Source organism: Phoca vitulina, unplaced genomic scaffold, assembly GCF_004348235.1.
Source record: "Phoca vitulina isolate PV1807 unplaced genomic scaffold, GSC_HSeal_1.0 scaffold2, whole genome shotgun sequence".
In the NCBI taxonomy this organism is placed as follows: domain Eukaryota; kingdom Metazoa; phylum Chordata; class Mammalia; order Carnivora; family Phocidae; genus Phoca; species Phoca vitulina.
Window position 1 is genome coordinate 30039566 of NW_022589705.1, and position 72089 is coordinate 30111654.

Consider the following 72089-nt stretch of genomic DNA (forward strand, 5'->3'; position numbering starts at 1 on the left):
TGGGGAAAATAAGGAGTTGTTTAATGAGTGTGGAATTTCAGTTTTGCAAGATGATAATGTTCCAGAGACTGGTTACACAGCAACATGAATATATACTACTAAACTGTACACTCAAAAATGTTAAGATGGAAAATTTTACGTTTTTTTTTTTTTTTTAAGATTTTATTTGTTTATTTGACAGAGAGAGAAACAGCGAGAGAAGGAACACAAGCAGGGGGCGTGGGAGAGGGAGAAGCAGGCTTCCTGTGGAGCAGGGAGCACGATGTGGGGCTCGATCTCATGACCTGAGCCAAAGGCAGACGCTTAACCAACTGAGCCACCCAGGTGCCCCTACATGTTTTTTTTAAACCACAACTAAAAATTATGTGATGTAGCCTCTGCCTTGCTTACTGGAAAACTTGCACTAGATTATTGAGCCACCATGGAAATGGTCTAACTTCTCTGAAGCCACCATACTGTGAGGAAGTCCAGACGTACCACATGAAGTGGCCCTTAGACATGAATAAAGAAAGATACCTGGCCAGTTCTGGCTTCTCTAGCCACCATCTGACTGCAACCTCATGAGAGGCCCTGAACCAGAACTGCCCAGCTAGGATCTTCCCAAATTCCTGACCTATAGGAACCTTGAAGGATAATAAATAATTGTTCTTTTATTTTGTTTTATTTTTTTAAAAAAGATTTTATTTACTTGAGAGAGAGAGAGAAAGCATGAGCAGGGGGGAGAGGCAGAGGGAGAAGCAGACTCCCCACTGAGCAGGGAGCCCAATGCAGGACTTGATCCTAGGACCCTGAGATCATGACCTGAGCTGGAGGCAGATGCCTAACCAACTGAGCCACCCAGGTGCCCCTAAATAATTGTGCTTTTAAGACACTAAATTTTGACATAATTTGTTACACAGCAATAACTAACTAGACATTTTGCTTCAATCTCTCAGGTCAATACTGACCATAGGCAGAAAGGAATTAAGTGGTTCTAGTCCACTGCTGTGCAATGTCTGATGGTTTGGCCATGTAGATTCAGAGCTCTTTGAAAGAAGGGCTCTATGTCCATCACTGTAGTAGTTATAGCTCTGTGCCCCAGCAAAGTGCTTGGTATACCTCATTCTATAAATATTTACTAAGTACTTACTATATGCTAGGGACTGTGCTAGAACTAAATGATGTGTAAGATATGCTCCTTGTTCTGATGTTAGTGTAATCTAGTGGAAAGACAAGCATTAAACAAACAAATTGTGGTAAGTTCAATGAAGGAAAAGAACCAGGTGTATTTAGAAAGAATTAACGGAGGGACATGGTTTAGATGGAGGAGAGTATCAGGGCAGGGTCTCTGAGAAAATAACATTTAAGTTGAGACTGGGAGGATGAGAAGGCAATAACCCTCTATTGAAAGAAACAGTGAAGAGTAATCCGGGCATAGGAGACAGCATTTGTGAAGGTTTTGAAGCCCAAAGAACTTGCTATATAGAATATGCCCAATACATGTGTGTTTGCCTGGGCCTGCTTAGAGCTGTAGGTGTGGTCCAGGTCTGCTCCACAAGTCTCTCATCCTGTTTGAACTAGTGCTAGCAGGGTAGGGTCTTCTCCTGGTGCTGGCAGAAGCCCAAGAAGGCAAGCCCAACCATGTAAACACATTACAAACTGCTGTTTATGTGCCTTCTGCATCCCATTGGACAAAGCAGGTCACATGACCAAGCCCAACATCAATGGGGTATCCAAGGAAGAGAGGGAAAGGGGTATACCCACTTTTTGGGACAATCCTCTACATCTGTCAAATACCCTGTATCCTCACTTATTATGACTATTGCCAGGGCCCCCTCTTTCCATCGACGCTAATAACTTTGTAGATTGTACAGACACCTACTAGACTGTTCTTCGTGCCACTTCCAGGTGGGTCATGCCCCCTCTCCTGGCCCCTCTAGCCATTTATGGTGCTTCATGCTAATGCCTTGTTTGATTTTCCATCCTCATCAGTCTGCCCCATTCTGCAGCATTTAACTGTCTGTACCAGCTGTATCCGGCTATGACAAGAAAATCTGATGAAAATGTAGGGTGCTGGCAAAAATCATTTCAAGTAGATAAATTAAAATAAAATCGCCTAGGCTGATTAAAACCCTGAAGAAGAATTGAATTGGAACAGGATAATAAAACTCACTTATCTTATAGAGATGCCATGAAAATTAGCTAGTCAGTATTCATGATTCGAACACACAAAAAAAATTGTTATTGATTTACATATAATGTCTTTGTTGTGTTTTCCAAAAGCCTCTTCAACTAATATATAATGAGATGGCAACACCAAATGTTAAGCTTAGGACGCATTCATCATGTCATCATGGCTTTTCTTTTTTCTTTTCTCTTTCCTTTTTTTTTGCCAATCAAAGAATACCATTAGCAGTGGCAAAGATAACAGCCCTCTCAGCAGTGAATGGAAAAAGCACAGAGAGCTGGCCCTGGACCTGGACATTTGAAAGAACTGCAGAGTAGATCGTAAAACACCATTGCATTCATAAAGTATGGTTCATTAGATTTTTGATGAAAAACTTCAAGAGGCATCTGTTTTCCCTTCTCTGTTCTCGCCCCACCCCCCATCACCATTAGAGACCATTTTGGAGTAAATTATGGCCTGTTCTCAGATTATTCCGGGCCCGCCTGGCTTGGCTGCTTTCTTTCTCCTGCCAACCAGCCTTCCTCCATCTCACAGCTTCTTAGCCCTAACCTCTGAGAGCACAGAAGCAGAAATAAAGGGACTCATGCCAATTCATTATGCTTCTTGTTGGTGGTGCTGGTCAGAGGTTTGCTGGGAAAGGAGACTGGAATTACGGCCCTCATTAACTGAAGCCAGGGAGGGTGGGCCGGGCGCTGCCAGTCAGCACAGTTTCGAGCGAAAACCTCCTTCCCTTCAAGCTTGTCTTAGCAATGTCTGTTGAGAAGGACCTTCCAGTGGGTACTGGCTTTTATCAGAGTGAAATGGTATCGTGCTGTGGTGATAATGGTTATAATTAGACGAAGACTTGTTCAGTAAGTGGGTGCCAGGCACTGTGCAGTTATTTCTGGTAAATTATCTCATTTAATCCCCACGAAGACCCCAGAGGTGAGAACTGCTTATTTTCCCGAGCAGTAGCCAACTTGCCCAAGACCATGACTCACAGCAGCAGGAGAAAGTGTGAAGAAAGGACAAACCTGTGCTCCAGTACATGCAGCTCCGTCATCTCTTACGGCTGTCCCACTGACGCCCTCCTGTTCCCGAGGCACGGAAGCTCGTGTGGACGGCACACTCTTCCCACCTTTGTGGAGGGATTCCTCAGGGCTCCCTTCCCGCCGCTCTCCACCTGCTTGCTTGTGTGATATCCCTGCGCACGTCATCGCAGCTGCCTGCGTGGTAGGGCCTCCGTGGGCTTTCTCCTCAACGCTCAGACAGCAATAAAGCCCGCTGAGGTAATACAGCCCACTTGTTAGTCACACCGGTTTGGAATCCAGACTCCTGGGCTCCATTCCTGCCTCTATTGCTTATCCTCTCGGTGACTTTGGGAAGTCACTTAGTTTCTCTGTGCCTCAGTTTCTTGAGGCTAATAATCATACTTACTGTCTAGAACTGCCGTGAAGGTCAAATGCATGTAGGGTCAAGCACCTGGCAAATGCTCAATAAATACTAGCTATTATTATTTCCTACTACATACTTGTCACTGTCCTAGGACTAAAGAGGCATGAAAATCCCTGGGCTCAGTTGGATTTAGAGGTCCTCAGCAACCCCACATTGTTCTGGGCTGCTCTAACTATTAATACTTTTAGGCACATTATAGGTTAATTGGATTTTGGTGCAGTGACTTGGGAGCCTTGTCACCATATATTACATATAAATGTGCTGAGTTTTGAGCAACCAACTTTCAAAAAACCCTGGAAAGCTCACTTACTGAGATGAGCTGATAGACTGGAGAAGAGGCACTCGCTTCCTACACTAACGAGGAGGCTAGGAAGGGTCCCTGATTGCTTTAAGAGAGGACCTTTCCCAACCTGCTGGAGGTACCAAAATGTTGAGCACCACAATGGGTTAAGAGACAAGAGGAAAGCAAAACCATTTCCTGGAATAGCACCCACTGGGCAGGACCCATCAAACCGTGGTTGAGTAGTATGTTTAGCTGCATTTGAGAAGCTGCACTCTATCTTGGCCAGAGAATAAGTGTCTTCTCCTATTCATTTTAAACATTGCTTAGGCTTAATGGCATAATAGTTCATTGGGGGAACCCTTAGTGTAGAAATGAGAGCGAGGCTTTTGGAATTAGGGAGCCTTGGGTCAGATCCCAGGCTCTGCCACTCTATCACCTGGGTGATTTAAAAGCCTTTATTTCCCTTTTTGTAAAACAGAGATAAAAGTGGTACCCACCTCACAGATTGTTAGAATGAGATAATGGGTGTAAATCACTTTTAGCACAGTGCCTGGCATGCAGGAAGCACTTAAATCATTGTAGCTATTATTATTTCATTTTTTTCTTAAGTTGCAAGGTCTCTGTTGAGAGGACTTTGGGGAGAGAGGAAGCTGGGAAGCGGGTAGGGAAGACCAGCAAAGGAATCCTTGCCCACGAGCTGCTGGTCACTACGGTTCCTGTATCAGTGATGGGAAGCTAACACAAATGGAGCGAGTGATCACAGAGGGAGGGAGCTCTCCACCCCAGCCAGCGGGATTTCTGAGGTAGACACATGGCTGCTAAGGGCTTAGCAAGCTTCTGAGTCAGTACCAATATTTGTCCATTACTAATCTGAGGGGAATTTTTTGCATTATTGCATTAGAATGTATACACTATTGGTGGATATATGTTCTCTAATCTAGGAAAATATGGAGATGACCAGTGGCCTCCTCTAACAAGCGGTGAGCAGACAACTGTGCCATGCGCTCAGCAAGCCCCGAAGTGTGGCATTATCGGAGTAGAAGAGAAGTCGCTTTTCCAGCAAAGCAACACACAAAGTTGATACCACCCACTTAATAGTTGGCATACTAGTTGTTTTGCTATATTATAGTGAAGCAGATATGGGAAGCTATTTATAAAAATGACCATCTTCTGTTAAAACCAAAACTAAAGAATAAAATGAAAAACAGCCTTGAAAATTCCCTGAGAAGACAAAACCATTTTAGTTCTATAAGCAAAGCTTATTTTAGCTTACTTTGCAAGACAAACTTGACCTGGGTTATTTCTTGCTTATGCCTCTGAAAATCACAAACAAAATTTAAACTGCGTCCAAGCTTAATGAGAGGAAACCACTGGCCAATTCCCTATGATTTAAGGAAATTCTGATAGTATAACCAATCACTGTTAAGAAAGAAGTCCTTTCTCACTGTATATGCTGCTTTATAATAATCTACGTCTCAGCCTCATCCCATTTTTTGGTTTGTGTGCTCCTGGTTTGCAAACTGCCTTTTTGTTGTGAGGGCACAATAAACTTTCACTAGTTGCTACCTCAGTGATTTGTTGGTTTTACTCCTGTTATTTCTGAACTTTTGACACTTTCCACGATTTCCATATTGACCAATCATATTTTTAGTTGTTCCCTTTGCTACTTGCTTAGTATCTCTCTATTCGGGATCACTGCTGACAGTTTTCCACTTTCTTTTCGGTCATGCCTCCTCCACCTCCTCCTCCTCTCTCCTCCTATGAGGCATTCCTCTCCCCTGAGCTCCCTAGAGCTCCTGAGTCTCAGCAGCCCTCCTAGGCCAGCTGTCTGGGAGCTGGAGGGCTAGAGTTTGCAGAAACTGGGCTAGAAATTAGCCACAATGGGCATCATGTTGCGAGTGAGGGGAAAAGTGGAAATGGGCCAAGAAGGAAGACCTAGAGCACTGACTCCAGTGCCTGACGTGTGGGGAGGGGGCAGGGGGAAGGAATGGGGGCGGCGAGCATCAGAGAGGGAGAGAGGAAGGAGGAGATACAGCTTAGGGAACGTAGCGTCTGTAGGCTCCAGGACCTTGAAGCCAGTGTAGCGGGTTCACGCTTACTGTCTCTATCGAAGCTTCAGTTTTCTCGTCTGCAGAGTGAAGACAGCAATCTCTATCTCACAGTGTTGTTTCGAGAATGAAATTAGAGGATGTGTGTAAAGGCACCTGTTTTTTTTCGTTTTTGTTTTTGTTTTTAATGGTGTGCTCTTGTCCTGCCAAATTGGGCATATAACCCTTTAGTGGAAACTAAGACTCTGGCTAGAAAGAATAATAAGGATTATATAAATTTGTTACCACACACCCTACCTTGATAGATTTGTTACAATTCATGTACATGTTGTGGGGGGGAGGGACAGAGGGAGAGGGAGAGAGAGGATCTCAAGCAGGCTCCACACCGAGCGCAGAGCCCCACATGGGGCTTGCTCTCAAGACCCTGAGATCATAACCTGAGCCGAAATCAAGAGTCAGATGCTTAACCAATTGAGCTACTACCCAGGCACCCCTGGAATAAACTCTTTTAACCCGTGGGCTCTTTCCCCTGTTCCTGGCAAGATAATAATTCTGAGCGTTTTCACTTGCTCACCAAATTACACATTAGTAATGGCCTATTTAATTGATAGACTCAGTAAGATGGTATTACACATCAGCTTAATTTAATAGCTTAGAGTAATATTTTGGGGACTGTCATTACTCCTTTTTACTGTTTCTGCAGGACAGTCAGCTTTAAAGTGAAAGACCGAAAAGTAGTTTTAGTCCTTTTGCTTTATTTAAATAAGTGGTTCTCAAACATGTGCATCAGAATCACCTGGAGAGCTTGTTAAAACACAAGATGGCTAGATTTCACCCCCCAGAGATTCTTTGGACTGCACTTTGAGAACCCTTGATTTAAACCAAGGCTGATTTCTTTGCGCGTTCAGGTGTGGTGTTTAATGAACAATCCCCACTTGGCTTGATGAACCTTGTAGGTATTTATTTTATTTTATTTTATTTATTTATTTATTTATTTATTTATTTATTTATTTATTTTTGTAGGTATTTTTTTAGTTGGTTAAGCAGTAATTTATAGCTACTTCCTGTCAAGAACATTTTTTTTTCTGCCCCAAGAAGTTACTAGCCCAGGAGTAGTGCAGGAAATAAGGCATTGACCATTTTTGGAGACACGTCTTAAAAAAAAATTGTGTCTATGTTATACACTGATTAAGAACTTGGGCTTTGGGGTGGGAAGACAAGGAATGAGGCCCAGCTCTGCCACTATCTGGCTCTGTGCCTCTCTAAACTTTGTTTCCTTATCTGTAAAATGGGGTCAAGAATACCTTCTTGCCAGGTTTAAAGAAGGCAATGTGTATAAACTCCTCAGTAAATGTTAGCAATATTTTTCAAAGCAATGTAAAAGCTCAATAATGCCCAACCAAGACTGTTAGTGCCACTGTTCACATTTGCTCATTAGAACCCTTTAGAAAGCCTGAGCATAAAGTGAGTCCTTTCCTTCTGAGGTGAAGGTTAGGCTCTGTCAGTCTGGGTGGAGAGGGATTTCCAAAGGAATCGCTCACAAGTTGTCATTCAGTCTTTTCTAGAAAATTCACACTAGTTTTGTTCTCTAAAATTAAATATAAATAAACCAGTCCCATTGATTACCTACCAATAGAACAATCTATTGTTTAATTGCTGTTTAAGTTAATTAATAATTTGGAGTTTAGCATCGGTTACTACTAAAACATGAACAAGTTTGCCTTGTTTAGAGTATCTTAGGACGCAAGAGCTAGAAGGATGATAGAGATCACCAGGCTCAATTCTTTCATCTTACAGATGAGAAACCTGTGGGTCTGCCAGGTTAAGTGAATAATTTGCCTGAAGGGTAAATAACCACAAATTTAATTTTTACTGGACTTGCTATCTAAATGCTCTCAGAAGGAATGGCTTATGATGAACTCTTCTAAAACCACAAGTATTTTAGTCTCTTGCAATATGTAATTGGCTTATATCCACATACCCTAAGTGGAAGGTAAATTCATTTAGTTTCTCAGGGCTGCATTATGAAACATTTATCTAGAGACATTCATCAGGAAGTTACATGGAATAAAGTTAGCCATTTTATGATCGCATCATTGAAATTGTTTCATATCCACAACATGCAATTGGCAACATATGCTTTCAAAAATTTCAGGTCAAAATACATGGGTGTATTCTATGATACAGAACATTGGAGCTTCAATGTCTCACTTTTCCATTCATATAAGTACACAGGACCGTTTTCCAAGAAAAATCTTGACTCTTCCTCCAGTTGCTCCTTTTTGCAGAGATAGACTGACTTTCTGTACTTTCAGTTGGTTAATTTTTGGTAGAAATAACTTCAACTCGCTTTCTACATGATTGGTTAACATATAGGGATTTGTACTCCATATTTTCATGAGAGAACTCCAAACATTTAGCTGCCAAATTCTTATGAAAAGCTTGGTAATGAAAAATATATATGGAACTTTGCTTGTAGCGAGTGTAGTTCATTCATTACTTTAGAAATTCTGATAGTGATAACAATAATAGCGATAAGAAGAATAGAAATTGTTATTTACCATGTACCAATCACTGAGTCAAGTCTTCTCGTGCACTGTTTTATTTAATCCTCATTATCAGTGGTTCTCCAACTTTAGCATGCACCAAATCACCTGAGGGCTTGTTAAAACACAAATTGTTTCTGATTCAGTTGGAGTCTGAGAATTTGCATTTCTAATAAATTCCTAAGTGATACCGATGCTCCTGGTTTGGGGACCATGTTTTGCTTGCTACATACCTAGGACATAGGTATTTCAAACTTTACAGATGGAGAAACAGGAATTGAGGTTATGTAACCTGCTCTATTCACAGCTAACAATTGGTGGAGTTGGGACTTGAAAATTTGCTTCTTTAACCCCAAAGTCTACATATAGTCTTAATTTCTGTGCTAGGTGGTTTTGCAAGAAGACATACTGTCTGGGAAGAATAGTAATAGTAACATTTTATTACTTAGCAATAGGATAGGGATAGGACTCTATTGCTCCCAATACTGAGGTTCAAATCCAGGCACACTTCGGACATATTGCAGGTTTGGTTCCAGACCACTGTAATAAAGCAAATATTGCAATAAAGCAAGTTAAATGAATTTTTTGGTTTCCCAGTGCATATAAAAGTTATGTTTCCAGTATACTGTAGTCTATTAAATGTGCAATAGCTTTATGTCTTAAAAAATGTACTTACCTTAATTAAAAAGTACTTTATTGCTAAAAAATTCAATAAGTCATAATCTTGTTGCTGGTAGAAGGTCTTGCCTTGATGTTGATGGCTGCTGACTGATCAGGGGGTGGTTGCTGAATATTGGGGTGATTGTGGTAATTTCTTAAAATTAGGCAACAATGAGTTTGCCACGTTGATTGACCTCCTCCTTTCAAGAACAACTTTTCTGTGGCATGCTGTGCTGCTTGATAGCATTTTACCACAGTAGAACTTGTTTCAAAATTAGAGTCAGTCCTCTTAAACCCTGCTGCTGCTTTATCATCTAAGTGTATGAAACGTTCAAAATCCTTTGTTGTCAACAATCTTCCCAGCACCTACACCAGGAGTAGATTCCATGTTAGGAAACCACGGAGATGGTTCACTGCTCATCCCTATGAAGCAACTCCTCATTCATGAAGGTTTTTTTTTTAAGATTGTATTAATTTATTTATTTGAGAGAGAGAGAGAGAGAGAAAACAGGTAGGGGGAGCGGCAGGCAGAGGGAGAGGGAGAATCTTTTTTTTTTTTTTTTTTTTAAGATTTTACTCATTTATTTGACACAGAGAGAGAGCACAAGTAGGGGGAGTGGGGGAGGGAGAAGCAGGCTCTCCGCTGAGCAGGGAGCCCTATGTGGGGCTCGATCCTAGCTAGGACCCTGGGATCATGACCTGAGCTGAAGGCAGACGCTAAACTGACGGACCCACCCAGGCACCGTCTTCCATGAAAGTTTGATCATAAAATTGCAGCCATTCAGTCACATCTTCAGGCTCCACTTCTAGTTCTAGTTCTCTTGCTGTTTCCACTGCATCTGCAGTTCCTGCCTCCACTAAAGTCCTGAACCTTTCCAAGTCATCCATGAGGATGGGAATCAACTTCTTCCAAACTGCTGTTCATGTTGATATAATGACCTCTTCCCATGAATCACGAATGTTCTTAATGGCATCTAGAATAGCGAATCCTTTCCAGAAGTTTTCCCAGATCCATCAGAGGGATCACTATCTGTGCCAGGGATAGCCTTATGAAATATATTTCTTAAGTGATAAGACTTGAAAGTCAAAATCACTCCTTGACCCATGGGCTGCAGAATGGATGTGTTAGCAGGCATCAAACAACATTCATCTCATTGTACATCGGCATCAGAGCTCTTGAATGACCAGGTGCATTGTCAGTGAGCAGAAATATTTTGAAAGGTATCTTTTTTTCTGAGCAGTAGGTCTCAACAGTGAGCTTAAAATATCCAGTAGACTCTGTTGTAAACAGATGTGCTGTCATCCAGGCTATTGTTCCATTTCTAGAACATAGAGTAGATTTAGCATAATTCTTATGGGTCCTAGGATTTTTAGAATGATAAGTGAGCCTTGGCTTCAACTTAAAGTCACCAGCTGCAATAGCTCCTAACAACAGAGACAGCCAGTTCTTTGAACTCCAAAGCCAGGCATTGACCTCTCTCTCTTCTCTAGCTAAGAAAGTCCTAGATGGTGTCTTCTTCCAGTAGAAAGCTGTTGCACCTACATTGAAAGTCTGTTGTTGAGTGTAGCCACTGTCATGAATTCTCATAGCTAGATCTTCTGGAGAACTTGCTGCAACTTCTCCGTCAGCACTTGCTGTTTCACCTTGTGCTTTATGTTACAGAGAGAGCTTCTTCAACCTCAGGAACCAGCCTCAGGAACCAACCTCAGGAACCAACCTCTGCTACCTTCCAACTTTACTTTTTTAAAGCTTTTATTTATTTATTTGAGAGAGAGAGAGCGTGTGAGCACAAGCAGAGGGAGGGGCAGAGGGCGAGGGAGAAGCAGACACCCATTGAGTGTGGAGCCCCGACATGGGGCTCCATGTGGGGCTGCATCCCAGGACCCTGGGATCATGACCTGAGTCGAAGGCAGACGCTTAACTTCCTGAGCCACCCAGGCGCCCCAGCTTCCAACTTTTCTCCTGCAGCTTCCTTGCCTCTCTCAGCCTTCATAGAATTGAAGAGGGTTAGAGGGTTAGGGCCTTGCTCTGGATTAGGCTTTGACTTAAGGGAATGTTGTGGCTGGTTTGATCTTCCATCTAGACCACTACAATTTTCTCCATATTAGCAAGAAGGTTATTTTATTTTTTAACATTTATGTGTCCTCTGGGGTAGCACTTTTAATTTCCTTCAAGAACTTTTTCTTTGCATTCAAAACCTTGGCTAACTGCTTGGCACAAGAGGCCTAGCTTTAAGCCTACCTTGGATTTCAACATGCCTTCCTCGCTAAGCTTAATCATTTCTAGCTTTTGATTTAAAGTGAGGCTCTGCCTTTCACTTGAACACTTAGAGGCCCTTGTAGGGTTATTAAATGGTCTAATTTCAATCTGGGCTGTGTCTCAAGGAAATAGGGAGGCCTGAGGAGAGGGATAAGGACAGGGGAATGGCTTGTTTGTAGAGAAGTCAGAACAAACACAACATTTACTAATTAAGTTCCACATTTTATGTGAGTGCACTTTGTGGTGCTCCAAAACAATTATAACAGTAACATCAAAAGTCACTGATCACAAATTGACAGTTGCCAGAGGGGAGGGTGATAGTGGGACAAGCAAAATGGGTGAAGGGGAGTGAGAGATACAGGCTTCCAGTTATGGAATGAAGAAGTCACGGGAATAAAAGGCACAGCATAGAGAATAGAGTCCATGTTACTGGAATAGTGCTGTCTGGGGACAGACGGGAGCTACTCTTGCGTTGAGCACAGCATAACGTACAGACTTGTCACATCACTATGTTGGACACCTGAAATGAACAACATTGTGTGTCAACTACACTCAAATAAAAACATTTTATAAAAAGTAAAAAAAAGAACCACTGATTACATATCACCAAAACAAATATAATAATGATGAAAAGGTTTGAAATATTGCAAGACTTACCAAAATATGACACGGAGACAAGATGGGAGTAAATGCTGTTGGCACGGACAGACTTATTCAATGCAGGGTTGCCACAAAACTGTACTTTCTACAAAATGCAATACCTGCGAAGCATAATAAAGCAAAGTACAGCCAAAGAAGGTATGCCCGTAGACTGGTGAGCAGCCTCCCATCCCCAACCCCCTGGGGCCAAAGACTATGGGACGAAGAGGAGCCTTGGTTCTAGGTGGACACTGCAAAGTGTATAGTAGTGGAATTTGTCTTCACCAGCCATCCTCATCGGGCTTGTTCCTGAAAGAATTGTCTGTGTGTACAAACTGAAAGAACGCTTGAACTCGGGGAGCTTGCTTTGAGAGGCCCTCAGTTGAGGCTTATCATGCCCCTAGAGCTCTGATTTCCATCTCTGTCTGAGGGAGCAGTGAACCTGGCACGGGGGACTGTAGATAGCATTGAAGAAGGGGGTGGATTAGGGGTTAATGAGAAGCACAAGTGTTCCTGTCACCATGTGTTGCCGAGGTAGTGGGCCCCCATGAGTTGTAGAGGTGAGGGAAAAAGCTCTATCATGTAACAGCTAAGACTTTGCGTCATGAACAACTTTATTGCCTCCAATTAAATTAAATTAATTAAAACAGCATTCCCTACTCAGTTCTGTAGAATGTTACATCAGAGGCCAATGGTGACCTTCCAGTTTCACCAATTTATGGCCTGCTAGACCCCTGCAACACTGGCTGTGGCCACAGAGTTTTTGAGGCTGGAATAGGGGTGTGAGGTGGGTGGAGGGCCAAAGCTGTCCTGGAATGAGGCAGGAGGGAGGTCCCTGAATCCCTTCTGCCCCAGCACGTAGAAAGAGCATTGATCTGTGGATATTCAGTGTCCCTAGAGATGGCTAGAACTAGGTAGGGATGGGGAATCCTTGACAAGGGAAGGCTCAGAGTCATTATATTTCAGGGTGTTAAATGAATCATTTTGTGCTCATTTATACTCCCAGGTTGATGAAAACTGTAATATAGCAGTCATGTTACATTTAATTCCTGAATCAGGGCTTTGGTGCTTGATGTTGTCTTTGGTGCCACGTCTTTGAGTGGCTTTCTGAGCACTAGTATATTTCTATCAGTGAATGGTCGATTTGAAGTTTTATCATGTTTCCTTTTTTTCTTTGGCTGCTAAAATCTGAGTCAGATTTGCCACTCAGGAATAGCTATTGAGCATAATCTATCACACACTTTTTTTTACTATTTAATCATTTTTCCTTCTTTTTTTTAATTTAAGGATTTATTTTATTTATTCTAAAGAGAGAGAAAAAGAGAAAGCATGAGTGGTGGGGGGAGGGGCAGAGGGAGAGAGAGCGAAATCTCAAGCAGACTCCATGCTGAGCAGGAGCCAGTCGCAGGGTTTGATCCCAGGACCCTGAGATCATGACCTGAGCTGAAATGAAGAGTCAGATGCTTGACCGACTGACTGAGCCACCCAGGCGCCCCTACTTAATCATTTTTCTTTTGTATGTTACTTTTCCCTATTATGTGGTATACATTCTCCTAGCCATCTAATCTTTCTGAAAGAAGGAAGAAGGAGCATGCACAGAAATAGAAAGAAAGGTAGGATGAAAAAGAGGTAGAGGAGAAGAGACAGGAAGGAAAGTTAACCCATTTTACAGAGAACATTTACGTGGAGAAGTTAATGACATCAATAGCCCAATCTTGACTTGAGATGACTAATCCTAAATTTAACTTCAAGTATAGATCTAACCAGCAAAAAAAAGCCATTCTCTAACAAATTATGGTTTTGTAAAATACAAATTAGTGATGAGCATTGTTTAAAATGAACTAGAGGGGCACCTGGGTGGCTCAATCGGTTAAGTGCCTGCCTTCAGCTCAGGTCATGATCCCAGGATCCTGGGCTGGAGCCCCTCATCGGGCTCCCTGCTCAGCAGAGAGTCTGCTTCTCCCTCTTCCTCTGCCTTTCCCCGCTGCTTGTACTCTCTCCTTCTCTCAAATAAATAAAAATAAAATAATAAAATAAAATAAAAATGAACTAGAGTCAACTGGAAATAATAATAATGATCGATTCTGGAATTTATTCTCAAAGAAAAGTAGACATGCATTTTCTAGGATATTGATGTGCAAAAGGAGCAATGCTTCTTAGGGCAAACACACATATAATAGCACTAAGTCTGAATCATTAGTACATCTTTTGTAGAAATTAGAATACTGGAAGCAGCTATAGGGATTGCTGAAACTCAGCTTCAGGTGTCTAGGAGTTAGGGGACACAGAATCCCTGTCCTTGAGCTCAGCTAGGTTAGCAAGTAATTGCAATTCAAAGCAATAAATGCCATAGTTGAGTTACACACACACACACACACACACACACACACACACACACACATATATATATATATATATATATATATATATGGATAATTAATTCTGCCTGAGGGAGTCCAGAATATCTTTGTAGAGGAGGGAGCTTTTGAGCTTGCTCTTAACAAATGAAGGTCTTCAGGCAGGCTGAACAGAGGAAACCACACAGAAGGCAAGCAGCCATCGGAGTACGTGGTTGCCAGGGACTACCTACTGCTGCTCGAGTTTCAAACAATGTCACTAGAACATGGGACTAGGCAGAAACATCTGCACTGAACCCTGGTGCGTCAGGCTTCCAAAAAGTTGCTTACAATAATAGCCCATTTTCTTTGGCCTCATAATTATTTAATATCTGCTTTGTTCTCATAAACCTGAAGCCTCCTCTATAGGCTTCCTTCTTTACATCCCTCTTCAGTTCTCTTACTCCTCACTTTTTATTGGTTGAGTAGCTCCCAGTTATAATCAACAAACCAGAGGCTAATTTAAACTTCCTGGGGTTCATCCAAATGTGACGAGTTGGTTTCTGGGGCTTTGTCTGCTATGATTACTGTAGCTGTTAACCCTGAGACATCTATCTTTTGGAAATACTGCTGAGCAACTTTTATTTTTATTTTTTAAAGATTTTATTTATTTATTTGACAGAGAGAGAGAGACAGCGAGAGAGGGAACACAAGCAGGGGGAGTGGGAGAGGGAGAAGCAGGCTTCCCGCCGAGCAGGGAACCCGATGTGGGACTTGATCCCAGGACCCTGAGATCATGACCTGAGCCAAAGGCAGACGCTTCACGACTGAGCCACCCAGGCGCCCCACTGCTAAGCAACTTTTAGAGTTCAGATACACGTCTAAATAAATCTCTTTCATTAGAGATCAATTCTGATCTCCAGTTCTGGAGATGCTATTGGGATTTTGCTAACTGCCATTACCTTTACTGAGCTGAGCCTTCTGTGCCAGCTTCTCGCAGCCAAGTGTGGGCTAGTTTCAATTAGAAGGGGAGGTTTGGCATGGTTGGCATGTCCAGCTCAGTATTTTAGAATAATATGATTACCACTTTGATACATGGCCATAAAAGCACAGTAGTTGAAATCTATTATACACCTTGTCTGGGAGTCTTACCTTGTTAGATACTTGAATACCTGAGTGTGTGGAAAAATCAGGCAGCTTTTTAAAGAACCAGATTTTGTAGGTATAACAGGCTATACCAGGCAATATCCATTTATTTTTTTTATTTTTTACTTTTTTAAAAGATTTTATTTATTTGACAGAGAGAGACACAGCGAGAGAGGGAACACAAGCAGGGGGAGTGGGAGAGGGAGAAGAAGGCTTCCCGCCGAGCAGGGAGCCCGATGTGGGGCTCGATACCAGGACCCGGGGATCATGACCTGCGCAGAAGGCAGATAAGCTTAACGACTGAGCCACCCAGGCGCCCCAGGCAATATCCATTTATTATGACAGCTTCCAGGAAGATTTGGCAATGGCAGTGATATTTACTCCATAGAGGCTGATAACAGCAACTGCTCTAACACACTCAGCCAGAAATCCTAATAAATTATCTACTAGGTGCCAGCCACTTTGTCCATAACATGGTAATCCTTTCAATCCTACAAGGGAGGTTTGTATTATTCTCATTCTAGAGTTGAGCAAACAGGCTCAAAGAGGTTGACCGACAGAACCAGGAAACCAAGTGGGAGAGCCATGTTCTGCTTACCTTCCAAAGTTTCTATTTCCCCTCTGATGGCTATGCTCTCTAAAACCAAGAAGAAGTCTGCATCAGACTTATCACAAGATTCCAGTCTACTTAAGATTGTTCTCCTACCGTTCCAGCAAAAGTCAGAAATGTGATTGTGCTTCTGGGAGACTGAATTAAAGCAAGGAGCAAGCTAGTACTACAAACATTCCCAAAGGATAACAAAACACCTAAGAGAAGGTAAAACAGTAAATGTCATGTTGGAATAACTTAAGACTGATCTTGTTTTAATTTTGCAAGGTCTTTTTATCTTCCTCTTGCACTTTATTTTTAAACTGAAGGCCCTAAGAATGTATAGTTGGAAGTCCTTCAAAAGAAACAGTTTTTTTTTTTTTTTAAATATACTACTGATAAAAGTGTAAATTGGTAAGTTTTCTAGGGGACAAAGGGGCAGTAACAAAAGCTTTTAAAAACTGGCATATCCTCTCCACTAGCAATTCCATTTCCAAGTATTCATCTTAAGGAAGTATTAAGAACACACAAAAGATTTAGCAACATGATGTTCTTTAAAGCAGTTTATTAGTGAAAAATTGGAAACCTAAAAATCAACAATAGTTTAATAAAATGTGGCACATATGATGGAATACCATGCAGCCATTAAAAAGATGTAGAAATATATTTGACACGGCAGGATAGTTATGGTACTGTCAAGTGAAAAAAAGTTACAAAACAGTATGTACAGCTTGATTCCATTTAAAAAAATGTATAAATGCACAGAAGAGTTTGGAAGGCTATACACCTAAATAACAGTTCTCCCAGATGGTGGGATTATAGGTGATTTTTCTTTTAAACTAAATTTTCATTTTTTTCCTTTTTACCAACACATCAATGATTTGTATTATTAAAAAAGCATTAACAATTCTTAAAAAGTCCCCTGTGAAGTAGGAATGGAAGAGCTTAGCAACCTGAGGCACAGGGATGTAAACGTTAGTCTGAAACCTCTTTCATGGTTTGTCAGGGTGCTTTGATGTCAAATTGTCACTGTGTTAAGTGGAAATGTGCATGGTTGTAGTGCTTACCCTTCTTCAGACTACGGGTCCCAAGAAACCTTCCACAGCAACCGAGTCCTGGCATTCCAAGTACTATTTCCCTTGCTTATGCTAAGCATACCCTTATTCCATCACACGCACTTGTAATACAGCCCAGCAAGGCACCTCTACACTTGAGAGAGCAGTGCTGGGTGACAGTGAGGAAGGCAGGGAGAATTTCTCAAGTGATGTCAGATAGTCCCTGAAGGTGGAAGGCAAGTTTTTGTTGTTCTACTGAAGTGTTTCTCAAACTTGTAAAAACAGATGGCTGGGCGCTCCCCTCCCCCCTGAGTTTAATTCAGTAGATCTTGGATAAGCCTTAGGAATTGCATTTTCCCCCCTTTCATTTGACAAATATTTATTGAGTACATACAATGTGCTAGGTCTTGTACTAAGAGTTGGAAATTTCATTGTGATAAAAGAATTATAGCCTCTACCTCAGCGAGCCTACATTCTAGACTGACAGATACATACTAATCAAATAAATTATAAAACTATCTAATTATGACAGTGCTAGAATACAGTGAAGATCAGAAAACAGTTTTTGTCTTACTACATGGAAGAACTAAGACTAGTTCTACAGCCTCTTCAGGACAAAAAATTCAGCACATGTAAAGGTAGAAAGTACTTGGAAATATGAATTAGCATTTGAAACAAGTCCCTGGGTGATGCTGATTAATTGCCTGTCCTGGGGTCTCACAGAGAACCACTGCCCTACTGAATAGACTTTTTTTGTTTTAAAGATTTTATTTATTCATTTGAAACAGAGAGATAGAGCGAGAGCATGAGCAGGGGAGAGGCAGAGGGCAAGGGAGAAGCAGGCTCCCCGCCGAGTCAGGAGCCAGACGTGGGGCTCGATCCCGGGACCCCGGGATCATGACCTGAGCCGAAGGCAGATCCTTAACCATCTGAGCCACCCAGGCGCCCCCTGAATAGACTTTCTAATTAGGATAATGTAGGAGAAAGGGCACAACTCTCTCCTGCCCTTTTGAGGAGCCACTGCGTCATCCGGAGGAGTTGAGGCAAAGCTAGCTAGCTATTACGTGGCTCCTTACTCAGGCTTTAAGTGCTACATACTCAGCAACAGATTTCAAAATTTCAAGCATTTGGGGGGTAGGGAAGAGATTTTTTGAGGAATCCAGTCAACGCATGGAGGTAAGCTGGGCCTCTCTGGGTAAACAAAACTGTTACTCCCTGTCCTGTGCTCTGTCATCTTTCCCAGTGTATCTCCGAAATGCCCTCCCACACCAGCCCCTCCATTCACATTCTGTCCCTTTGCTCTGGTGGAGAACGGCAGACTATGAGGATGGACTCTCACCCACTGGCGACCCTAGACTCAGGTTTCTTAGTTCTCCTGTTACTCAGAATGAGGCACATTCCCACTTCTGGAACCTAACGTCTGACAATATGCATTTTTCTGACTAGCACCATAAAAAACAATTTAACACCATGACCTCTTAGGTTAGATTATTTTGAGAACAAATGTAGAGATAATCCAATCATTTTTGTCTGTAAAAGAGCCTACAATTATTTCCAAGTTTATTATTTCATTCATATGTGCATCCTTCACATGTTACTATACTTTTAGGTATAGTAACAGGGGCACAGAGCTTATTTAAATAATTTTAAATTGCACCATGAATTATTAGCCTTCCCAAGCTTTTCTTCCATGCCTAAGAACCTTTATGGGCTTTTACCTGAGTAAAAATTAAAACCATGACTTCATAAGTCAAAACCAAAATAAAAAACCCACAAAAACCAAAACCAAATCCCCCTCCCCCACAACAAAACCCCTTTAAAATAAAAAAGCAACAAACATAAGAACAAGTCCACATATTATGGTGGATATGTGGTAGACAAAGGCACAAGAAGCATTTGAACCTTAACATTATTGAAGGCTACTGCACATTACTGGGTTATTATAATCAACATTCATTTGATGGAAAACAGGAGGTTCTGATAAAAACTCATGCTGGCTGCAGTGAGGTTAAACCTAGTGGAGGCCAGGGTTGATGAGTAGAATGGAGCGTGGATATAAAAGGTATCTCTGGTACACAGTCATAAACAAGGGCTACACTCTGGATTGGTCAGGAAGTTTACAGGGGCTAACAAAGGGAAACTGGTATTTATAGAATGTTTCTACTACGTGTCAAACCTTTCCCTAAAAATGACTTACCATACGAGTTAACATTTGCTATAGAATCCTCACAGTAACCTTAAGGTGGCATAATTATTATCCCTATTTTACTAATAATGAAACAACAGTTTATACAATGGAGTCCAAGCTCAAAGAGCACAGGATGTGAGGAAGACTGGATTTGAACCCGGGGCCATTTCACTCCAGTACCTGTACTTTTTCCCCCTTTACTACTCTACTTCCCATAAACCTAATTTATAGCTGCTGTTTGAGTTGACCTGGATTTTTTGTATGATCTTTTAAAATCTAAACCTGGACTCATGTCACACAAAAGATGGTACTCCAGGCTGCCTGTAGAACTTCCTTTCTGGGGAAATAAAAAGCTCACTCACTCACTTGGTGATATAGCTAACTAACCAGCTTGAACAGCTTTTGGGGTTAAGAGTATGGTGATTCACAGTGTGAATCAAAGTATCTTTGTACAATTATAAAACTGCCGAGGAATGTGTCTCAGCACAGAAATAAGAGGGTAACAACTACTGTTAAAGTTTGACTGTGAACTGAATTATTATCAACACGTTTACAAAGCTCTTAATTAGGAGCTCTTAAACACATTTTAAAATACCTTTTGTGTTAAGTGTTCATCATTTTTTAAAGTACCAAAAAATATTTCAATACATTAACATTCTTAGAAGAAATGAACTACACTTTTGCACTTCCTGTATAAGCCAGAACTACTTTTATTGTCAGAATATGCTACATTCTCTTGGCTCCAGGCCTGGCACATAATTTTTCCCTCCGCCTGGAACACTTCCTCTCCAAACCATCTCCTACTCCCCAAATCCGAATTAGGTGACTCCCAAAGTTCCCAAACACAGTACCCTGTATTTCTTCTATCATGACATGGACTCTTATATGGCAACTGCTTATTTTTCTGTATTCTCCACTGGTCTTTAAGGTCTGCAGGGGGAAGGACTGTGCCATCTTGGGGATACAGATAATATCCCCAGTTATCAGCATAGTGCCTGGCCCTCAACAATGAATGAATAATGAATGAATGAATGAGAGTGAATGCAGCAGTCCTAATATGGAAACAATCTGACTCACAGCAATGGTCCAAATAGCAATTTTCTGACTGCAAGTGTGGCACTAATAATTTCATGAGTGTGTTTCATAACCAGGGATCCTGATCAAGATAACCTAAGTTCATTAATAAATATTCAAAATTAGTAGGCTTAGAGTAACCAAAGATGTATTCTGTTTGTATACAATATTCCTCTTTGATGGGTGTAGTTGCACTAATCCATATTTTTGATAAGGATTTGTTGTTCTGTAAGAAGAAATTCTCTCTACTGAAGTATGTTCTTAACAGATCCGATTCTGATTATGCATTAAATTGTTCCAACTGAACGATCTTAAAAAAACACTGTTTAGCAAATTGAACTTGTTCCAGATGTTTTAGAACCTTAACTGAAAATATACCAGAGTAACATGGTAATGCTTTTCAAGGACTAGTTTTTCTTAAATTTAGAAGAAATCATTCAGTAGTGTTTAATAAAAACCCCAAAAGCCCCCAAAATAAACCACTGAGATATAGTATTGAAATAATTCAATTTCTGTTGGAAAACAAGGTAAACATGGTATAACTGCATTTCTGTTTATGGAAACATTCAGAAATATTATATCTTCCACAAGAGAGGCTTATATCTTAGAGCTCTTTTTAAACCAAAAGCTTAAAACAATTTTAATTTTATTCTTTGGCTATTAATTATACCTAATAAATGAGTCACTGATATCAATTCACAATAAATTTATTTTACATAAAAGAAAAAGCTTGCCAATAATGAAAAATTCAGTAGAAAACAGTTCTTCTGCTTTAAGTTGGAGCTCAAAAGTAGAAGCTGCTTATTAGTGAAACCTCAGTAGAAAGAGAATTTTGTAAGAAAACATTCTTGGCATGAAAGCACTAACATAAATTCTGTAATGAAACATTCACCATGCAATTTTATTGGCAGAAAGGCTGGTTTCTGATGGCTGGTATTTTCTTTTCAGTCTCCTAAGAACATTAACATGGAAGATACTTAAACCTGCTTTATTTAGAGTTAATTGTATATAAATACTGGTGTCATGATGGGTAATCTTTCCATAGTCCACCTATTTAATTGAGCAGTTCTAAGTAAGTAATTGGCACCCTGCCCTTCTGATTTCCCCTTTCCCCCATTAGCCAGTCTGAATCCATTCCAACGACACTGAACACAGTGATCACCTACAAAATAAAATATTTCCAGTTATTAACTATGTTACAAAATAAGCACATAGAAGAATAATCAGATTTATAATCTGTTTATTCATTACTAAAGTTCTTTAAACATTATCATCAACTTTGCTAAAAGATAAAGGATTTTATTAGAGGCAGTTTTAGAAATCTTCTAGTTACTTAGCAGTTAAAAGCTTTAAATATTTCTGTGATATTCTATTTTGTTAAAGAATAGTAATTTTTTAAATAAAATGTTAATATAACCATATTAAATATATGAAAGTATTCGTGATAAACTATTTCCAAATAAGTAATGAGGAATTTACAATTTATTATAATACTAGAAGGTATGTCAATCTATGATACAGGTTTTCTTATACCCATATCTTACTCACCTCATCTGCTAGAAGTGATAATTCACTACTGTTTGCAGCATCATAATCATACAGAACCCTGGCCTTCCTACTGCCACTGCACTCCTTAAGGTCAATGAGGTTGGTAGGAGAGGCGATTACTAGGCCACTTGTTGAAGTCAAGGCAGAAGAACCAATCACATTTGATGAAGCAGATGGTACGGGTGCCATAGAAGTTTGATTGTTGTTACAATAATTGGATGGAAAACTGTTGAAAAGAAAATGGCCAATTATCTATTTCCAAGTGACTAGAGCTTCTGAATACCACCACTTGGTGGCAGTGTTTACTTTCTACCAACTTCCACTTTGGCTAAAGATTTACAGCCGTCAGTAATATTTTAATGACAAAGGTTGCTATCTAACTTATGCCTCTTGGGCCAGTTATACTATAGAAAATTCAGGTGTTAAAAAAAAAAAATTCAGGTGTTTTTATAAGTCCTTGAAAGTTCTTTTCAAAGTTGTCTTCACAATTATAAAGTTAAGAAAAAGTTTTCCCTGAAAAAATGAGTTTATCCTTAAAACACTTCCAAAAAACCTTTACTAGTATGTTTTATTCATCTTTTCCTGCCTTTAAGAGTTGTTAAATAAAATATCAATGAAAAACTACTTCTACATTAGATACTATCACAAGAGTGAGGTTTTCTCAAGTTAATTCTTTGAGAAATATTTGAATAGCTAGCCAAACTTTCTTTTTTATAAAACTGATCCAATCACATTTTTCTATTTATTCAAATGACAAATATTTATGGGGTATCCACATGTCCAGAATCACTACCACAAGCTGAAGATACTAAGATGAAACAGTATCATTCCTTTATGGACATACAAACAGGTGAGGACATAGGCATTCAAAAAATATGTTTTGACTAGTAATTATCATAATGAAGCCTCAATGGGAGAATAGGGCAAATTTCACAAGTTCATTCTGTCTTGTATTTTTTAGGGGTAAAAATAAAAGTTTTATTAGAAATTAGTAAAATCTCTTTGGTGTGCTTATAAATATTTTAAAGATAATTAAAAATTTCAACTTATTTTAAAGCTACTGTTTCTCCAATACTAAGTGGAAAACAGCACAAACTGGCTGGCCTATATTCATTCTCATCCAACCATTTCTAAGGCTGAAAATTTCCTATGAAAATTCATATTTAAATCTTAATAAATATAAAAGGCCTCATCTGGTAAGCTGAGTGAAATTCATCCCTCCATAAAATACAATTTCCTTCTTCTCCATATGACCACTGTGCCATCTGGAAATCACAGTCAGCCAGCAGCATAAACAAGAGTAGTTAAATTCTAGCAGTTCTCCCCTAACCTTTATACTCAGCTGATGAGTTGTTTCCTTCTGAACTGAGAAGAACAAGAACAATCAGGAAACATCTATGCTTTTGTGATCATCTCTCCGCTTACTACAGATGAGCTGTCCACGCTTCTATGGCTAATTTCTTCACCTCTGCACAAGAATCTCACCTTCTTTTTCCTCTCAAGGATATCACACTAGCAAATCTTCCTTTTCTTTCCCATGCTATCGTATTTCTCCATGTACTGTATCATTCTCATCAGCTTATAAATTTCTCCTATCTTAAAAAACAAAAATCTGCTAGACACACTTTCTCCTCTGGCTGCTGCTTCATTCTTCTGTTCCTCTTTACACTAGAACCTTTGAAAGACTTATCTAAACTCACCATCACAGTCCCTCTCCTTTTGTTCTTTTACATTATAAACAAGCTTTTGCCTCCACTGTTCCACTAAAACTACTCTCGTCAAGGTCAGCAATGACTTCAGTGTTCTAAATCCAATGGTCTATTAACATTCCTCATTTCACCTGACCTATCTAGTGATCAGAGTGGATCCTCTCCCTCCACTTTCCTCTATCTTCTTCACCTGACTTCCAGGCCACACTCTTGGTTTACATCTTACCTCACTGTTCATTCCGTACCACTGCTTCCTTAAGCTCTCTATGTTGGGAGTGCTTCAGGGCTCAACCCTTAGCCCTCTTCTTTTCTCTACCTATACTTACAGTCTTTCATCTGGTCTCAGATTTAAGTATCCTTGATAAGCTGACCACTCTCTAATTTCTACCTCTAATTTACCCCCCAAACTCCAGACCTGCATGTCCTACAACTGGGTATTCTCCACTTAGATGTCTGATAGACATTTCAAACTTCAAATGTCTAAAACTGGGCTTCTGGCATAAAACTGGGGTGATATACTATCCCAACCTGCCCCTCTTGTGGCATTCCCTATTTTAATTAACTACAGCTCCATTCTTTCAGTTGTTCAGGCCAAACACCTGCAGTAAATCTGGACTCCTCTAAGCCCCATATAAATGATGTCTGTCAGCAAATCCTGTTGGTTCTACCTTTAAAATACACCCAGGGTTTGACCGCTTCTACCACAATCACCCTGATCCAAGCCACCATCATCTCCTGACTGGATTATTGGCTAAATTATTGCAATCAGTTCTGAACAGGTCTGTTAGCCTCCACCCATGCCCCCTCACATTTACCTTTAACAGAGGAGCAAGAATGATCCTGTCAAAGGCTAATCGAATTGTATCACTCCTCAGGGCAAAACCCTCCAAAGACTCCTTATCTCTGAGTAAAGGCCAAAGCCCTCTGTGTCCCAGCTTCCTGTTTCCTCAATTCATCTCCAGCCAAGCCCTCCTTACTGCCGCCTGAACATCACAGCTATGTTCCTGCTGCAGGGCTTTTCTACTTACGGTACACTCCCCTGGAGCATTGTCTCTCAGTTGCCGGCCTACCTGCTTTGCTTCCTCTCATCTTTCAAGTCTGTCTTCCCTAACTAGTGTAAACCTCTACTCCTAACCAAGGTATTTCCCTGCTTATTTTTCTCCATAGCATTTATCACCTTCTAATATACTATGTAATTTACATATTGATTTTCTACTTCGCTCTGCCCCCAAATAAAATGTAGGTTCAGTGAAGACATGGATTTGGTCTGTTTTGTTTACACTGTATCCTTCATGCCTGGAATAGTGCATTTTTAAAAATTAAAGCAAATATTTCTCTGGTGGATAACAGGGTTCTAAGGACAAAAAACCCTAATTTCTAATTGAGGTTTTACTCTAAAGTTAGGAACACCTTTCCTAGCATCTTTTCCTCAGTGAACTCACTTTCCCCAATATATACATTTCTGAAGATTAAAAAAAAAAAAAAGCTCTTGTTCCCCACATATGTGTGGTTTTTAAAGTCTCTAATCATGGAATGTTACTTTCAAATTTACTAGTATAATTAGCCCTTGTTTACCAATGAGGTCTACCAATGTCAATTTTGGGGAATTAATGGTAAAAAGAAAAACAAACAAAAAAACCCCAACCAAACAACAACAAAACCCTGAAAGACCATTTTCACCTTCTAAGAACTTTTATTGATACATTTTAAAAACTACAGACTTCCTGCCACTGTAGCTTGATATATTAAAACCTTCTAATTATTTAAAAATGAAATACACTTACTAATCTTGTGACTAGTGCTTCTGTTTCCTCATCTGTAAAATGTGGGTCCTATTAGGACCCTCACCGGTGTGAGGGCTATCACATTATATATGAGGTGTCTAGAGGAGTGCCTGGGGACAACTGGAGCCCTTCCTAAGGGACTGCTCTTATTCAGTTACTATTACTACTACCATCACTCTATTATAACCATTAACATTACAACCTGGTTCTACTCTTCAGAAATAGCTTCTGAATTAGTCTGGAATTGGATGATTTATCCAGTTCTGCATTTGAATATTTCTATATACTCTCTTAAAAAGCATAGCTTGTAACATTAAAGACCTAAAATTCCTCCCACTCTCTATCATTGGTCCTTACCAGTAATCTAATTCTTTGAGGGCAGAGAGATAAGCTAGACTTTCTTCCCTAGAACAATAGTACCCATTTCACTCTGTAATGTTTGAGCTTATCCAAAAGTGCAATAACTAGCATTTTGTTTGAATGGCAGAGTTCCAAGCATTTGTGTGGCTTTAAGCAGAATGCAAGTATGAATGGTAACAACAGCAATCCCTTTACTGCACTCCCAGAGTATCAGGACAAAGTGAAAAGGAAGTACTAAGGCTTCCTGGGCTTAAAATAGTTGTAATGATGTGGGGATAAAGTGGCATTCTGCTTTCAGATATGAATACCATTAACAAAACTTCAAATATACAGAAGTATAAATCTTCTATAAATCTTATTGGAATAACCAGTGGTATCAGGCTACAATTCATCTTTAAGATCTAAAATTCGTTTTGTGGATGTGCCTAATTTTGTTCTAGGTCTAGTTTTAAAGGATTAAATGCAGAAAAGAACACCAAAGTGATTTTTAAGAAAACTTATTCCTTGAAAATAACTTCTCTTAATATTTCTCCTTCAACTCTTACATATCACTCCCTTGGCTTTAATGGCTCTTCGCTATATAAATCTCCAACTCCTTATCACTACTTACTTTACAAGGCATTGGTGACATGACCCTGTTTACTCTTGTAGCCGTATCTACAATTCCATTCTTAAACACTATGTATGCTCCAACCAGAACAAACTACTGTCAGTTCCCTGAATTGCCACTCTCTCTTTTCTCTGGCCTTTTCATATACATGTTCTTCCTTTGTCTGGAATATTCATCCCTGCTCCTTTCTTCATCTAGATTATTCCCCCTAAAATAATTTCATCTGTGAAACTTTGCCAGACCCACCTGAGTCACAGTTAGAGGTCCTTCACAGAAATCTGCACTTCTACCTTTCCACTTACCACCTGGCCTATCTGCCAATGGCCTTTAATTCTACCTAGACTTTAAATATCTAGGTATTTCTACCTAGACCTAGCAGAGACCATGTTTGTCCTATACATCATTTTATTTCTAGTGTCACCTTAGAATGTGAGCTCTGTAAGGGTAAGCAATTTGCCTTTCTGTTTGCTGATATAATTCCAGAGTACGGAACAGTGCCTGGTATATGACAGGTATTCAATAAACATTTGATGAATGAATGACAGCTATGCACATTTTGTGCTACCAATATTTTAACGTATATTAAAATATGATTTTTAATAATTACATTATGGGCCTGAGGTCTTATAGACTATTCTAAAACTTTTTTTTTTTTAAAACAGTGAACAAGTAATGAGTAAGTATAAATGAGCTTATCTCTAAGGGCAAATAAGTGTCAATGTAATCCTTCTCAACTAACTGGAAGGTATTTTAAGAGAGAAGTGAACTTCAAACACTTTTAAGTTTTCTTTATATAGCACTAAAAAAGTATTCACTTAAATTATGTTCTCATCCCTGTTAAGTTCTTGGGTGCTAGGAGAGCTCACAATGTTTTTGCTACCTCACAAGTCTGACACTTTCCTAAAAAAAAAAAAAAAAAAAATCTGATTTTAAGCAAGCTAATAAAAGTCTTTAATCCTTCTAATCTTCATCTCTATTATTAGTTCATATGCAAAAATGTGAATTTCCTCTCTTATCAAGAGTTTCAGGTGTGAAAAGGAAATTACAACCTTCCCAGTTGTTTCTGGAGGTCTAACATGTACTGGTAACATTGTGCATAGTAAGTCATCTGGGCTTCCACAAAGTCATTCAGGCAACGGAGATGATGGGCCTGTAAAGGAAAGTTACAGTTACTTCTTAGCTCTATAATCTACTTAAAAGTGCTAAATTCCAAGGGGCAACAGACCACAACATGTACTCAGGGAGAATCACCAGTATCTAGCATTCTACTACAAGGCTTACCAAGGCTGACCTCGGTTAATAGTGTAAGAACAAACTATGTAGCCAACAAAAACCAACAGATGGCTTTGATGATGGTGGGAGATCTAGGTGATGAGGTGTAAACAAAAATTTAAAATATTTCTTCATATATCTTGGCAAGGGCCATAATTTAAATTTCCTTGATAAATGACTGAAAAAGTTTTGAAGTTCAGTTTTCCCCCTCAAAGTCCCTTAGGACCATCAAAGTCTTCTGTTTCAAATGAATTTCCAGTGAATGAACACTCACATGTGTACTGCTGATTCCCTCTAGCAGAAGTCTTGTAATCTCTGCTTGACGATCAAATTCACTTTGAGTTATTCTCAATTCCTGTTCAGACTTAAATTGGAACATAGTTTTAGAATTTTATTAGAGGACTTAGCCCATTTTATGTACATTTGTTAAGATAGTTTAAAAATCCCCCAAGTAAACCCCAAATGAGAAGCTGCCAAGTCCCTGATTCTGCTTTGTGTTTAAACTGTTCCCTGTTTTCTACACCTTAGCTTTTCTACATTACCCAATTCCTTACCAGTACTTCACTCAGAAGAATCTATTAATGTCAAAGCTTAATGGCATACACATAAAAGCCTACAAACAGTACTATGGGACAATCAATATACTGTCATAACATTTTAAGAATATTGGTTTATATGTATAAAATAATATTTCAAAAAATTCTCCCGCGTGGCTCAGATGGTAAGCGTCTGCCTTCAGCTCAGGTCACGATCCCAGCATAACCCCACATTGGGCTCCTGGCACAGCAGGGCGCCTGCTTCTCCCCGTGCTCATGCTCTCTCTCTCTCTGTATCTCTCTGTCTCAAATAAATAAAATCCTTAAAAAAAATTGTTAAAAAAATTCTCAATTATTACTATAGCTACTTTACTTTGAAGTTAAAGACAGTCTTTAATCTCAAATGAACAAACTTCAGAGTGAAGCCATAGGATTTTAACCTCTTCTGTTTAGTTACCAAACATATTATTTGTTTCTAGGTACATAGTTCTTAGCTTCTTTCAAAGAACTTTATTGCATAAATGACTTTTTTTTTTTCAGTTTTCTTTCCAAACTTTGCATTTCCAAACTTAAGCATCACTACTATATACAAGATATGCTAGGGTTTTTCTGCAAGTTATGGGGGACCTTTAATCAGTAGTGTGCTGGTAAACTGGCTGGGAGTGGGGTGAATGAGTTTTAATGTGCTGATTTTCATGGTACAAATACTCCAACCACAGCTCATTTCAAGCTACCAAGGTGAAGTCATTGACCTCAGAGCTGGAAAAAGGTGTATATAATAGCACACCACTACTACTAGCTTCAGCCCTCTGATATAGGTTCAGTGCTGGGACAAAATAGTTCACTAAAAAATTAACAGGACCTAAAAATAGTAAATACTGGCAAAAAACATCTTAAACCTTTAGCCAGAGTTGGTTGGTAGTAAGTGAGGAAGAGAAAAATAAAATCTCACAGCTCATGCAAAACAGTTAGCTTATCCCACACTAGGAATCATCATTGGTGATAATACCATTAATAATGCTATCTTCTACTACCTCTCCAGAATAAATAGCCCCCCCATCCAAGTAATTCGAATATTTCCAAGACTGTAGTAAGTATAAAAATTAGGTCTAAACTTTTTCCTTGCACACCCCATCTCCCTCTCCTTCACTTTTTGGTGGCAACAGTTAACCTAGTGAACCAGTCAAAAAGGAAGTAGCAGCAAAATACATCATCAGTTGCTTTAGTCATTCTCATCCCACTGGCAATAGAGGTGATTAGAAGTGACCACTAGATTGGATTTATGGAAATAAGTTTGAATTACTCAATAATTCAAGAGTTAAAATTAAATTTTACTTGACTGAAATCAGAATGCATGGTGCTTTGATAATAGGGCTGAAGTAAGCTTCATCCAGAAGCTAGTATTAAGTAGGAAATCAAGTCCCAGGAGAAGAAAAGAATCAATGATCCTAAGTGTTAAGGAAAACCAATTACTTCAGTGTTACATTTGCATTATTTACTCTTCTGCTTGGGTGACTACAGAAAAGTTTTGATTAGAAGTACCCATAGTAAATCAAAAATAAATAAACTTTAAAAGTAAACAAGACTAGTTCCACGTGGGTCTCTATGAAAGTACAATTTGATTTAATGGCCTGTAGGAGAAATGGCAGAAAAGCCTTCTATTTGGCAATATTTCTGTATAAGGTATAAGCAAGTGAACTAGGTAACATATTAAGTAACTGGGAAGTTTGAGCATGAAGTGGAAAAAGTTATAAAATGATCTCAGAAAGTATAAGGGGTCAGTCTTCCATGTTTGGGCAAAATATAAATTATGAAGAAAGGCACCATATTACAAAGCCTAGGAAGTCATTCTTTGCACAATTAGGCTTTGTGTTTAGAAAAGGTAAATGACAGAAGTAAATGAATCTCACTTCCTGAACAAGTTTCAGTGTATGCCTGGGGTGGCTGTAGTCAAATCTCCCAAACCATCTCTACTTCTGACACACGTAACGATCATAATTAATCTGAGAGGCAGAGGTAACTGAAATAGGTTTGGCATAGTCAATTTACTAGGAAGAGAATGATCCATATTAGAAAGATAGATAAAAAGGGTGAATTTAAAGGGTTTTTATTCTGTCCTCCAGAAGACCTCATTCCCTGACTTAATTTTACAGTTAAGACATAAAGTTCTAGGGAAGAGACTTTCTCCTGCCAGAGTATATGACAGCATAACTTGGGTTAGGGAAGCAAGAATTGTTTTAAGATGTAACTTGGAAAAAGGGCAAGAATTTGTTGATCTGTGATATCAGGTCTGGGTACCTGTAAGCTAAAAATTTTGGTCAGGCTTTTGAGGCATTTGCTGTGACAATCTTGTTCTGTCACTTACTTTTTCTATAGGCTTAAATCTTAAAATATTCGAGGAATATGAAGTTTTAAAATTATACATATTTTAAATTATAAAAATGGCAGAAGTGAGAAGTACAGAAGAAAAAAAATCTTCCCAAATCCATTTTGATATATTAAGTTTTACTTACACACCCCGCCCCACACACACAATGTAAATATTTGTTTTATGAGTTTCTTTCCATCATATCACATATTTCCCTAACTTACAGAGACTGCAGAATCAGAAATTTTTTGGTGTATCTGTATGCTAACCAGAGTGGAAGAGACCCTGGTTTTATTGTTCAACCTATATTCTCTTCCACGTTACTCTATCCTCTTCAAGCTAGAGGTTCAGGAAAAAAATCAGAGGCGAAGGGAGACCTGTAACTAAGTTGATAAATGGATTCCACAAAGGGGGATGAAGAGTGGGCGTCAACAATTTCACACTGGATTTCCAATTCAAAGAATCAAAACCCTCATAACCTATACATGGAACAGACCTTATAGGCAGCAATCCCACAAAGTCAGAAAATAAAAAGTTAACGTTTGAAAAAAAAAAAAAAAGAAGAAAAAGTCAGGGGCCACAATTACCACCTGCCCTCAATCTTCAGCCTGTCCTCATCTGCAGGTCAAATTTTGGTAGGCCTGAACATGAGGAGTAAATAAAAAATGCTTCTGAAGACCTCAAATACTGAAACAAATCTAAAGTCATAATTTATTCCTTAAATTCTTGCTTGACTATTTTATTTCCCATCCTAGAAAAGATTAGGAATGGTAACATGGAAAGAGGGACTCCTAGTAGCAGTCATATGGACAGCTTTTAAAAGTGACAGTCTGACACTGAGGGAGGAGACAACATACTTCAAAAACAAACAACGGATCTAATTGTTACACGGTACAATAATGTACATTCATACCCTAACTGTAAGTAAAATTAAACATATGTTATCCTGTATTTAATGGAGCAGTAAAATACTATTTTACAAATATTTTCAACTAAAGTGACAGAAGACTTAGCTCTGGTTACTGGAGAGAACAAGCTTCAGCTATCTACAAAATTCATTTGTGTGACATATGATATATTCAGTTACTGAATATACAAGACATGGTGTAAACGGTAGTTTATATAACTGTCATGTAAGTAAACCAAGTATTTAAACTGTCTTCTGGCAAGATTACTACTTAACATAACATTGTATCAGAATGTGTGCAAAGCACATCTCTGTAACATTGTTGCACTGCCTTATGGAGCTACTTCTAGCCAAACAGATCTGAGCTTTCTATAATAATTTTCAGATTTTGTAAGATATAGTAACAAAGACTATGACTGGCCCCATGGCTGCTGTCCAATAAATATTTACTGAATGAATAACAATTAAATTGTTTCATAATTCTATAGTTTAATAATTTACTTACTTTTGTCACTTCCTCTGCCCAAATCTAGCCAGCATTAAAAATTAGAGAAAAATATAGAGCATGAAAGAAAGTTGGAATTTAACATTTTCTACAACTTAGTATAGAAAAATGTAATTATAGTAACTAAATCAGTACAGCTTAATATACTGTGAAAGTATGCCTTCATATGGATCAATAGTATTAATTTTTGAATCTTATACTAATTTTATAAGTTACTAAGTAATAGTTTTCTAAAACTGGGAGTAAGTTGTAGTTCTCTCATCTGTAAAATGAAAGGTTTGGACTAAACATTTCCTAATTTCTCATTTAGGTCTAAAATTCTAGAATTTTAGGAAACTAAAATAAAGCAAGGATAGATAGACATTGATATAGCCACTGGTGGGGCACAATAAACTTGAGATGTAATGAATTTAAAATGACCAGAGTTAAACACATCTTATTTTAAGTAGATGACATCAGTAGCAAAACAGATGCCTAATAAGTGAAATAAAGTCTTGCTAATTGTTTAGGATATCCTTACCTAAAATAAAACCTATGATTTATATGCGAAGTTACCAATGACTGAAATAGTCTCACACATTTTCATTCACCTACAGATAGGACAATGGAAATAAATGAATGCATTCTCTTGCTATCTAAGGAAAGCCCTAATTTAGCCAGGGCTTCAAAAATTACAGTAGTTTAGAACAACAAAAATGCATTTTAAATACTCCGTACATAAACTTTCCCATTACATGAATTTTTTTGCCCCTTTTAGCTCAATGCTAATGGAATAAAGGCAGTCAGTTACCTGTGAATTTATTATTAACTGTACTGCAGATTCCATACTACTTCTATGGAAATAATGTATCTAGGAATATGATGCCAAACACCACATCTATAAATTTTTATTGGCTAATGTTTGTGAGTTTTTGGGCTATATTCAGATTTTACAAATTTCTATTTTGTTAAAAATTAAAAATTGCTAACATCTCAAAACTCAAATCCTCAAATCAAGCTCAACATATATATTGGGTACTACAGAACAATTTTCACTCCTGATTCTTGCCCAAAGCTATCACTATTCTGTAACTTTCTTAAGTAAATTAGTACTGGATAGGGAATGGGCCTGGCTACTACAGAAATATGGGGGGGTGAGTGTGTCTTGGCATGAAACTGCGTAAGAAATTAATTCTATGTTGAGTTTGGGTGAAAATTAAGGTAAATATCAAAAATACTGAAAAACAAAGTAAGTTTGTAAACTACACTTTTCTCTAAGTTAAGTAAATTTTGTTAATTTTCTTTGCCAAAAGTGAAAATACAAAGTGCCAGTTAAATTAATGTCTTTTACTAGGTATAAAAGGCACTATATATTTATATATAAATTCATATTCTAAAATATGAATTTGGCATAGCTAATATATTTGGCAATTAGAACACAAAATTTCTATTCTTCAAGTTCCAGTATTACTTCAGCTAGTATTCCCTGTATTTTTTGTTGGACTAATGAATTCATGGCTTTGACTACTTTGGACTTTTACAGCAGATAATAGCAAGAGAAGGCACTTTACTCAAGATGTAGAAAACACAGTAGGCCAACAAACCTTCAGCCATTTTACATGCAGGAAGTTGAGCATGTAAGAGAAATTTACCATATTGTTATCTCCTTCAAGGCGAGCTGAGTTTAGTTGCTTAAGTGCATAGGTAAGAGACAAAGAACACATTATACCAATGAACACAGTGAAACAATTACTTCTTCACAATAAAGGACACACAAACAAGTATTAAGAGAGCTGATAAAATGGTTTTCTACTTAAAAAGACATCTATGTTGTTCTACAGAATTTCACATAGTGGTGCCTATTCAACTTTTCCAAAAGATTCAGATTTTTAAAGACAAAAAACATGGTTGATGCTTGATTTTAAATTAGAATCATTTAGGAAAAACACATCACTTTAAAAACTGCCAGTTACCTACAATTTTTATTAAATTTTCACCTATGAAAGCCCTTCTGCCTACCCACAACTTTCCTATTCAAAGATCATTTCTAATTTATGAATGTATGATGCCTTCAACCATGTTCTCTTTCAGTCATCCTCAGCCAGGTCTTGGCATACCCTGAAGAAATATGAAAGGTATGTCAATCCTTATATTTTTAATAAGCTTTAAATTCTCATATGTGTACATTAAGGTTAAGTTACATGATGGTGCTCAGTTTACAGATTAAAGATTTAGACATATGTGGAAATGCTTAAGTGGGCAGAGGGACATTCACAATACTGTGTTATTGAAGATGTATTTTCCACATTTGTTATACCCAAAACTGAGGTTTAAACCTCTAAATATTAGAGAGCTTTGAAACTAGATGATTTTTTTCTTCCCATTAACAGAAGTCCGGAATAATTTAAAAAAAATTATGTAAGACCAAAGCTGGGTTAATTTAAATGCAGAAATTTTATTTGTCTTTGCTTCTTTGACAAGTTTTATACTATTTTCAAAATTGTGTTTTTGTTCATTGTGAAACATTCAAGTAGGTTTTCTTTCTGTTCAATTGGTGTATTTTTGAGAAATGCCTTTGATGTTGCTTTACCATTTTTCAACATGCTAACTAATAAAATACAAGTTAATAAAGTAGCAATATTGGATACAGGCATAAATATTTTACTGACTTGGCTAAGTCATCAAAAAGTTCAATCTAGTATACTAGATTGTGAACTGAGGGCAGTAGATATTTTGCATTATTTATCTCTGAATTCCTCAGCAAAGCGCCTTGTACAAAATAAGCATTCAATAAATATAGACTTTAAAAAGAGGTAACAAGAAACGAGTAAATGAATTATTAAAAAAAAAAAAAAGTGCTGATATGCACAGGTCCCAAACCTTACTTGCAGAGAAATAACTACTCACAAAACAATCCATGGAAATTTATAAAGTGAATTCAAAGAAATTCTGGGATTAGAGTCAACTAGGAACGAGGAAATGTGTCAAAGAAAAAAAAAGCAAACACAAACTCCTAGTGGTTTCTATTTTTCTGTGTTCTTCAAGTAAACAGAAAAGAAATACAGAAAAAAAAAAAACCCCACCAAAGATCACAGAATAATAGGCATGCCTTAAGGCTTTATGTAATAATAAACTAAGAGGACTTCTCCCTTCTAAAGTATTTCAGACTTACTACTATAAAGTTTGAAGAAAAACGAGTTGGTTATCTAGGGGAAAAGAACACAACTATAATCAGGAAATGTGAATTTCTACCTAAACTAATATTTTAAATATTTGGCTATAGTTAACTTCGTTTTATGCAATATATAAATTCTAGAAAAGCTGTGTATAAATGAAATTGTTCAATCAAGTCATTTGTGTAATTTTTCATTTTTATTTTAAATGTAAATTCTCATGGAAAAAATCTGTCCTCAACAATACTCAGCACAGAAAAACTGTCAAGATCTTTTCCGGATATATCAAAAGGAAACATCTTTCAAAATTTGTCTACTATTATATTTAGTTCTTACACATTTTAATAGCAATGGTAAAATAATTTAGAATAACCAAAGGACCTTATACAGTGTTAAATCTCTAAGTTTTCTGGAACTTTTCCAGATAAAAAAGATTATCATTATTCTGTAAAAATGCTTATGAAAGAAAGTTTTGTACTGACACTTGATGACAGTATTCTCATTCCACAATCATTATTGGGCACATACAGGCATTTTGAATGAAGAGATTTTGACTCATTTCCAAATGATCCTTATTTATCTTAACATTTTTTTCCTGATTATGAAATTAGTATCTTAAAAATCAATTCAGGGGCGCCTGGGCAGCTCAGTTAAGCGTCTGCCTTCGGCTCAGGTCATGATCCCGGGGTCCTGGGATCGAGCCCCGCATCGGGCTCCCTGCTCAGCAGGGAGTCTGCTTCTCCCTCTCCCACTCCCCCTGCTTGTGTTCCCTCTCTCACTGTGTCTCTCTCTGTCAAATAAATAAATAAAATCTTTAAAAAAAAAATCAATTTATATTTTACCACATAAATCTATTATTAGCAACTAGAAACTAATCCTAATTTAGAATCTCTTGTCACCTATAGTGTTCATTTTGAAGTTCTGATTCTGTGAAAAGCCTGTTTTGGGAAGTTAGTGTGTTCTTGATGATGACATCATGATAAATCCTGAGGTGAAATAGCCAGAGAATTTGGATTTAATGTCTTGTCAAAGCAAGCTCTTCTTCAGCAGTAACTAATACAGACTCTCCAAAAGGGGAACTGTTTAGAAGAAAATATTTCTAGAAGAAATTTATTCTGCTCATATAAAGTGTTGGGGTACTTTCACAAGACATCACTGTTTAATCCCAATTTTACCAGTTTTAAATTTCACTATAAAACAAGTCTCAACCTCTTCTTTCCCCAAACAAGGGAGCCACAGTTGTCTTCCACCAGCACTGTGGCCTATGTTCCTTAAGGCAATGATTCTTCATAATGACAGTGGTAGTGAGTTGGGAACAGAAGGCAGGGGGAATGTCATGCTTCTTGACAAAACATATCCCTTAGTATAAATTAAGAATTAACCTGTTAGCCTCCTCTAATAAATTCAGACTTGTTTATATTATACTATCTGATTAATGTCTTCCAACTTTGGAATGGAAATATAAGCAGTATAAATAATAGATTAAATAAGCTTATAAATAAAACCTTTTAAGAAACTTATAAATACATGTGTATGAATCATTAAATTACTATATTTAATATTTAACCAACTCCATTTAAAATGAAGACTATTCTGAGGTTAATTTTATGAAAAATATACCAGAACTTATGTATCCAAATGGGTTTCCTCCCCTTCAAAATAGTCACCTGGGCATCCATGCTGCAACTGTTTGAATGGTTTTGGAATTATTCTTGGTGACGCCTTTAGTCAGTTTGACTCACATGTGGAAAGGATGTCAAGTTTAATTTTTAGGTCACACATCAGCAATCTCAAACTTGACTTATTCTCATCTTAATTACTATCTGTTTTTCTATTTCAAATATAATAAACCTATCTCCAAAAGGATATTTGCCATCATCACTGAGGATATTTAAAGAACATGACAGAACTTTAGGAGCTCTTATAATTTTTATTTTTTAGCAACAGCTGTATCACTGAAATAATACTGCCTGTTGATATGACTACTGTGCACTGATTTGGATGCATTAAGTTCTGATAAGTTTGTTTAAACACAAAAACAATACCCTAAAGTCATATTCTACTCTTAGTAATAGACTGTAGCTTGCATGGTATAGGAGTAAAATATTTTACAAATTTTAGATTTATCAACCTAAGATTTTTTCTATGCAAAAAAACACTACTTACTGACGCTCTAGTTTCTGCAGCTTTTGCCTTTTTTAGTCTGGTTTTTGCAGCATCCAAATCCAGCCTTTTATTTTGTAATAGTTTCCTTTCTTTCTATAAAAATAGAAAAGAAAAAAAATAAAGGCTAAAGATGCTAAAATCCAGTAAGAGCATACACATTTAAAGTACCAGTCTCCATTAAATACATGAATCATCTGATAAACAAAGATCAATGATTACAAAATTGGCTATGAAGTAACACTTGACTCCTTTTTCTTACGGTTTTCAATTTTAAAATAATGGAGACATTCTAGATGCTGGGGAAATCTGGGAAAGATGGCAGGTGATGGCGGAAACAAAGAAATGCATATTTTAATATTTTGCGGTTTTGCCATCTAGGGAATGTTTTGCTCTATCATCTTGGCTGTCACAACTGGGGGGTGGGGAGATGTTACTAGGTAGAAACCAGGATGCTGCTAAATATCCTACAATGCAGTACAGCTTCTACAACAAAGAACTATTCTACCGAAAATGTCAGTAATGCCCAGGTTGATAAACTGTTTCAAACAGATTATCTAGGAAGTGCCAAGGTAAAGGAGGTATGGGCCTAGGTCAAAGTTCCTTGACACCCTAAGTGATCTACCTCAACGACTGGGCAGGCTCACTTAATGTGCCAGAGCACTGAAAGCAACTCTATTACTACAAAAGGAAATTTCAAATTTATAGAATAATGAATAAACATTAGTATGGTATCTTAGAATTCCTCATGGGAACTTCACCATAACAGGTAAGTTTATAAAAATTCACTGCTTGCTTTATTAATTCACAGACAGATTTCATATATCACATTTCATCCTGACAATCTAATATTTTTTAAATTGTATTTCAACTTGGTGGTTTTTCCTTTGTCTCAGGCAAAATACTTTTTACCCAGAGACAAATTCATTGTACACATACTGAGTTTCTAGAATATTTTATAGTAAGAAATCTGCAAATTAAAGTTTAAAGTAGTATTTACAATAAAGAACAATCTTGTAAAAATCTTAGGCAAAAAAAATCCACCTAGATCTTCACTCTCCATTGCTTAAAAAAAAAACCTAAAAAATAATACTAGGCTTGGGAAAGTTACATTTATTTCTTCAGCAATAAAACACAGCTGAATGTCAGAAAATAAAATCAGCAATAACAAGACTTCTAGGGATGCAAACAACAGAAAGTTGAACAGCCAGAAATACAGTAATTAGGTTTTTGGCTCCCAGTTTAAATGAATAGCTAACATGGCTATACTCTGGAGGTATTTTGTGCTATATTTTTATAATCATTCCAGGAATTTCTCTACAAATTTTAGTGCTGGTAATGAACAACAATTGATGTAATCTCAATAACACTGCAGGGACACAAAAATGGAAGTTCTTTATTTTGGTTAGCTTTGTGTTCTGCTGAATATGTACCTAGCTAGATTATTTAAATTTTCTAATCTGCTACATCTACACAGTCCGTAAGAGGGCAAATTATTCATTAAAAAGTGTAATTATATATATAAATTATTTTACTAAAAAAAAGGGAACATTTTCCAACTCACAGCAATTGTTTTGTAATCTCCTTCTATAAAGTTTCTTAAAGGAGTGAGAAAATTTAAAGCTGATGTTTGAATCAGCTCTCTGTCTGCTGTTCCAATTCGTTTTTGTGTTTCTCCACATTTAATAAGGGCATTACCTGCAAAGGAAAAAAGTGTTTTTTTTTTTTTACCATCTTCTGGTAATGTCAGAAAATAAAATCAGCAATCTGATCTGCTTTAAAGTTAGTTGTCACTTGTTTACTTAAAAAATCAAAGAGAATTAGCTGTCATTAGTTTTATTTTAAAAGTAAATTTAAGATTATAAATATCTGATGAAAATGACAGGTTCAAGAAGTCCTTATCATATCACAGTTAACTGTACCAATTCAACCAATGGAACAAAAGAGGATAAATACACTAAAAAGTATTTATGATCACAGCTCAAACAGTGGAGATATGTTTAGAAAAACATAATGCTTAAAATATTTTCATAAGTAGATCAAGACAAATTTTGTCTACTATTTCTATATTATGCATGGGCCTCAAGTATCTTTAAATAATAATTGTATATTTGTATCTTAAGTCAAAGAAAAATCCATGTTTTGCAACACATATACCTTAATGTTTAAATAGGACAAGCTCAGTGGAAAACAGAGCAAAAAGAAAGGGAACCACAAGACCAAGGTTCTACTTCGAGTTCTACCTCTAATCTTCAATTCTGTGGATCTTAAATCCTCCATGTTAGGATGAGACTAGATTTGCTTGGCAAGGAAGATAATATAACATAGTCGTTAAGAGCTCCATGTCTGGATACAGACCTCTCTTTGAGTTACTAGCTATATGATCATAGATGAATTATGTAATCTCTCTAAGACTCAGTTTCCTTGTCTTCAAAATGGAGATAATAGAATTTATAAGTAGGCTGTAAGTGAAGACTTATGGAAATAATACATTTATTGTGTATGTTTAGCCCAAGGCCTGAAATACTCAATTGTTAGTTATTATCAATTATAATTAAATAGATTCACAAAGCCCAATTCCAATAATCAAGGTACAGTCAATAGAACTACTACAGGTGAAAACAGATTAAGCATATTAAAAAAGGAAAAAATTTAGAAGGCTTTTGAATGTTTGTGCCCCACTAGGCCTTCAGCTTGGTGAAGGAAAGGGCGAGGTGTCCTTCATGTACCTTTATGACCTCCAGCATCTAACTGCTTCTGGCACAAGCAGGCACAAAAAATCTGTTTAATGTGTAAAATTTTTCTAAAATTAATAGTTAAAATTTAGAAATAAAACTATAGAAATTTTAATCATTTTCAGACTTCTCAAAGAAGTACCTTTTGAAGACCACAATGTAAGTTTCAGTTGTACATCTAACAGTCAATGGATTAACGCCATTCATTATACAGTATTTAGGTTATTTCCTTCTGACATAAAGGTAACTATTAAAACTTTAAGTTCAGGGGTGTCTGGGTGGCTCAGGCATTAAGCGTCTGCCTTCGGCTCAGGTCATGATCCCAGGGTCCTGGGATCGAGCCCCGCATCGGGCTCCCTGCTCGGTGGGAAGCCTGCTTCTCCCTCTCCCACTCCCCCTCCTTGTGTTCCCTCTCTTGCTGTGTCTCTGTAAAATAAATTAATAAAATCTTTAAAACAAAAAAACAAAAAAACAAAAAACTTTAAGTTCATTTTGTTCCAGAGTTTACGAACTATTTTATAAATCAGTACTATACATAGAAAATCATTTAATTTACCTATATTTCACACTCACATAAGGACCAATTTCCTGCAGAAGTCTTAATAAAGAGAATTATTTGCCATGAACAATAGGAAAAGAAGCTATAGAAATCTGAAATAGTCTTATATTCGGAGAAAATTAGATTTGGGGGATAATGAGCTTCAGAGTTATACACTGAAAAAGTCAGTACAGCAACTAAAAAAGCTGGCATAACTATAAAACATGATTATAGAAAATCTGAACTAGCTGAGGAAAATAGAATGAAATGTAATCCAAACATCCAAAGATAACCACTGTTAACATTTTTGTGGTAGTGACATTATTGTGTAATGAAAGCATTAGTGGTGTGTTCAAACACTATGTGCCAGGCATTTTATTACAAAAATAAATAAGCCCTCAAGAAAGCTTAAAAAAAATCATCTAGGGGAGACATATAAACAAAAATTACAATATATCAAAAGAAGTACTATAACGGAGGTTGCAAGATTCAATGGGAGCACAACTGAAGAATTCATTTAACTTTTAGATCTAAAATGATAAATGTGAATTCTCAAAATATATACTTAAATATATTAAGTTGAACCATTCATATTTACTGGTCATCTCTATTTCTTACTTTATCCAAAACTTAAACATAAAAAATTTGAAGTTAAAATTGATTCTACTAATATTAGGTAGATGTTAATGATGTCTCTAAGTAGTAAAAATCTAAAAGTAAAGCTAGTTTTTAGCAGATCTTTTTGCCTTTTGCTTACCATAAGCTGTTCCTGGGCCAAACTCAGTCCCTGCATCAATCATATATTGTCCCAAAAGTTCTGGGTTGTTTATACGACTTGGAGCTTTTCTATCCAGTTTCTCATAAACAAATTCTTCTATCCTGGCATCTAGGAGAAAGGTTTAAAATTATCAATGATTTCAAAAAAGCACAACTATTTAAAAAATTGTTTTTTTTCCCTACTACCCGTTTATCATCCTGTAAAATAAGATGAAGTTGGCATGCTTTTAAGTACATATCTTAATACATAATTATTAATTTTTATGTTAGAATATTATATAGCTCTATGAAACTTATACTTTAGAAATCTGTTAAAATATTTTGGCACAAAAATATTTACTTAAATATTTTTTATTTACTTAAATACTTAAATATTTACTTAAAGTGAAACTATCATATGATGAGATTCTAAAAGCACTGGTATTCACTTAACCTTGAATTTTTAACCTTGAATATATGTTCAATTTCAAAACCAGGGATTTCCAGCTATGAAAAAATGGATATAAAGTACCAATTAGAACCAAAGAGTCACATACTTTTAATACCTTTATCATACTTTTTTTTTTTTTAAGATTTTATTTGACAGAGAGAGACACAGCGAGAGAGGGAACACAAGCAGGGGGAGTGGGAGAGGGAGAAGCAGGCTTCCCGCAGATCAGGGAGCCAGACGCTGGGCTGGATCCCAGGACCCTGGGATCATGACCTGAGAGAAGGCAGACGCTTAACGACTGAGCCACTCAGGCGCCCCCCTTTATCGTACTTTTGTGTGCTCACATGGTCTCTCTCTTTCCTAGAGTCTAAATATAGGCATGGAAATTAAGGAATAGAACCACCTAGGTTTGGACCAGTCACAGACAGAGATCAGCAATATGATGTCTTGGCTTAATTTTATTGAATTTTGTTTAAAATACAAGATATACAGATACCTCTCAGCATGTATTCACTCAAAAGATTTCGTTAAAATATGAGACAGGTTAAAAGAAACAGTAGAATGCTAGTATACATGGAAAGGAAAAAAAATAATCAGTAAAATCTGAATAAACGCCTGGTTAGTGCAATATACAAAATATTCACACTTACACGGCTGCCTAATAGGTATGTGAGAGACAAATGAGAAAAAGATCAGTTTCCAGAAACAATGATTAACTATAAATCAAATTTATAGTCTAAAGAGAAGCTAAAAAAAAAAAAAGGTTCCTTCTAAGCATCTCAGATAATTACTCTACAAGTGAAGTTTCACACAGTGCACTGGAAACTTAAAAAGTGAACTGAACCAGTAACAGAAACACTTGAGGAGTCAGCATAAGCATTGATTATAATACATAAAATAGGCTATTGGAATAATACTCATTTATGTGGTAGACTCTGGAGCAGCATCAGAAGTTTTTAAGCAGGACTTTTAAAACCTTTAAATTAGTTCAAACCAAAAAGAGTCAGTTCAAAACACAACCATTTAAAAGATGTTAACTACATTTCAGAATTTCATTATCTGACTATGAGAGTGATTCTTAGCTTTGGTGCATTTCCATCTATTTGGTCAAAAGTTTAAAGTTGAATCCTATGTTGACTTCGTTCAGTTAATAAACATTTGGCATACTTTAAGTAAATGTTCATTTCAATAGGGCAGCAATAGACCATAATAAAATCTTAAAAGAATATGTGGGCAATACTGCTATAATGCAATATATATTTTTGAAAAACCCTAGGTTCCAGAAAATCATACTGTAAAAATTACAGGGCTTACAGGAAAAAGAGGTTTGGGTCTGACCACTCATAATCTGTGTAACTTTATAATCAGAGCACAAACAAAAAAATCCAATTTTGTTTACTACTTTAGACTTAAAACACTAACTAAAATTGTATTATATGAGCCATTGTAACTTTATACTAACGAAATTCCCGTTTATCAGTTGTGTATGAGTTTGCCATTCAGAAAAACATGTAGAACAGACTACTTACATGAAGAACTCTGGATAGAGCAAGGAACATAAGGAAAAATGTCTACTACTTTTTTAAGGTGCCCTGGTATATAATTTAAGTAGTCTTAAATGAGTAAGAAATACCACATAGTGCCCAAAGACAACAGGCCTCACTCAAAGTGTAAAAGGCCTATTTCAAAAGGTTACCATGATGGTACAGAATTACTAATGTTTTGTATAGTGCTTCAGGTTCATGGAATAGCAACAAAGTTTAAAGCCTGGAACTTAAGTTAGTATCTAAAAGTGAGCTTATGGCATTTCACAACATGGTCACAACACTGGGGAAAATGGGAAGGAAAGCATTTGCTGCTGCCTTTGTTCTTCAGTTTTGACGTGTAAAGCTCAGGGTGAAAAGACTGGGTGTTGATGCACCAGATTCTAGTTCAATTTCCACTTCTAATTAGCTATTCTACACTGTATAAAATGCTAACTTGTGATTTGCAATTAATAATTGTGCACCTTATTTGATAAATTACTGAGATGGGTGATCTGAAAAACCTTATAGTTGTCTAAAAATCAAATGGAATAATTTATGTAAAAATATCAAACAACATAAACATAAATAATTGGTAACTATGTAAGTTTCCATATAATTTTCCCTTAATTATTTGGGGACAATTTTCCTATTTTCACAGCCCTTCCTAACTCTTAAAATTAAAAGCTACTCCTGGGGCGCCAGGCTGGCTCAGTCCATTAAGTGCTGACTCTTGACTTTGGCTCAGGTCATGATCTCAGTTTTGTGAGATCGAGCTCCACGTTGGGTTCCACACTGAGCTTAGGATTCTCTCTCTCCCTCACCTTCAAGGAGTCGGGGGGAGGGGGCACTTGTATGTTCTCTTTCTCTCTCTCAAAAACAAAATTTACTCCCTGAAATTATCAAAAGGATTCTACAAAGGCATGGAAAACACAATTAATCAATTTGTTAGAGGGTACACAAAGAAGTGTTTATCATCCTCTTCTTCACCAAAAGCGCGCACGCGCACACACACACAAAACCCATACACCTGAAAGCCACAAACCAAAAACTGTTTTCCAGTAGCCATCAAAACCTTTTTTTTTTTTTTACATCAAAAAAACCTACTAATGGTATCTTTTAATCAGATTAGTCAATAAGGTAGACAAAGGTAAAAAGTTTCTTACTTGGATTTGGCTGCAATAACACTTCAGTTTGTTTCATTATTTTTTCTGTCCATATTTTGGTACATTCAGCTTTGCTAAGAAGGTTCTCTAAGTGAGCATCCAGTTCTGTCTTCTCCGCCTGGCCAAGCTTTTCTTCTGTGAACTGTTATTAATTATAAAAAAAATTAAACATACCTCAAATACATTTTAGGAACCTATATCAATAATTAAAAACTCAAACCCAGACAATCCCGAACATACAAATAATTGTAAACCATTGCCTTGAATGTTTTTGCTCCTATGGCAATTTATCCATACCTCTTTTGTGGCACTTATGCTGACCTTCTCTCTTTTTTTTTTTTTTTTAAAGATTTTATTTATTTGAGAGAGCGAGAATGAGAGAGAGAGAGAGAGCACATGAGGGGGGAAGGGTCAGAGGGAGAAGCAGACTCCCTGCTGAGCAGGGAGCCCGACGTGAGACTCGATCCCGGGACTCCAGGATCATGACCTGAGTTGAAGGCAGTCGCTTAACCAACTGAGCCCCCCAGGCGCCCCTATGCTGACCTTCTCTTAAGGTTATATCCTTAGTTCTGCTAAAATGGAGTGAACTCTACAGAGAATCTATATACTGCCTGGTATATAAAGTATATAAATATTTCTTACATCTAAAGGTAAGATAGTATAGTGATAAGGAGTAAGAACTTTGAGTAGGTTGGTGCTGAATTCAAATCCTGACAGCACTGCTTAATTTTGTGACCTGAACAGGCTTTTGAATATTTTCTTCTTAGGTATCTTCTATTATTAAAGGGAGATGATACATAACATACAGTACTTGGAGAATTAATTAAGAGTACGTATGCAAATCACTTTGTTCAGTGCCTGGTAATTATTATTTTGAATTTAAAAAAGGGCTGCTTATGTTTAATGTGGCTTTGTATTAATGGCACTTTAATCACACCTAGTTAGATAGGCTCTTATGGGATGTTCTGGGAAACCATCATTTGTTTCTTCAGGGTATGTTCCAACAATTGATTTATAGACTAACTTTTGGAACATATACTATTCCTACTATGGAGGAGCATTTTTTAAAGATCATAATATGTAGTTAAATATACTCAGCATATCAATTTTTATGACCTTGAGTGTGTTGGTTTTTGAGGAAAGGCAGCAATGCCCATACAAGAACAAAGAGATAAAAAGTTTTCCATGTAGATTTTATGGAGACTTTTGAAGACTTTTAAATACTAGAAGTGATGACTCAGGCTGTTTATCATGTATATTTTTCCTCTAGAATATGTGGCTTTCTCCCATCATAACAGAGGCGTATCACTAGCACTAACTCTTTTTTTTTTTTTTTTTTAAAGATTTTATTTATTTATTTGAGAGAGAGAGAATGAGAGACAGAGAGCATGAGAGGGAGGAGGGTCAGAGGGAGAAGCAGACTCCCTGCTGAGCAGGGAGCCCGATGCGGGACTTGATCCTGGGACTCCAGGATCATGACCTGAGCCGAAGGCAGTCGCTTAACCAACTGAGCCACCCAGGCGCCCTCACTAGCACTAATTCTATACTCATTAGTTATGACTCATTTCTGGCTAACAGAATATAATGTTTACCTTGCTTTTTTCTTCCCTTTCATTTCTTAAAATATCTTCTGCTGCTCCATTTTTCTGAGTTTTATTATCTGTTTCTTTTAGCATCCTTCTTATTGGTCTAATACTTTCTGTTGATTATCAGTTAACAATTTTAGCTAAAAAGTCCTCTAGAATGTTAGTCTTAAGAGTCTGGTTACAACCCCCCATTGAAGGTCTTGTTCAGGGGCTAGAAATAAATGCTTCAATAGCTTTTGTAAAGCCTTAGGTCTTTTTGAAGGAGACTGGCCTGTAGCCAAGCCCTCACCCAGTGGGTGGAATGGGGAATAGCACTTCCAAAGCTACTGCCTAAGACCACAGTCTTGCAGTGTACTGTAACTGAGGATGGGAATAGGAGATGCATTAGGCAAAAGATCAAAACCCTGATGCCAAGGTCAGTTGGGTAACTACTGCAATTTCAGTTTTGAGAGAGAACTGTGGTATTCTCTATAGATCCCTGAAAATTTGAGGCTATCGACCTCTAAAGAGGGATAGATTAGAATTTCACATGTTCAAAGTCTACCTCTAATGGTTAAATAGATTCTCTCTCAGGTAAAGCAACCAATACAAGGGAAAGAAAATGGGGAATATACCCATGTGAACATCACCTATAAAGGATGATCTACCAGTAGAGAAAAATTCTTAACTTAGCACCTTAATAAGAAAGTATATTTGTTTGTTTATTTGAGCTCTACTTATGTGAAGAGTATTTGTTTATTTGATTCACTCCTTGAACACATATTTATTAAGCACCTTCATATGTGCCAGGCACTATTCTAAGCACAAGGGTTTCAGCAGCCAGAAAAAACAGGTTTCTGCTCTTAGGAAGCTCCCATTTTAATGGGGCAGACAACAAACAATAATTTGATAATAAGAATATAAAGATAAAAAGACAGTGGACAGAGGACTGAGTAGGTGGTCCTATTATTTCTTGAGTGAGTGACTGAACATTTAACTGAATGAATTAATGAATTTGAGTACAGAGGAAGGAAGAATTCAATCTGCAGGGAGAGGGGAAAACAGGAGAATCAGGGAAGGCTTCAAGGGGAGAGGGATATGCAACCTGGGCCTGGAAGGGGGGAAGAGGAGTTTTCAGTGTGAGATGTGGGTGGTTAGAAAAACAGCTTCTCTGAGCAGGTAACAATTGACCTGAGAGCAAACGATAAGAAATGAGGGATTTCTAAGGGAAGGGTAGAGAGTCCTCTGATGATTTATCTTCCAGTTGCATTTCTAGAAGATTCATTAGCACCACCTTTATACATGTTAATTTTTTATAGAACTCCTTATATTTAACAACCAAGAACAGATTAAAACAATAATCCATAGACTCATAATTTAAAAATCAGTATTTAGTAGGTCAGTTTTTGTGCAAGGCACTCTGCTAAGAACTAGAAGACATGGTTGCTGTTACAGGAGAGCTAAATGAAAACTATTATCTAAACAATATAAACTTACAGGCCTATTTTCTTCAGTACATAAAATTATGTTAAACTTTATCTAACAGTGGCTGGGTGATGGACACTGGGGAGGGTATGTACTACGGTGAGCACTGTGAATTGGTGTAAGACTGATGGAATCACAGACCTGTACCCCTGAAACAAATAATACATTATATGTTAATAAAAAAATTAAAAAAAAAAACTTTAACAGATGTTTTAGAAACATTGGAATTAGAGGTACAGGCTAGAAATTACTTAAAAATGTCTATAAATAGCAATTTATAAACAGTAGTTTATCAGTAAGTTTATCTAACACAAGTTAGGTTTCAGGGCAAGTTTTCTCCCAATAATATTTCGGCAAGTTAACTAGAAAGTTAATTATCTGGAAAATAAAATATTTCAAACTTCAGGTCAGAAGGCCCATTTGCTTAATTATTTAATTACTTTCTCTATGACTCTCATTATACTACCTTATAGTATCTTTCATTAAATACTTTGCTTTTTAGTGAAAAGACAGAATGTATAACAGCGCCAAGCTCAGTATTTGCAACATGTCATTTTTTAGGAGTCTGAGCAAGAAATAAAATAAAGTGACTTATAATATAAGATCCCATAAACACTGTAAGGAGGTTTTTAGTATTTTAGTTCAGAAGGGCAAAAAACAAAACCCAAAAATATAAAGAATGCTTAAGAATGAGTGAGATAAAGTCTGATTATAGAAAACCAGTTTAGAAAACAGCAGTTCTGTAGGAAAGCCCACGTGAGCAGTGTATTAAGTACCAGTAATAAAGTCTGATATCTACTTGCATTTTCTGAGAGTAAAAACAGTTGCTATTCTTTTACTCTACCTAATTCTGTGCTTTGAATTCCAATATGTTATATATGGTCTTGTTTTATCCTTTGTTTTTAACGTTTTCTTTTCTCAATAAGATGATTTATAAGAACTTTTTTTTTAAACTTCTGTATTTTTAACAGTGTCAGGGCGTAGCATAAATTAGAAAATGCCATATACTAAGCTGTGCATTTTATATCAAACACTCCAAAAAACCCCCTTTATAATATGTAGGTAAGAATCAAAACTTTATTGATGAACATTTTGCCTAAGGTGTCAGTGTCGTGTTTCAATTTCACATGTTTATTAAAATCATAGTCTCATTCCACTATAAGACTTCCAGTAAATACTTGCTGATTTCAAGAAATTAATATTTTCTATTACCATTATACAAATATATTTCAGTTCTTCCTTGCCCCTCCCTGTGTCTTTGTTCACAGCACTCTGGTCAGATGGATCTTATAGCCCACCTCAGCTTCCTACATGTATTCAGTAATTATCAAATTAAGGATAACTTTAATCCTATCTGGAATGAACAAAAAAGGTGGGGGGTACAAAAAAACACTGCTAACGTTATCATATATTTAAGTTGAAATTATACATTTAAATTTTATTAAATACATAACTGTAAAAGACATAGTATCTCCCATGATTTTATTGTGGGGGTTTAAGGATTTTTTTCCATCATTAATCAGAAGGTATAACACATTAAGTTAACAATACAGTACCATTTAATACATACATTTTTCTCTAATACATTTTAACAAAGCATCTACTATAGAATATGATGAGTTATATCAACTAGATTTAGGTTTAAATTGTTAATCAAAATACTTATGGGGTATATATTTTCTTCCATTATATGTGAGATGTAGAAGCAGCACATGACATGGTTCTTGCCATCAAGGATTTTATGGTCTTAAGAAACATAAAATGATAATAATGATATGCTTCTGAGAAAGACAAAAGATCTTCTCCTTCTTTAAAAAATTAAAAATCCTTCTCTTAAATACCAAAAATTTAAAATTTTACTCTTAAAACTTTTAGTTTTCAACATCTTTAAGTCCAAAATCATTAGTTTGTAGTCTCCTTTTTTTTTTTTTTAAAGGAGAGAGAGCACAAGCAGAGGGAGAAGCAGACTCCCCGCTGAGCAAGGAGCCCAATGTGGGACTCGATCCCAGGACCCTGAGATCATGACCTGAGCCGAAGGCAGTCGCTTAACCAACTGAGCCACCCAGGAGTCCCTAGTTTGTAGTCTCCTAACAGCTGTTAAAAACTATAGTTGATTTTAAGCATTTTAATGAATGTTTAGTAGTTTTAATAAAAATCTTTGTGAAAACAACCTATAATGAAAGTCAGAATGTCACAGAAATCAAAATCCAATGTTCTCCACGAGATAATTTGATGTACAGTTCTTTCATAATTATTTCCTTAGTAATACAGTAAAATGACAAGGGAACAGAAAGCTTAATCCCCTCTTTATGTATTTTCTCTAAACACTGCTTTAAGGAAAGGACTGTCTTTGAGTCAGCCACATTACGCCAGGCACTGTGATCTTTTCTTTATTACAGGATAGGCATATAGCCTACAGTATAAAACATGGAGCCTAGATTCTATACCATGCTTTACCACAAAGAGAAAAGGATAACAAGTAAAGAGGCTTTGTGATGAAAGACATCTATTTAGTATGAACTCTCATCATCAATTCTTTGGGTGAAGTAATATTTTAAAAGTTATCTAAACTTCTTGGGGGAAAAAATGTATAACACAAATTCTGATTATAATGTGTTAGTAAACTGTAAAGTAAATACTTCTCAACTTATTCTCAATTTTGGCTGCTCTTTGGAATTACCTGGGGAGTTTTCAAAAACAATGATGCCAAATCCAACCCCAAAGATTCTACTTTAACCAAACTGGGGTGTAGCCTGTAAAGATTCCTCAGGTAATTTTAAGTGCAGCTAAGACTGAGAACTACTGTTCTAAGCTCGTAGATGATTATTTTAACATCAGGTTAACAAACCATCTTCTATCTAGTAGTTTACTAAATTAACATCAATAACACCAAAGGATATGAAGTTTTGGGTAACAGTAAATATGCAAAGTTTTTACGTAATGAGAAAATGTATGGACTTTGAATGTGACATGTTTTGTTTATTAGAATTTGAGAGACATGGTAAAGTTGTTACAGTTTAAATTCCATAAAGGAAACAGGATTTCAAAAGGGCTTGGACCAATGTTTGGACAAGTTGGAATTCCATCCAGATAGGATCTAACAGGAGTTAGTTGAGGGCAGCAGCATATTCATCTTTACCTCTCCAGCTTAGACACACCATTTTTTGCTAAATAAAATCAGAGATGAAAGCCAAGCTTGCAACTAAATATTAAAGACTTTCCCCCCCCTCAGAAAACAGCTGGCATTCATGAAGTTCATAGTATAACTTCAGTAGTTAGGTTCAAAGGAAATGTTAGAAAATTAAAACGAAACTCCTAAGTAATTAAAGTTGAAATTTTTTTTTGGAAAGCATATGGTCTTATTTTAAAGATGGTGAGCAAAGTTTTGCTTCAGTATCAATTCTGAAGTAAAAATGTGTCCACTTGAAACATTTATCAAATGAAGTAACAGAATAGTACTTCAAAAAATGGATATTTACTACAAAGAAAAAATAATTACGACAAAATGGGGCTAGACTATGAAGTCTTTGAGGGCAGCAACTAGGTCTCATTCATCTTTGTACTTCAGTGCCAAGCACCTAGGATGGTACTCAATAAATACAGATTGAATTAAACAGTTTAATATTTTAGACTGGCATTAGTCAACTTCAAGTTCAGCAGATATAATGTTAGAAAAATACTAATAAAAAGAACAAAATTATTTAACATGCTAAATGATTCAAAGAGTAAACTTTGCATATGGATACCCTGCCTGGTTGAAATGATATAAAAAATTTAAAAGAACAATGTTGGATACTGTGAGAGGGGAATAAGAAACAGAGTTGATACAAACTTTATAATAAAGATGGGAAAGCCATAGAGAAACAGAATTTTATAGCTCCGAGGGACCTTACATAACAGTTCATTAGAAGAAAAATGCCACATGATCGTACAGAATTGAAAAATGCCACAGGAGTTCACTTCAAGCTCTTGTGGTCTGAGGTGGACTTTAAGTTTTATCTTGAAGGGAAGGAAAGACTACACAAAGAGGGAGGGGGTAGAGGACATTCATGATGAGTTTAACTGTATGAACAAAAAAGTCTACAGTTAGAAAAGTACAAGGTATTTTGGAAATTAAAAAATAATTTGATAGCAATACAGTGTTTATATATGAGTGAGAGAAAAGACAAGGCTGGAAAGGGGTATGTAATGCTCAACTAAGGAGTCTGGACCAAAAAGACAGATACTAAGAATAAATGTCTTTTAAGACAGTATTAAAGTAACAATTTATGGAGGACAAATTACCTGATACTTTTGTATTCTATTATTTTGAGGGAGTTAAGAATAATAAAAGCACCCAAACAGACTGTTAAGGAATGAATATATCTATTCATCATATATTTTTACCTCAACGTTCTTTCAAAGTTGTAAGGCAGATAAACAGATTTTATGAGTGAGAATAGAGTGATGAAACCCATTTGTATGTTTAACAGTTTTTCTTTTTTAAAACAGGGAGTGTTTACTTGTTAACATAATAACATAAAAATTTTTAAGTAAAATGAAAAAAGATATGGCAGTTGGCCACCCAAAGAATGGTCTATTCCTTAAGGTATAATTTGATTTGAATAGAAATTATTATTTAGAAATGTGAAAGCTAAATTCCATTCCTACTGTTCTTATTGCTTATAATGAGTAACTGGCATAGTTCTTACCCTATTCTTAGCATGAAACTTGGCACTTGACACTATACTGATGTCAATGCAATTTAGCCTGGGAATTCAGTTATTGACTAAATACTAAAATGACAAAGCAATGTTTTTGTTGAAAATTACCAAACAACATTCCAAATTTCACGTGTTACATTTTGGAATTATTTTTTTTCCTTACATAATGAAAAAACAAAACAAAACAACAGTACTGTGCAAAATGTCAAAACATTCAAAAGTATGATAGTATAATGAAACTCAGCTTCGTAACTGTCAACATTTCGTCAATGTTTCAACTACTCCCCTTTTCTCTCTTCTGGAATATTTTAAAGCAATCCTCAGACATGATATAGTTTATACATAAATATTTCGGAATCTATTTCTAACAGATACAGACTTAATATAAAAAGACATACTGAAGTCTGTTCCTCCTGAAATTTTTCCCTTCTTCAGTAAATGGCTCAAGCCAAAACCTTACAGCCATCCGTAACTCATCTTTCCTCCTTCCTACCCTAGAGCCAATCTGGGAAGCAATACTGAATAGATTCTGAACCTTCCCTGCTATCACTTTCACCTAAGTTATATCACTTTTTGCCTATCCTATGGCTACAGCTCCCTAACTGATGTCCTTAGTACCCCAGAACCTCAGTCTTTGCACTTGTTCCTTCTGCCTAAATTGCTTTTCCTCCAAAAAATTGGAACTGTCACTTCCTTGAGGTCTTTTGGAATTTGATCCTATTGGAAAGGCTTGCCATGATCATTATGTCTATACAACATGGCAAAAACTGCCACCCCTGCCATTTACTTATTACCTCTGGCCTTTTTCTCCATCACCTGATGTATTTACTGTTAGATTATAAGCTCCAGGAGGGCAGATGTTTTGTTAATTTATTCACTGCTGTATCACCAGTGTCCAAAACAGTGTAAGGCAGACATGGAGTAGGCATGAAAGTATTTAATACTGAAAATTATTTGATAGCTCAAGAGATTAGGACAGACTTTAAAAACTAAAGAATCTGAAACAATGAGTAATTAAAATTCATCTAGGGTACTCTTTTGAGAACTTTGCTAGATTTTTTATATCAAGTCTATTGACAATTTAAATCAAATTCTAGTACATGTGTCTGTCCTATTTAAGCACTGTGGATTATGTACCTGAAAACATACCTGTCTTTAAAAGTGTCATTATAATGTCAAATCTCCACTCAGCAAACAAAATCATTGGGAATCAGCAATAAAACACCAAAGGCCTCTTTTCAGTTAACATTAAGTCTCACAAATCAAATTCATTTCAGACCTTCAAGCACTCATTCTTCTTGCTCCCCATCTTTGAGCTATTAAAAGTAGGTTAATTTAAATCAAGAAATTATTTTAACCATACAGCTCAATGTCTTTACAATATAGCTTATATTTTCATGGAGAATAGGGAGATGAGGGTTAAGGCAGCTAGCTTATTACTCACTATGCAGATTATGGAACTGAGAATCAAGACCTAGAAGGAATGTCCCATGCCGTAAGTGCTATCTGCTTAAGTATTATTGAAATGCTCAGACTGTAGTACCAGATGATCTTTAAGGTCTCTCTAGCCTGTAACATTCTGTTACTCCATATCTACAATGCCTACCCTGGAAGAGAGAAGCAGCTTGCAATGAGTAGTAGATCAGACAGCACTTGGCTATTTACTAGCCATGCCAGTTAATCAAGTTTCTTAACCTCTCTAAGGCTACTTCCTTATATATGAAAGGAGTTAATAATATCTATCTGGCAAAATTACAGAAAGGATAGTAGGTAATCTGTCAAATGCCTTGCAAATGTTTGACGGCTTTTTCACAATATAGGCAGCTATTACCTTGCTCTAGTTCTACCATGCTTTTGCCAAGAGCAGTGCAACGTAAGATCAACTATACCAATAAAATTGCGGTAAAGGAGACAAGTATAGTAGTAAAGGCAGGACAACTGATTTACATTTCAGTATCAGTTTGGTATGCATATTAGAAAACTATTTTTGTTTTCTCTTTACAAAAGAGAATGTTGTTGCTACTGTGACTATGCCATTAACACCAGATTGTTTATAACTCACGTTGTGGTGAAATTTACATCTGTTCATAGCTTTAACTGAGTTGGCATAATGTGGGTGATGACTGGAAAACTGTCCAAGTTCCCTAGACTGATACTTCTTTGTGGAATGCCGCGAGAGAGCTAAATTTCCCCCTTAAAGTGTATTTGAAACACAAAACTCTTGACAACAGGCAAAACAGGAGTCTCCCCCTCCCCCCTCTCCAAGCCCTACTGCCGGTGCTTCCCATTTTGAGAATGAGTGGGAACCCCCCAACTCCAGGCTTCCCAAGGCCTTGGCGGAGTAAGGACGCCAACTGGTGATCTCCATTTCACCCGCGGACTGCCTAAGCCCAGCGACCGTCCTTTCAGGGAGAGAGAGAGAGAGGGCTGGAAGGAACTGTGTTGGCAGCTCTTTGGGTTCAGGGGCAGGAAAAGGAAACTTCCTTCTTGGACTCCGCGGGGAGAGTGAGGGAGACGAAAGGAAAGGGTGGGGGTGGTGCAAGAAAGGTCTGTGTCTCGGTTACCGCGCGGGACTCGCAGGGCCCTCGCCCGCCCCAGGAGGGCGGCCACACCAGCACCGTCGTCGTGGGGCCAGAAAGGAGGGCGGTGCTGTGTCTCGGCCCGGAGCCGAACTCGAGATGTCCTTCAGGGGCCGGGGAAGCTCCCGGCAGCGTCCCCACCCCGCCTCGCTTCCGGGGAAGCGGCGGTTGAACGGGAGGTGGGCAGAAAACGGCCGCCGGACCCGGAGGGGCACCAGGCCGCGCCCATCAGCCAGGCCTCCGGCCGCAGGCCTGCCAGCCAGTCGGTGAGGCCGGGTGCGGAGAGCGCCGCCGCCTCGGGCGGCCCCTCCTTGGCCCTCTCGGGCGCCGCCGGCCCTCCCCCCCACGCCCCACCGCGGTACCTGCACTGCACGACTGAGGAAGGTTCCCGCGTCGGCCGCCAGCTTCTTCACGTTGAAGTCCATGATGTTCATCCTGGGCGGCAGCCGGGCGGAGCTGCCGGCTGACCTAGCGGGGAGGCGCCGCGGCCGGGCTGGGGCGCCGGGCGAGAGTGGCGGGGGCAGACGTGGTAGGTGGAGGGAGGCGGCGCCAGCTCCGCCGCCGCAGCTGTCGTTTCCGTGAAGGGGAAGCGAGAGGGTGGGGCGAAGGGAGAGAACGAGCGCTTCGGGGCGGGCCGCGCGCCCAGGCGGCGGCGGCGGCGGCGGCGGCGGCCGAGACGCAGGGCCTGCTCCGCCGGGAGTGGGGCGTTAGCGTCGGCACTAGCCGCGGTGGGCGTGTCGGACACTGACCGACTGGTAATCCGCCGTGTGGGGCGGGGTCTCGGACGGAGGAAGCCGGCGCGGGCCGCGGGGTGGAGCCTTTTCAGAGGTTATCGCGGGAACAGCGACCCCTTCTGGATCGCCGCGGCGCAGTCGCTGGGCGCGCCGGAAGCTTGGCCAGCCGCCCAGGAGGGAGGGTCACGTTACCCCCGAGAAGGGAGTCTCGGGGTCGTAGAGCTGCTGTAGGTTTGCATTTAAGCCCCTGAAAACTAAAAGCAGAGACAACCCAAATTCCCCTTTTTGTTTTAAGAGAAAATTTGAAAATTGTAGTATAGAAGTACACTATCTGTGAAATTAGAACCAACAGCTCCCTGTCATCTTGTAGCACAAGCGCCCCGCTTATCCCGGACGCCTGGTGGCACTCGGCGAACGTTTGCTATTAGAATAGGGTTGAACTTATAGTTCCCACCGAGTCTGTTGTTCATTCAGCATTACTGAGAATCTTCTGTGTACCAGGACTGAATCAGGTGCTGAGATACCATGCTGAACAAGACTGTCCCTGGCCTCAAGGAGCTCTCAGTTCGGTTACTTGACAACCTTCGGGGACATCTCCACACCCACCTCAAGCTCTGTTAACTATTTGCTGCTGAAGGGACTTTGTGACTGTTTTAAGGCAGCAGGCCCACGCTGGATTACGGGAGGAACATGAGATGCCTACTGTGTGCAAAGTGCGGTGACGGGGGACACAAAGTGCCAGGTGGAGGACGCAAAGAAGTATAAAATGGTGAGTGAGATAGAATAACTCTTAACCCTTAACATTCAGCCTGGGGAATTTTAATAAATGAGAATATGATGTGAAATCTGTTCAAGAGCCCATGATTCCAAGTAACTTTCTTTTTTTTTTAAAGATTTTATTTATTTGACAGAGAGAGACACAGCGAGAGAGGGAACACAAGCAGGGGGAGTGGGAGAGGGAGAAGCAGGCTTCCCGCTGAGCAGGGAGCCCGATGCGGGGCTCGATCCCAGGACCCTGGGATCATGATCATGACCTGAGCCGAAGGCAGACGCTCAACGACTGAGCCACCCAGGCGCCCCTTCCAAGTAACTTTCTAAGCATCTTTCTTTCATGATGCCAACCTATGCTTGAATTACGTTAAAACAGGAGATAGCACAGAGGGAGAGACAGTATTTCAAGAATAAGAAAACACTCCATGTTATTTTTTGTCACTGTGTCCTTTCGTTACATTAGGGCTGGGAAAATGCAGGCCCAGCAGGCAATGAAATGAGCTCATGTTTGTGCTTTAATGTTTTACTGAAGCGGTCACAGAAGCAGTAGCTGTTGTTAAAGGCTGAAAGATTAGTTCCTAAAGACAAAAAGAATAGCAGATACGTATAAATGTTTGTGTTCTTTTATTTTTTTGTGGTGGTGACAGAAACAACCACTTCTTTCTAAGGTAACTCCAAAAGAATGAGTCTCCAAGACCAAAACTACTCCGTGTATCTTTCACCTCAACCTGTTTTCCCAGAAATATGAAAAAAGGAAATATGTAATCAGGAATCTTGTTTTTCATTTATTGTCCATTTTAGATTTTTATGTGGAAAAGCACTTTCTCTCTTTCTGGACATCTGTCTTCACAATAAGTATATTTGCTGTAATCTATGTTCATTCCATTTTAGGATCACAAAACTGTGTCCACCATTAATAGAAAAAACTCCGAATCCTCTTCCTCAAACATGTAGATCTTCCTAACTCGAAAAAAAAAAAAAAACTTCACTTCTAACTTGTTGAGCACTTTAGAGCTGTAATACTGTTTCTCTTGTTTCACTGACAAAATCATAAGACTGGTGTATTGCCTCTATTCTCTTACTATCCATTTCCTGCCTGTTTCAATGCAGTTGACTTCCATTGCTATAACTACACCTAAATAGCATTCTTGAGGTTGCCAGTTATCTTCTTGATAAACTCATTGGCTTTTTCTCAGACTTCCACAGGACTCTATTCTCCGCCTTCCCAATGATGCACCCCTTTATAGGCCCTTATTATTTCCTGGTTTGCCCTCTACCTCCTGGACTTGTCCATTCTATTCTGCTGGCACTTCTGATGGCTTTACTGTAGGTATTCCTTAAGTTCAATGTTTAGCACTTTTTTTTAGTTCTCTTTTCTTTGATTAGTTTCTTAATCATGACTTCAATTATACCACTTCATTCTTTCATGCATTGATTCAGTAAATATTTTTTGGACATCTACTGTGTGCCACATGGTAATATTCTTGTGGCTGGCAGGCAACAAGACAGAACAGCCCTTGCTCTCATGGGATTTTATAACTAATCTGGTAAGACAGAAGTTGAATAAGTAAAGTGTGATGAAATGCCAAGGAGGAATCCAGAGTGCTTTTAAATGTTCGTTTCCAGCCTGTACCTAGTAACCTGAATTCTAATTTGGAGGTTTGGTCTTCCTGTAAGTGTTCTAGATCACCTTTTAATGCTTTCTTTTTCTGTCCCCTATACTAACTTCTTATTCCAATACAAAGTATTATGAAAGCAATATTTTTAAGATCATACAAAGTGCTGAATACCTGAAATCTTCCCCCAAATTTTTAGCTTAAAAAAAATAAAACCTTTATAAAAATGGTTTTGTAGGTAGTATGATATGCATTTTAATTTTTTTTTGCTGGTGGCTGACAAGGTGTTCATTACCTCATGTCTAGACCAATGACATCTAAAGTGGTGGAATATGTACTTCATTGGGGTATGCAATATGACCCACTGGAGTGCAGAAAAAATATTATAAGTTTGGTTTGTATTTTATCTAACAAATAGGAAAAATTTGTTTCATTAATTTTTTCAAAAATATGGATTGACCCTGGTGTCCTTACTTTGCACTTTAACATTTAGACACATGCCACAGATAGTAAATGAGGTATCCTAAGGGAAGAATGGGAATTTCACAACTTGCAAGAGTTGAAATTAGTAATTTCCTTTAATTATTTGCATCAGCATGTGGTAACATAATACAGTGTGGCTGGTTAAGTGTATTTATAGATGATATTATCGATCCAGTTTTAACTAAATAAACCTCCACAAAAATGGGCAAGTAGCCTAAAGAGTTTTCCCCACCCTCTTATACTGTTGGTGGGAATGCAAACTGGTGCAGCCAGTCTGGAAAATAGTATGGAGGTTCCTCAAAAAGTTAAAAATAAAACTACCCTATGACCCAGCAACTGCACTACTAGGTATTTATCCAAAGGATTCAAAACTACGGATTCAAAGGGGTACATGCACCCTGAATTTTTGGGAAGATTTTATTTGAGGGGGGAGAGAGAGAGAGAGAGCGAGCATGGCGCACCAGTGCTAAGGGCAGAAGGGGAGGGAGAGGGACAAGCAGACTCCACACTGAGCACTGAGCCTGATGCAGGGCTTGGTCTCATAACCCTGAGATCATGACCTGAGCTGAAACCAAGAGCCGGTTGCCCAACCAGCTGAGCCACCGAGGTGCCCCCACCCTGATGTTTATAGCAGCATTATCAATAATAACTAAACTGTAGGAAGAGCCCAGATGTCCCATCAACTGATGAATGGATGAAGAAGATGTGATATATATATATACATACACACAGTGGAATATTACGCAGCCTTCATAAAGAATGAAATCTTGGGGCACCTGGGTGGCTCAGTCGTTAAGCGTCTGCCTTCGGCTCAGGTCATGATCCCAGGGTCCTGGGATTGAGCCCCACATCGGGCTCCCTGCTCCGTGGGAAGCCTGCTTCTCCCTCTCCCACTCCCCCTGCTTGTGTTCCCTCTCTCACTGTCTCTCTGTGTCAAATAAATAAAATCTTTAAAAAAAAAAAGAATGAAATCTTGCCATTTGCAGTGATGCGGGTGGAGCTAGAGTGTATTATGCTAAGCTAAGTAAGTCAGTCAGAGAAAGACAAATGCCATATGTGGAATTTAAGAAACAAAACAGATGAACATATGGGAAGAAAAAAAAAAGTGGGAAGCAAACCACAAGAGTCTCTTAATGATGGAGAACAAACTGAGGGTTGATGGAGGGAGGTGGGTGGAGGATGGGCTAAATGGGTGATGGGGATTAAGGAGGGCACTTGTTATGATGAACACTGGGTTTTATATGTAAGTGATGAATCACTAAATTCTATTCCTGAAACCAATATTACACTATATATTACCTAACTAGACTTTAAATAAAAATTTGAAAAGGGAAAGAATTTCCCCAAAGAAACCATCATTACAGGTAAGTAAACAAGAAATGCCAGAGTCGAATATATCAGGAAAGCTGTTGAAATATGGATTAAAAGATGATTAAGGGGCGCCTGGGTGGCTCAGTTGGTTAAGCGACTGCCTTCGGCTCAGGTCATGATCCTGGAGTCCCGGGATCGAGTCCCACATCAGGCTCCCTGCTCAGCGGGGAGTCTGCTTCTCCCTCTGACTCTCCTCCCTCTCATGCTCTCTGTCTCTCATTCTCTCTCTCTCAAATAAATAAATAAAATCTTTAAAAAAAAAAAAAGATGATTAAAACTTGGTTCCAACTTTCAAGGAACTCATAATCTAGTGGGAGAAACAGATTTGTAAAGTAAAACACAATGTGAAAACTATAACCATACAAGTTTGTATGTAAGATTGGGCAAGAGGGGCACCTGGGTGGCTTAGTTGGTTGAGCATGAGATTCACGGTTTTGGCTCAGGTCATGATCTCAGGGGCGTGAGATCAAGCCCTGCCCTGTGTCAGGCTCCGCGCTCAGCGGGGAGTTTGCTTGGAATTCTCTCTCCCTCTGCCCCTCCCCCCTCCACTTCCGTGTGTGCTCTCTCTCTCTCTCTCTCTCTCTCTCTCTTAAATAAATAAATAAATCTTAAAAAAATTAAGAAAAAGATGGGGGAGAGTGAGAGGAACGGGGTATTAGCTAACAGGATAATAGAGGTGATAATTAAGATTTCTGGCTGGGTTTTCATTGAATTCATCTGGAAGATTGAAGTTTGAGGGTGAGGAGAGATGATCAGACTTTTAATTTAGAACATTTTTGGGTAGTGTGGATAATGAACTGGGGAAGGGCAAAGACAGATAGGAAGACCAATTAAGATTCTGTTGCCATAACTCACCCTGTACTCTGCTATCTTGATATTTTAAATTTAGAAATCTCATTTTGACCAAAATTCCCTCATTTGATCTCTCATTCCTTTGCTCATTTAGTGTGTTCTTACTATCATCAAAGCCTGCAGGCCCATGCCTCATTATTGTTCTTCCCATTTTTAACTCTCACCAGCACTCTCAGTTCCCTCTATCCTTCTGACCCATCAACCTACATTCCCAAATGAATGTTTTCTCTGTTCATGCTCTCAAACTGCCAAGTATTTTTAGGGAAAATGACACAACCTTGTAGATGGATGCTACTACCAATGCATGATTGCCGATTTCCATTGAACCTTTATAATTGCTTAGAAGTGCTTTTACTTCTTCCTAATGAACTCCTCCTCGTACTTCTGCAGACCCTACTGTATAACTTTGCCACTTCCTTTAAGATGCCTGCTTTATTCTCATATGTCCTTATTCTCAGCCTTTGATACTTTTTCTTAACAGAGAAACTATAAAAAAAACTCTCATCAAGCTATTTGGCAGGAGTTCCTTCAATCAAATTCTCATATTTCTACCTTTTGTCCTTTCCACCCACCCTGCACACCCATCGTTATTGCCAAATGCTTCAAAGGAAGAGGTATCCCAGGTGTTCTCTTCTGAGTCAAGGAACTGCTCGCTTAATCTTGGCTGTGCATTGGCATCACCCGGAAAGTTTAAGCAACCACTGATGTCTCAACCCCACCCCCAGAGTGTGGACCAGGCATTGGGATGTTTAGAAGCTCCTCCAGGTGATTCTAATGTGTGCCCTAGGTTGAGAATGAACCCATCATCCTCTGAAAACTTTCTCCCCGGTCTCTAGCCTATGCTTATAGGCAGATTCCCTTTCTCTCTTTTTTTTAAAAAATATTTTATTTATTTATTTATTCATGAGAGACAGAGAGAGAGAGGGAGAGGGAGAAGCAGGCTTCCCGTGGAGCAGGGAGCCTGATGTGGGACTTGATCCCAGGACGCTGGGATCGTGACCTGAGCTAAAGGCAGACACTTAATGGCTGAACCACCCAGGTGCCCCAGATTCCCTTTCTCTTACTGGATTGGGTCCCTCAAGGGCAGCAGCCATTTCTTATGCATTCTTATAGTTTTATGGTCTACATTCCTGGCAACATAGTGGATTCTCAATTTGTTAAATGAATGAAGTAATCAAATCAAGATGTATACAGTTCTTTTGTGGCCCCTCCTCTCCAATCTAAATGTCCAACTACAGATTGAATATTTCCAGTGCTGAGCCTGTTTAGTTTGCTTTTCTTTTGTTTCTTTTTTTAAAGATTTTATTTATTTATTTAAGAGACAGAGTGAGCGAGAGAGAGAGAGAAAGAGCACACGAGCAGGGGCAGAGGGAGAGGGAAAAGCAGGCTCCCCTGGTGAGCAGGGGGCCCACATGGGGCTCCATCCCAGGATCCCGGGATCATGACCTGAGCCGAAGGCAGTCTCTTAGCCGACTGAGCCACCCAGGTGTCCCTAGTTTGCTTTTCTTAAAAGTTGGTTTTCTTCTTGGGTTTCCTGTAATGGTAAATTGAATTATATGCACCAAATCACCTAAGCTAAAAATCTGAGTCCCCTGTGATTATTTACTCTTATTTCTCACACGCAATTGATCAAGTCCTGACAATTTTTTCGCTGAACTATTTCTCATCTTCATCTTCCTTTTTTTTTTTAAATTGAGGTATAATTGACATACCACATTATATTAGTTTCAAGTGTACAACATAATGATTCACTATGTTGAATCAGTTACAAAAATTTTTTTTCTTGTGACAACTTTTAAGAACTATTCTCTTTGCAACTTTCAAATATACAATATAGTATTTTTAACTATAGTCACCATGTTGTACATTACATCCCCATTAATTATTTATTTTATAACTTGAAGTTTGTATCTTTTGGCCCCTTTCACCTGTTTCTTCCCCCGAGCTCCCTATGGCAACCACCAATCAGTTCTCTGTATCTGTGAACTTGGGTTTGTAGTTATTATTGTTGTTTTAGATTTCACAGATAAGTGATATCATATGGTATTTGTCTTTCTCTGTCTATTTCACTTAGCATACTAAGTCCACCCATGTTTTCACAAATAGCAAGATTTTATTCTCTTTATGGCTGAATAATGCTCCACTGTGTATATGTTTACATGTACCACATATCATATTTTCTTTATCCATTCATCCATTGATGGACACTTAGGTTATTTCCATATCTTGGCTCTTGTAAATAATACTATAATGAAGGAATATGGGGGTGCAGAAATCTTTTTGAGTTAGTGCTTTCAGTTTTTTTAGGTAAATGCCCAGGAGTGGAATTGCTGTATCACATAAAGTTCTTTTTTTAATTTTTGGAGAATCTCCATACTGTTTTCCAGGTAGCTGCACCAATTTACATTTGCACCATCAGTGCATAATGATTCTCTTTTCTCCATATCCTTGCCAACACTTATTTCCTGACTTTTGAAAATAGCATTCTAGGGGCGCCTGGGTGGCTCAGTCGTTAAGCGTCTGCCTTCGGCTCGGGTCCTGATCCCAGAGTCCTGGGATCGAGCCCCGCATCAGGCTCCCTGCTCCGTGGGAAGCCTGCTTCTCCCTCTCCCACTCCCCCTGCTTGTGTTCTCTCTCTCGCTGTGTCTCTCTCTGTCAAATAAATAAATAAAATCTTAAAAAAAAAAAAAAAAGAAAATAGCCATTCTAACAGGTGTGAAGTGGTGGTTTTGGTTTGCATTTCCCTGATGATTAATGATGTTGAGCATATTTTCATGTACCTGTTGGCCATCCGAATATTTTCTTTGGAAAAATGTCTCCTCAGATCTTCTGCCCACTTTTTAATTGGATTTTTTTTTGCTATTGAATTGTATGACTTCTTTATGTATTTTGGATTTTAACCCCTTATCAGACATATGACTTGCAAATATTTTCTCCCATTCAGTAGGTTGCCTTTACATTTTGTTGATGTTTTCCTTGCTATGTAGAAGCTTTTTAAGTTTGATATAGTCCCACTTGTTTATTTTTGCTTTTGTTGCTTTTGGTGTCAGGTTAAAAAAAATCATCACCAAGATCTGTGTCAAGGAGTTTACTGCCTATGTTTTCTTCTGGGAGTTTTATGGTTTCAGGTCTTATATATAAGTCTTTAATCCATTTGAGTTAATTTTTGTGTGTGGTGTAATATAGCGGTCGTTTCATTCTATTGCATGTGGCTGTCCAATTTTACTATCACCATTTATTGAAAAGACTATCCTTTCCCCATTGTTCTTGGCTTCTTTGTCATAAATTAATAGAACATATATGTGTGGGTTTATTTCTAAGCTGTCTATTCTGTTCTATTGATCTATGTGTTTGTTTTTTGACAGTACTATATTGTTTTGATTACTATAGCTTTGTAATATAGTTTGAAATCAGCATTGCCTCCAGCTTTGTTCTTCCTTATCAAGATTGCTTTGACTATTCTTTTTGTAATTGATTTTTAGTTTCATATCATTGTGTTCAGAAAAGATACTTGATATAATTTCAGTCTTCATAAACTTATTAAGACTTATTTTTTGGCCCAATATATGATCCATCCTGGAGAATGTTCCATGTCTACTTGAGAAGAATGTGTGTTCTGTTGTTTTTGGGTGGAATGTTCTATATAAATCTGTTAAGTTCATCTAGTCTAATGTGTCATTTAAGGCCAATATTTCTTATTGATTTTCTGTCTGGATTATCTATCCACTGATGTAAATGGGGTAATAAAGTCCCCAACTATATTGTATTGCTGTCTATTTCTCCTTTTAGGTCTATTTGTATTTGCTTTATATATTTAGGTGCGCCTATACTGGATGCATGAATATTTATAAATATTAAATTCTTTTGTTGGATTGACCCCTTTGTCATTATGTAATGCCCTTTGTCTCCTATTATAGTCTTTATTTTAAAATCTAGTTTGTCTGATATAAATATAGCTATCCCAGTTTGTTTGTTTGTTTGTTTGTTTTTTGGTTTTCATTTGCATAGAATCCCTTTTCATCCTTTCACTTCCAGTCTGTATGTGTCCTTACATTGGAAGTCTTTTGTAGGCAGCATAAAAAATGGGTCTTGTTTTCTTACCATTTAGCGATTCTATGTCTTGTAGTTGGAGAATTTACTCCATTTACATTTAAAGTAATTATTGATAGTTACGTACTTAAGACATTTTGTTAATTGTTTTCGGGCTGTTTTGTAGTTCCCTTCTGTTCCTTTTTTCTTCTTTTGCTCTCTTACTCGTAGTTTGATGATATGCTTAGATTCCTTTATCTTTTGTGTATCTACTATAGGATTTTCCTTTGTGGTTACATGAGGCTTACATATAACAACCTCTATCTATAGCAGTCTATTTTAAGTTGATAACAGCTTAAGTTTGATTGCATTCTAAAGTTCTACATTTTTACTGTACTTCCCTATCCCCTTGTTTTATGTATTTGATGTCACATTTTACATCCTCTTATCCTGTGTATACCTTAACTCATTATTATAGTTATAGTTATTTTTACTTTTTTCTTTTTATAAGTGTTTAATCCATTACCTTTACCATATATTTACCTTTCCTGTGAGATGTAGTCTTTCATACGTTTTCTTGTTACTAATTAGCACCTTTTCTTTTCAGCTTGAAGAAGTCCATCTGCCATTTTATGTAAAGCCAGTTTAGTGATGATGTACTTTTTAAGCTTTTGCTTGTCTAGAAAACTCTTTATCTGTTCTTCAGTTCTGAATGATAACTGTTCATGTATTCATGGTTGGAAGTTTTTTTCTTTCAGTACTTTGAATCATGCCACTCCCTTCTGGCCTGCAAAGTTTTTAACAACAACAACAAAAATCTGCTTTTAGTTATATGGGGGGGTCCTCTTGTACATAACAAGTTGTTTTTCTCTTGTGGCTTTTAAGATTCTCTCTTTGTGTTTGACTTTTGACATTTTAATTATAATGTCTTTTAGTGTGGGTCTCCTTGGATTTATCTTATTTGGGACTTTCTGGGCTTCCTGGATCTGGATATCTGGTTAGTTCTCCAGGTTAAAGAAGTTTTCAGGCATTATTTCTTCAAATAATTTTTCACCCCTTTCTCTCTCTTTTCTCTTTCTGGAATCCCTATAATGAGTATTCTAGTCTGTTTAATGTTGTTCCATAAGTCCCATAAGCTATCTTCCTTTCTTTTTTTTTTTTTCATTATATTTTCTTTTTGCTGTTCTGGTTGGATGAAGTCCACGGTCCTGTCTTCAGACTAACTGAACCTTTTTCTTCCTTCATCTAACCTGCTGTTGAACCCCTCTAGCCTATTTTTCAGTTCAGTTATTGTAGTCTTAAGCTCTGTGACTTTCGTTTGGTACTTTCTTATATTTTCTTTTTTTTTTAAATATTTTATTTATTTATTTGACAGAGAGAGAGACAGCGAGAGAGGGAACACAAGCAGGGGGAGTGGGAGAGGGAGAAGCAGGCTTCCCGCCGAGCAGGGAGCCTGATGTGGGGCTCGATCCCAGGACCCTGGGACCATGACCTGAGCCGAAGGCAGCCGCTTAACTGACTGAGCCACCCAGGCGCACTGGTACTTTCTTATATTTTCTATCTCTTTGTTGAAGTTCTCACTGTGTTCATTCATTCTTCTCCCAAGTTTGGTGAGCATCTTTATGACCATTCCTTTGAACTCTTTATCAGATAAATCATTTACCCCTGCTTCATTAAGGTTTTTTCTGAAATTTTATCTTGTTCTTTTGTTTGGAATATATTCTTCTGTTAATTCAGCCAGGCCATCTGGAGGTGTCCTCTGGGCATTAGTCACAAAAATTGGCGCTCCCGACAAGTATATAAGGTTTTTTTCTGGGAGATGCTGGCAAGCTGTAGCAAGGTAGAGGGAGAGTGCAAAGATGGCATCCATTGGCTTAGTTCCATGAGAATAGCTCCATAGGCCCCTAGGTGTGTGCCACACCTAAAGCCTGTCCTTCAGGCTGAAACTCCAGGATAAGCAAATAAACCTCTTTCATAGAAGGACTGGGGATGTGCTTCAGTCTGTTGAATGTGCAGTGCCTTGGGGGTGGTATCCTGCCAAGAACTATCTCTCTGATTATTACAGCCCCATGAGGCCCAGGAATGCAAGCTCCCTTGGGCTCCAGAGCCAGGCAATCAAGGAGCATCCCCTGGTTGGTAGCTGCAGAAATCAGGGCACCGGACATGTGTAAAAACTACCTTTTGGGAGTTACTGGTGTGCTAGTGTATGGCAGGGTAGTGTGAAGATGGTGCTCATTAGCTCTAGCAAGGGAGAGAAAGAATGTAAAGATGGTACCCACTAGAAAGAGAAAAAAGAAAGAGATTGTGCCTGGCTAGAGCAAGGCAGTGGGAGAGTGTGACAATGATGTCCACCATTCTCTGTCCTCAGAGAGGGTTTTAGCAAGCTCTTATGTGTATGTGTCAAATTAGATGTCTGCCCCTCAGGCTAATGCTTTCATATAAGCAGGTGAGCTGCTTTCACATAAAGTCTGAGTGCTATCAGCTGCTTCTGAGCTGGGCTCTGGGGTGGGTGAGTCCAAGCATGTGAGCCCTTTGAGAGCCATTTCTTAGATTGCTACAGTCTTGTGGTATGAACCCCATTGGTTTTCAAAGCTACATGTTTTGGGGGCTCATCTCTCAGGTGCAGATCTTAAAAGTTGAGATGTCGGATATGGGTTCAAACCTTTTGCTCCTCAAGGACAGCTCCAGGTTTTAAATTTCCTTCTAGAGTATAGGTCTCCACACTTCAGGAGAGGTTTATGGTAATTTATGGCAAGATTGTGTCCAAGTCTCTTTTACCTGCTTTGTTGTGGCTTTTTTCTTGTTTCCCCAATGTGTAGTTGTTGCTCAGCCAGCCTTTTTAAGTTTTTTTCAGAGGAAATTATTCCATAAATAGCTATAGATTTGGTATGTCTGGGGGAAGAGGTGAGTTAAGAATCTTCTTACATCACCATATTGAACTGGGACCCATCTTCTTATTTTTTAAAAATAATTGTTTTATATTGAAACAATTTCAGACCAACAAAAAAATTGCAAGAATAGTACAGAAATTTTCTGTATATCCTTTGCCAGAAAGCTCTTTCAAGTTTTGCCAGTTATTCCAATAATATCTTTATAGCAAAAACACCCAAGCCACGATCAGGTGTTGCACCCAGTTGTCATGGTGCTCCATCCTCCTTGAATCTGGATCAGTTCATCTTTTTTTTTTTTTTTTTTTTTGACACTGTATCCCTACCTCTTTCTTTCTGAAGAGTTAATCACTGTTCTTAAGTTGGCTTGATTACTATTGATTGTGTTTTGTATTTTCACTGATTATATTTGAAACTGTAAATGATACTAGTTTATATTTTAAACTACATAAATGGTATACAGACGCATCCTTTTGTGAAACTGTAAATGATACTAGTTTATATTTTAAACTACATAAATGGTATACAGATGCATTCTGTTCTTTGTCATGTCTGTTGACTCACTGCTTGTAGGCTGATGATTCCTTTTCTGTCTTGAAAAAATGAATTCGTTTTTAGTGTTTTTTTTTTTTTTTAAATGTTGCTTCTATCACAGATTCTTATGGTTATCACTGGCCAGAGACCAATTTTTATGTGAATTTTTTTCTGGACTTAGAGGTTCCAAGATTATTTAGATATTGTAAATTTGAAAACCTAACCAGCTGGAGCACAAATCATGATTACAAATACTCTTGGGAGACCATTTTTCCCCTATTTTCAGAGTTCATGCCATGACAGAAAAGGTTCCTTGTCCTCTTGGTGTGCTAAGGGGTGAATTTTGTCCAATTTACCTTTTCACTGAGGGTACAGAACTTACCAGAGTTTAATTTATGTATGTAGGGAGAGAGTATGAGGAAGGGCTTGTAGTTTCCAATTTCTGCTTTCAGCAAGGGGCTCAAAATCTTATCTTTGGTTACTACATGGGTTTAAATATTCCAGCACTTTCCTCACCCAACCCCTCCCTCCTCAAGACAGGGTCATATTGTGTGCTCCAGGCTCTGGTGTTCCTTCTTTATTTCTGCCACTTAAGTATTTCCACGTATTTTTTCTAAGCTCAAGCATGTATTAAAGATATTTTTTTGTATCTCACCCAGCAAGTGTAGTGGAAGAGTTTTCACGTTATCTAGTATGCTGGTATTAGTTAGAGATTGATTGTGATCAGCTCAGTTAACAGAAACCTGGGTACAGTGATTTACCCAAATAGGGATTTATTTTATCACTTACTAAGAAGCTCAGGGGTAGGCAGCTTTTTGTGTTTCTATTTTGCTGTTCTTAGCGTGTAGCTTTCATCCTCTTTTCACAAGATGGCTTCTGTATTTCTGGGCATTACATATATCTTCAAGGCAGAAAAAAGGAAGAAAGGTGAGGCAGAAGGTACTTGCCAACTGAGGCCGTTTTTTTTTTTTTTTAATCAAGAAAATACCTTTTTCACAAGCCCCCATCTAGTAAACTTTAATTTACATGTCATTGGCCAGACCTGGGTCATTTGGTTCCTTGTTGCAATGTGTCCTGTTTAAAAATACTAATATTTAACAAAGCACATTATTATCCTGAACAAAACAGCAGTGCTCTTGGCAAGAAAGAAGGTGAGAATAGTTATAGAACAATTATCAATATTGGCCATGCTACTGAAGGGCAAGAACTGAAAGTCTCCTGTGCTCTTTCTACTACACTGCAACTTCCTTTCAGTTTTTAGAATTATAAACACAGTCAGCAACAAAACTTGCAGATCTCAGTGCAAAATGAAAGTATGAAGCCCCTTGTTGAAGGAGCAGAAGGAAAGTGCCATTAAAAGGTACTAAAACAAGAAACTTTTTCCGTTCTTCTGTGGTCTCTTTCTCAACTTTCATAGTGTTTTTTGTTTTTTATTTGCTATTTAATGTCATTCTGAACAAAGAAAAACTAAAAATTTAAGTTTTTAGCATGAATTTACCATACATTTTCATATTTACAATGCCAGTTTAAAAATGCAAATAGAGCATTTAACATGTATGCATAATTATCAAAATGACACAATTTGTATTTCATAGTCTGTACATACATTTGTATTTCATTCTTACCAAAATAGTGGGAATGCTGCACAAATCTAATTCAATTTCTGAAATTTTGTTTCTTGATATATGCACATTCTACCATTATTCTCTACCTTTGGCTTCCTGGTGAGTGAGGAAAGACTGAAAGGAAGAGGAACTATGGATTGCCCTTTCCTTCTGTCATCCTTTGCAGTACCTTCAGTGGTTGGCAGCTTCCATGCACACTTGCCTTGTACTCTGGTTGGTCAGTTGGAATTTTTTCTTCATGGAGTACTGAGAATACTGTGTGAGTAGGGCAGCAAGGACCTGCAGTGGACATGTGTATCTGAAAGTATTGATATGGAAAGATCTCCAAGGTGTATTTAAAAAAAAAAAAAGAAAAGCAAGGTGCACAACAACTTATGAGTCCTTTTGTGTAAATAGAAAAGGAATGTGTATGCTATTTTTATATAAGTACATTGTATATGCGTAACTTTTTAAGTAAAAACAATGTAAAGAGACTAGTGGTTATCTTTGGGGGGAAGGTACAGTAGGGTAAGGAGTGAGAAGGGTTTGAGGTTTTCATTTTTCTTTTTTTTTTTTTTTTAAAGATTTTATTTATTTATTTGAGAGAGAGAATGAGATAGAGAGAGCATGAGAGGGGGGAGGGTCAGAGGGAGAAGCAGACTCCCTGCTGAACAGGGAGCCCGATGTGGGACTCGATCCCGGGACTCCAGGATCATGACCTGAGCCGAAGGCAGTCGCTTAACCAACTGAGCCACCCAGGCGCCCTCATTTTTCATTTTGTATCTTTACTGCTTGGATTTTCAATCTGTGCGTGTGTGTGTGTGTGTGTGTGTATGTATAACATTTCATAATTTTATTTTTTGGATTTTAGAGTAGAAATTTTATTGATTTTATAAATATGATTCCTACTCATTAGAAATATTCAATAGCAGGGGCACCTGGGTGTCTCAGTCAGTTAAGTGTCTGCCTTTGGCTCAGGTCATGATCCCAGGGTCCTGGGATCGAGCCCCACATTGGGTTCCCTGCTCAGCGGGAAGTTTGCTTCTCCCTCTCCCTTTGCCCCTCCCCACCCTACTCATGCTCTCTCTGTCTTGCTCTCTCTCTCTCTCTCAAATAAATAAAATTTTTTAAAAAATGAGTAGCTAAACCTTATTTATTTCTTCTACATGAGAGATATTAGATCCTTAAAGATCCCTCTTGGAGTTATTAGAGTCATTTTGTGTGAGTTTTTTTTCCTTCTTTTTAAAAAACTATTTGTTTCAGCCTTAGATATTGTCTGTTAAATTATTATATTAAAGGTGAGATAATGGGAACGCACTTTTTTTTTTTTTTACTTTTCCTTTGTTGCCCTACAACCTTAGATAGCTTTATTATTTTTACTTTCAGTCAGGAGTTAAGCAGAGAGTCAGCATTAATGTCAGTATTATTTGAGGTTGTAGGAAAACAAATACCCTCATACACTGTTGGAGGAAGTATTCACTGATAAAGACATTTGAAATGATAATTTGCATATTTCTCAAAATTTACAATATATAAGCTCTTTGACTCAGAAATTCTATTTATAGGAGTCTATCCAAAGACATGTTTATACAAAGATAAGCATACAAATATTATTTTGTAATACTGTTTTCTTCCCCAAATTTTTATTTAAATTCTAGTTAGTTAACATATAGTGTAATATTGGTTTCAGGAGTAGAATTTAGTGATTCATCATTTACATGTAACACCCAGTGCTCATCATAACAAGTGCCCTCCTTAATACCCATCACCCATTTAGCCCATCCCGCACCTCCCTTCCTCCATCAACCCTGTTTGTTCTAGATACTTAAGAGTATCTTATGGTTTGCTTCCCTCTCTCTCTCTTTTTTTCCCTCCTTCTCCTATGTTTATCTGTCTTGTTTCCTAAATTCTACATATGAGTGAAATCACATGGTATTTGTCTTTCTCTGACTGACTTATTTCACTTAGCATGATGCAGTACTGTTTTTAATACTAAAAAGTTGGAAACAACTTAAATGTTAATCTGTAATGAAATGGTTTTATGACTTGTAATGTATTCATAATATGAAATACTATACAGTTGTTAAAAGAATCATGGAGACAAATGTACTAAAATGGAAAAAATCTCTGAGCTATATCCTTAAGGGGAAAAAGCAAGTCATATAACATACCTACAGTGTGATTCCATTTATTTATTCATACACCTACATAGGTACAGAATGGTACACATAGAAAAAGAGACAAAGAGTGGGAAGGGCCTGGAAAGATAAAGGGGTAGTTTCACATTTAATCTTATATACTTAAAAACTGCTCTAGTGTTTTCCAACAGAAATGTATACATTGTATAAAAGATAGGGAGGGAAAAAA

General features: G+C 37.8%; 1 protein-coding gene across 4 annotated transcripts; it reads right to left on the minus strand.

The window, feature by feature from the left end:
* Positions 1–21116: 21116 nt before the first annotated feature.
* On the minus strand, positions 21117–55498 carry SH3GLB1 (SH3 domain containing GRB2 like, endophilin B1). Of its 4 annotated transcripts, none has more exons than XM_032424609.1 (11): positions 55203–55498; positions 44509–44650; positions 41370–41498; positions 38904–39037; positions 37343–37435; positions 33608–33694; positions 32025–32048; positions 27983–28072; positions 27486–27586; positions 21974–22199; positions 21117–21587 (listed from the first exon to the last, which is right to left on the minus strand). In XM_032424609.1, the coding sequence occupies exons 1-11, from the start codon at positions 55272–55274 to the stop codon at positions 21480–21482; spliced, it is 1206 nt and encodes a 401-aa protein (XP_032280500.1). In that variant the 5' UTR covers positions 55275–55498; the 3' UTR covers positions 21117–21479. The 4 variants fall into 4 exon arrangements, with proteins under 4 accessions (XP_032280500.1, XP_032280504.1, XP_032280505.1 ...); XM_032424613.1 differs by having other exon boundaries at positions 33656–33694; positions 55203–55496; XM_032424614.1 differs by lacking the exon at positions 33608–33694 and having other exon boundaries at positions 55203–55496.
* Positions 55499–72089: the final 16591 nt, after the last annotated feature.

What these genes read in the sequence shown, in the direction of transcription:
- SH3GLB1 (XM_032424609.1), bottom strand. Translation starts at nt 55,274, where the DNA reads ATGAACATCATGGACTTCAACGTGAAGAAGCTGGCGGCCGACGCGGGA. An exon ending in CTGCAGAAACTAGAGCGTCA is followed by an intron (nt 33,695 to 37,342) that starts GTAAGTAGTGTT and finishes TATGCACTTAAG; the next exon opens with CAACTAAACTCAGCTCGCCT. An exon ending in AGGGAATCAGCAGTACACAT is followed by an intron (nt 27,587 to 27,982) that starts GTGAGTGTTCAT and finishes TTTCCTTTACAG; the next exon opens with GCCCATCATCTCCGTTGCCT.